The following is a 71816-nucleotide window of genomic DNA, read 5'->3' on the forward strand; positions in this document are numbered from 1 at the left end:
ACATCTAAAAAAAAAAAAAAAAGTCACACCAGCCCTTAAAAGCTTTGGAGCTGCATTTCTCATGGCTGCAATAATACTTACTTACAATATGGACTCTAGCTGCTTTTTATGTAACTGCTGCTCTTAATCAGCTCAGTATTAGCAGCTCTAACCTGCTCTTGCTTGATTTATTTTATTTTATTTCTAAAACAAACATAGCTTTACAATCTCTCTGATTTCCCAGCTTTTATGCCACTCCACTGAGGCGCTTTAAACATCTCATTTATCTCCCATACGTTGGGAAATTACAACCCCCCTCCTCTCCAAAACAAACAAGCAAGCAAAAAAAAAACCTCCAGCTAAAATCTACACAGTTGGAAAGTGTTGATTTAAACAAAAACCCTGAAACAAGATAGGGAGAGACTAGAACATGAAAACAGACTCTTTTTTTTTTTCCTTGCACAGATTGAGCTCTGAGGTTGTCTGCATCAAATGTTGACTTGTTCCAGGGCAGCATCTATTTAGGTGTTGTAAAACTGGAAGGAAACAGTGTGAAATAAATTTTTCAGTTGTTTGAGAAAGACTGTGCTGTTGTATTTCTCCTCACACACTTTTCCCTCTCTTCCTTCCTTCCTTCCCACTTGTGCAAAGGGGGCTGGAAGCAGTGGGAATCATTTGAAGTATCAGGATTTCCAAACGAGGATGGGCAGGAAGAACACATTAACAGGGTGTTTTTTCTATCTGTATTATTTATGAAAAAAATTCTCCCCTAATCAGAGAGGCTGATTTAAGGGTTGTGCTGGTTTCTGGGGATGTGCTTCTGAATACTGACTGTACTTAGGAATATCTGCCCTCTCTGCACTAGTGAAAGAACTGCTGTGCCCCAATGGTCCATTTTTCTAATTGCATAATTCACTGAATGCAAATAATAACAAATTTATAAAAAAATCTGTTGTTTGAGGCTTCCCTTACATGTTCTCCCCACCTATCACCTGCCTAGTGCCATCACAGGATTTATTCTACAGTGTGTGAAACTAATGGGAAAGTTTCTCTTCCCAGTCACTCTTTTGTTATATATAAACCAGTGGCTCACACTTTTCCATAAATAAAAGTGACAATATTCCCCTCCATAAATAAAAGTGACAATATTCCCCTCCTTATAACTGTCTTCAACCTGTTTTGCCTTAGGGATTTTTTTCAATCTGTAACATTTTTATTTTCCCACAGAAACCCACGTAAAAACACTGCTGGAAGAACACACTACCACAAGATACATCCTCTCCTGTCAGCAGCCAAGATTTGAATTTTTAATTGAAGACATCACTCAAAGACCAAACCAGCTCCCCACACTTTACCAAACCAACCCCAGCAATTTAACAAAATACAAAGTGGGTGAAACACTAAAGTCTCTTATGGGGCTGGTGGGGGAGGAAGGGTTATAAATCTAAACCCTCTATTCCAGACCACATCCCCAAGTGGAAATAAGCACCAAAGCATGTTGCTACATATTTTTGCAGGAAATAATTCCGAGCAGCCTTATCAGCGGCGGCGGATCCGGCGTCTCGCCCATCACGTTGTGCCCTCTGCTGGATGCAGCACACAAAGGCAAGGAATATTATTCCCAATTAATTTTTGGCATCATCCCTTGGCATCTGAGTTAGGAATGCAAAGCGTGAAATTTGTAGTAGCAGTTTTAATATTTGATCCAGCCAAAAAAAAAAAAAAAACCACAAAAAAAAGGGAAAAAAAAAGGGAGGTTTTTTTTTTTGTTGTTTTGTTTTTTTTTTTTTTTTTTTTTGGTTTTTTTTTTTTTTTGCTACAAGGACTTACCTTTGGTGGTGTTTTCCTCCCTGCTCACCCCCCTCCTCTGGCTTTGCATTGCGTGGCTGCCACCGAGCCTTGTTTGTGGTCCAAACGGAGAAATCTGCCGCCGAACGCCATCCATGGCAGGAATAATTTCATGCTGTGCAAAATTTGTTTCATTTCACATCCTGTAAGAATAATTACTTAGCATAATGCCACTTAAGCTGTATTTCTAGCTGCAAACGTTAAGGAAATGGTAAAAAGCTAGATCCCGGTTGGAAGAGGGGGGGGAAAAAAAGGGGTCCCCGGGGTTTCTTCAAACTGGTTGTTTTTAATACCAGGAACAACTGGAAGAATTAAAGTGTTGTGAGTGATGTCACTGAATTTAAAAGCACAATGAGACCCAATATTTTCAATGATATTTGAGGTCACCCATGTGCTGGGGACCTCGACACTGCCTTCAGGAATTGAGGACAAAACATGTAGCCCATATTTCCCAGCTTTCTCATTTTTTCTGCAAATAAGTTTATTTGAAGGTGACTGTTGCCCAAAATGTTCCTAAATAAACCAGCAAGTGAAGAAGCTGAATCATCTTCATGTCATGTCACAGATTCCAATTTTTATGTGACAAAAACCAGGTCTCAGTAGGTTTGGAGGAGAGTCAATGTGACGGGTGTGCAGGTATTGATCAAATATCAGCATAAGCTGATACACTGAGCCAAAGAAGGCTCCGACCTCCCTCCTGGGCCCCCACAAGATAGAAAAATCCTCTTTCATATCTAGTCAGAATTATCCATGGTTCATTCTTACCTTCTAGCAAAACCAAGCTGCTGTCTTCAATCAAATGCAAGACTGGCATGGTCTAATTGAATTAGTTCAATTAAGTTCAAAGATCAAAATTACGATTGTGGATTTCTAAAAAAAATCCTGCTTTCTCTATGCCAAACCTTACAGCTTGTAACTGAGTAGTAAATTCTGGCTTGTTCTTTCCCAAATGCTGGAAATAATCACTTCCAAATAACTTCTCTTTCTCCAACAATGGCAACCCTCGTGTACACCAAGTATCAGGGTTGACCTTCATCTTCCTCAAGGCCATCATGCCTCATCCTCACTCTCCAGCAAAGCCCAGTTTTGAATGGGACCATCAAGGATTTACTGATAAAATTCACTGGAAACAAGTACATTTGCCTTGGGTTTGTTCAGCCCAACAAAAGGCAAAATCCAGTTCGTTAGAAGCAAGCTGTGAGGGATGGATGGATGGATGGATGGATGGATGGATGGATGGATGGATGGATGGATGGATGGATGGATGCATGAACAGATGCTGTCAATCACAGCACCCTCTCCAACCAGCCCTCCACCAGCACAAATTCCTTCCACTCTTCTGAATAAAGTGATTCTATATTGATTCCTTGTTTTCACTCTGTTTCAAAACAAAGCCTTATTGAAAAGTCAACTTTGAATGCAACAGGAGCTTCAAGAGGCGGCAAGGGAGAAATAAGAAATTTTGGGAAAAAATTTGGGCAGGCAACTCCTTTAGGCTTGAAGCAGGCAGCAGATCCTCCTTGGCCTTCATGAGCAGAGGAGTTCTTCAGATGTCTTTTTTCTTTTCTAAGTGGTTTTACTACTTAAATCAAAGGACATGACAGAAAAGACCCCCAAAACCACCTAAACCCATGCTCCTCTTACGTTTTTTCCCCAAATTTCAGCAAGCTGCTGCTCTATGTGTACCAGATGTGCTACAGCTCTAGAACAACCAAGAACACTCAAGTGCTCCTTAGAAGGGACAATGTGGTGCCCACAGCCACCTGGCAGGAGCAATGCTCCAAACCCATCAGGCAGAGCCAAACAGCCTTTCCAAGGGTGCTGACAATGATGTCCTCATTCCCCACGGTGCGATGGGAGAGCTTCAGCTGCCCATTTGCTCTGGTAGCACCACGCCAAGCTCCCTGTCCTGGAAGTCCCTGGAAAAACAGTGTGGGTTTTGCAGGGTACACTCACTGGTGTCCCAGTGGGAGATGCCATCCTTAGTGTGGGCACCTTGGTTCACGAGTCCCTCAAATGCAGAGTTTGGGGGACACATCAGTGGGATTTTGTGCTCTAAAACCCCCAGCTCAATGTCTTCCAGGTGGAGATTGCCCATGACATTCTCACTTCTCATGTACAAGATGCTTTCACAACTTTGCAAAAGTTTCTGTCTTTGTTTAAAATGCGCACTGTGGGGGACATGGGGAGAGAGGTCAATAAGTACCTTCAAATTCATGCAGCCTTTACTAAAATCAACATTAAAAACCAGTTTTACATGATAACATCCAAGTGTTCCAACATCCAAGTGCCTCCACACTGAAATATTTCCTATCTGTAAATCCCACCACTAAACCCAGGGATGACTCTAGGCCAGCCAGAATTGTCTCCTGGCATATGGGAACCTCAGCACTGCTCTGCTTGACCCTGGAGTGGTTCCAAACTGTCCAGAGCAGCGGTGCCCCCTCAGAGATGATATCCCACTGCTTTTGGGAAGCCTGTCCCATGAGTAGGTTTGGGTAAGGCACACCTATAGGATACATGAATTCCAACTGCATTTCAGGGTGGATCTCCCTGAGCCACATCTGCTTCCATCACTCTCTTTTAAAGAGCAAAGCTGCCAGCATCCTCATGAAGGATAAGCCCAACAATTTAGCAGTTTCCTCTTTTTGTAAAAAAATATATGTATTTTTCTAATTTTTTTCTAAACACCACATCAAATCCCAATGGGATTTTGGGGGTTTTGTTTTAATGGCGAGGCAAAAATTTGCTGGTCCTCCCCGTGGCGAAGTTACTTTCAAGTCAGTGAAAGTTCTTGGCCCGCAATGAAAAGTCTTTGCCAATTAGCGCTCAACAACTTCAATTCATCCCTCCTGGTTCAAGATGAGTAGGAACCTAATAAGGCTGTGATAAAAGGGCAAAAGGCACCGAGTACCCAAAGGGGATTAATGGGCTCTTCCATTTATTTGTCTTCCTAACAGCTGAACTGTTACAAGTATTGACGGTCTTCAAACGCCGGGCCTGGGGTCTCCAATGGCCAACTCCAGCTCCCGAGGGCTTCCCCCTGGGCGATGCCAAAACCAACAAAGCCCCGGGGATCAGGTAATGAAACTTCAGCTTTTCCCCCCCTCCTCCTTCTTCTTTGAGATTTATTTACTGGCAGCTGACAAGGGGCAAATTCAGCTGGAATTGTGTAGTCAAGGCCCTGTCAAGCCTTCAGAGGCACCCTTATGTCGAATCACCTTCCTGACTGGCATGTCGCTGAAAAGCCCTCGGCGCTGGTCCTTAACAGCTCCCGACAGCACAAAGGACACTCCAGACAGATGCCTACATGGCATCCTGCAGCATTTTAAAAGAGAATTAGTGGTTTTAATTATGGTCGTCGTATGAAAGGAAACCATGCAAGCTCGGCAGGAGACCTTTGATCAAACCCTTTTGCTAGCACAATGCCGCGGAACTGTGACTATTCCTAGCAAGGGGCCTTTTCTCGCTGAATGACTCACCAGTGATCTTTGAATGCAGACAAGTTCCTCACCCTCCCTCTTCATTAGCGAGCATTTCTATACAGCCCCTATATAGTGCTCCGAGTCTTGGAGCTATACAATGGGGGGGAAAAAAGAATCCCTACAGATTCTGGCCTCTACTTAGGAAGTGCTGAAGGACTCTGAGTGACTTTATTCATTAAAACAGGTTGCTATTAATTAACTGTCATAATAAAATAAAGAACTATTATTTGCATTTCTTAGTGCGCTCCCTTTAGTAATATGTATAAAAGATGCTTGTAACAAAAATGAATTTATAAGGGAGAAAAAACCCTCAGAAGTCTTTTTTCCCCTCTGCCCCCACCCCCCCTTTTTTTTTTTTTTTTTTTTTTCCAGGTCTAGGCAGCAGGAGCCTGACTAATTATTGGGACCCGTTTTGCAAGAGAACAAATAGAGGTAAAACACAAATATGAAAGTAATTAGGAAAATGCAAAATCCTGTTTACTTGGCAACCGATTCATGCAACTGAGACTAACGAAGAGCAAATCAGCTTTGCTTGTTTGATAAACTTCAGGGTGCCACCTAAGAGGAGCTGATAAAAATTAAACTCTGCCAGCATCCCTCCGCACCGCCTTTTAGCCAACAGGCTCAGCAACATCCACGCAGCGGCTCCGTCTGCGAGCACCAGCAAATCTCATTTGAACAGGTTCAGGGGGAGGAATTTTGGAAGTTCCATCAGTGCTGGATATTCCCCCCTCCCTGGCATATCTTGTGCTGAACACCCAGCACAGATCCCTGCATCTCACGTGAGCAGGATTTGCAAGGACACGGAGCACGTCAACGGCACCGTTCTGATTTTCCCCCTAAAAAAGGCATCGCCATCCCACCGCTCTTCACACCTGGGAAGGCTTTTGCCAGGGGTAAAGTCCTTTTTGCAGCCACCACCACTGTTTATTACAATACAGGATGATACTTTACTCAGCACAGCCCCTCTTTTCTCCCAGAGCAGATAGTGGCATCCGCAAGAGCTTCCAATTATTTCAAGACTATGCGGCTAAGGAGGGGCATCTAACCAAGATAAAGAAAACCCTCAGCTCAGTATATTTGCTTGAATGGATTTGCAGTAATGCAGGTAACAAAAGCATTCAAAAATTGGATTCCTAATGCTTTTCTGCCAGGGCTGGAGGACTGGTTTGGAGAAGGGAAGGAGAAAGCTGCACAGAGGAATGTGTGATATTCCCTCTCCCTGTACAAACACTTCTGCAGGGATTGAGAGGAGGGAAGAGATTTAAGTGAGGCACAGCCGACCTGAAATGTAGTCAATTACAACACAAAGAGTTAAAATGACACCCCTGAACTGCTCCTGCTCCCTCTCACCCCTCTGCTTTGTGGCTCTGCAACCCAGAAGCCACAGTTTCCCATCTTTTTATTGCTCATTTCCCATCTGCTGCTTGTACAGGAATGGCTCACGGGAACAGGGAATTGCTATGGAAATCATATACTACAAAAATAAATCAAGAGTGAGAGCGAAAAGTAAAGGATGTTATTTTGCAACTGGAGTTAGAGATTCCCAGACAGCAGTTTCATTTTTATTCGGGAAGCATTCAGTGAAAGTTGGAAAAATCGGCACTTGGAGAGAAAGAGAGAAGTGGTCCACTTTTAAAAGGATCCATTAGGAATAGCAGCCACATGTCCCTACACACACCTCAAACTCCAGATCAGCAGAGCATCCACCTGTTACACCCCTCTCTCCTGCCCCCATCCCAATCTGCTCCAGAGACGCTGTTTTATAATGTGATCTTTACAGAAGTACTTCTTTCTTCTCTGACAATTTTACCAGTCCAAAAGAAATCCTGACCTGGCAGCAAATTGTCTCCTGCAAAACACTGCACTGAGATATCACAAAACCACAGGATAATGTGTGAAGTTTTAGATAACAGAGCTTTACAGGAACACCCCCAGAGTTTTGGGTCTGTTTTAAGCATCTGAAGTACTGTTAACTGACAAAATAGTGAAAAACACATTTTATGTCTTTTTTATTGTAAAGGAGAAGCTGAGTTCTTGTTAACCCCAGAAGTCACTTGGCTGCTGGGGCAGATTGAAAAGCAGGGTGGATTCACACCCAATTCTTTTGGTTAAAGCCCTGATATCTCCAAAATTGCAATTCTGGCATCCCCATGAAAGCCCAGAGAGAGGCCACAGCACAGATGCCATGACCCATGGAGAGAGCAGCATCCCAGGGGAGCAGCACCCCAGAGGAGCAGCATCCCAAATTCAAAGCAATAAAGAACTCAAAGCAATAAAGACCATCCCATCATAAAATCCCAAGGGAATGAAAGCAGCCATCCCTGAAAAGCAAGGGAGGCAAAAAAAAATGGGTTGGTCTCTATCCATTCCATTCCAGCAGGACATCCTGTCCTTCCAGTACCTAAAGGGGTCACAGAGAGCTGGAAAGGGACAGTTTACATGGGCATGAAGTGACAGGACAAGGTGGGCAGGCTTCAAAGTGAAGGAGGGCAGGGGTAGATGGGATATTGGGAAAAAAATTCTTCCCTGGGAGGGTGGTGGGGCCCTGGCACAGGGTGCCCAGAGAAGCTGTGGCTGCCCCATCCCTGGAAGTGTCCTAGGCCAGGTTGGACAGAGCTTGGAGCAGCCTGGGACAGTGGAAGGTGTCCCTGCCCATAGCAGGGAGAGGAATGAGATGATCTTTAAGGTCACTTCTAACCCAAACCATTCTGGGATGCTGTGATTATGATTCTGCAGTGCCCTTGGGCACAGGCACAGCCAGGGCTCAGAGCACATCCAGAACAGTGAATGAACAGGCTCCTGGGAGGGCACCATCCCCCAGCTTGTCCTGCTGGAAACCCACCACAAAAAACACACAGACACAGCACAGCTAATGAAAAATGGCTTTAGGAAACCTCTTGGCTCAGCAACAGAGGAAACAATAAAATGCTAAATACATTTTTACATCTAGAATGGATGCTGCATTCATTAAAAAAAATATATATATATATATTCACAGTACAAGCTCATAGTTTTCTTGTAAAAGAAAACTCTCTTTTTTGAAACCTGATATTTTATTTAGTGGTGAGCTTCCCCTACCCAAAAAAAGTTCATTTGGCAACAGAAATCAAACACCACAATGTTCCTGCAGAGGGGATCACACTGGATTTCCTCTCTGCTGTCATTTCTGTCCCCTTTTAAAACCACTGTCATGCTGGCAAGGACTAATTCAGATTTAAAGTTCCAACTTTAACACTTCAGCAGGACCAGGAGCTACCCAGCTCTGCGCCTCAGCTCTGCTTTCCTCCTCCTCAGCCCCTGCAGCTCCTCCCTGAGGTGCTGCACAGCCTGCAGGATGTCCTGGCGCTGGGGATCATCCTCTGCCTTCTGGGTGTAGAGCAGGAAATGTTTCACAGTTTGGGAGAGCAGCATTTCAGGGTCCACGTCCCCCCGGCCGAGGCGCAGCATCCTCTCGCAGGCGATGGCGAAGTTTTTGTGCCAGTTCACCGGGTGATGGGGATGGGAGCTGACAATTTCTTTGTACGACTGTTAAAGGAACAAAAAAAAAAAAAAAAAAAAGAGAAGGTAGAGGCAGCAAATTAATTGAACAAAGTGGGAGCAACAGCTTTTAACAGTGCTTCAAAACTGCCTGGAAAGAAACAGATGCTATTTAGATGTCCAAGTCCAGAGCTGGAGTATTTCTGTAATTTGCTCTGTGTTTGCCATTCAGCAGCATGAATCAGAAATCCAAGGGGGGTTGAAACGTTTCCCTTCCAACAGCAGCTGTTTGTTTAGAAACATTACAGATGATGGTGATAACCCCACAGCACATTATGTGCTTCCCCCAGAGAGGTGTTACACCAAGCTGGGGGAAAAAAGAGATTTAACTTCCGCGCCTGCAAGACATTTACTCAATATTTCAGGAGATCAGGATGTCTTCCACAGGACTTAAGCAGTCTGTTGACTTGAGTGGGAATATTCATAAGCTCAACAGCAGGCATGTGCCTGGGAAGTTTGCAGAACAGCAAAAATCACAGAAAAACAGGCAAGAATTAAGGAAACCATTTGTTGATTCTGTGCTGGAGTATGAAATACTGCTCCTCTCTGCTGACACACACCGATCACTTTCTGCATCTGTTGGCATCTCAGGCAGTCCAGCATTTCCAGAGATACCTACACCAGCTTATGGGTGTTATTCTTTGGTGTGAAATGCAGCAGAATTAATTTGCAGCGAGAAGAGTGTCGGATTTTACACTCGCTGGCTCAGACCGCACGACTGTGTAATGACAGAGGGGACAAGTGCAGAGAGGGGACTTCAGGACAAGCAATCTCTTGGCATGGCTCTGGAGCCCAACACAGACAACATAATTATAGCAAAAGCAGGGTGTTGACTGGTTTGCTGTTGGCATCCTCCGTGACCGAGGGGGCAATGGATAAAATCCCTGAACAAATCTCTTTGGATCAGCTGTGCTCCCAGTTTGGATAAACAAGGGGAATGCAGATTACAGGAAACACTGCATTTCCATGGACTCCAGATATTTAAAAGAAAAGGGGGTAAAAAAATTAGGATGGAGGCTAAAAAATTAGAATGCAGGGAGCACTCCTAACCCAAATCCAGGACTTACAGTGTATGCAAATGTGTAAAGTTGTGCTTTCATTTCTGCAGTCACACTGGCTGTTTCTGCGAGGTCAAAGATGAAGAAAGCTGTTTTCATCCTAGGAAAAGGAGACAAACTTCCATATGGTAACTGCTTCATGCAACCAGTTCCCATCACAGGGTTACACACAGCTTCAAAACGTCCCACATGTGGGACAGCAAAGATATCAGTGATAGAAATTTCTCTCCGTAACCTATTTCCTCACCCTACACCCCAACTACCTTTGAGAGAGTTTGAGCAGAGCCTTTTGGTGAACAAAACAGCCACGTTCTTGAAGGCTTTGCTGGCAGCTTCATCTCATCCTGCCAGCCTTTTCCTTCTTAAGCCTGGCACGTGCAGACCCAATAAGGCCACGGCCCATCAAGCTGCCTGCTTTGGTGTGTGTTTCCACACCAGTGAGCTGGCAGTGCCCACTGGCTGTTGGAAGAGAGCAAAGGAAAATTACCTGGCTTGCCACATCTCCTCGTTGGCAACAGCTTCCCAGGAAGAGGGGCTGAAACTAAATGGGAATGGAAATGAAATTCAGCCATCAGATCCACGTCGCTGGGTTTCACCCAGCACAACCCTCCCAGCCCAGCTACAGACCTCCCAGGCAGAAGAAAACCTGTGGCTCTGACAGCAGGGAATTCAGCTCATTTTCTGTCATTCAAAAAACATTGTGCCTCTCTCTCCACAGAAGGAGCCTCAGGTGTTTCCACAGCATCCCAGATCTCAAAGCCAAAGATGTTTTACCACCACAGGTCAGCCTATGACATTTAAACCTCTGGATGTCTCAATAATTTTAGATCCTGATTAAGTTTTAAGGTCAGAATTGGACCTCATACTTGACTAGAGATGTCCTTGCCGTTTTTCACACTATTAAAAAATCACAGATCATAGAATGGTTTGGGTTGGAAGGGACCTTAAAGATCATCTCATTCCAACTCCCTGCCATGAGCAGGGACACCTTCCACTATCCCAGGTTGTTCCAAGCCCCATCCAAGCTGGCCTGGGACACTGCCAGGGATGGGGCAGCCCAGCTCTCTGGGCTGTGCCAGCATCTCACCACCCTGACAGGGAAGAATTTCTCCTTGCTATCTCTCCAGAACACAAAACATTGAGATTATGGCTCTTGTTTGATTCCTCTAACACTGCAGCAGGTGTGGCAATGCTGCTGGCAGAAAATGATGAGCAGGAAGGAGCAGAGGCTACTCTGCCTTGTACCTGCCATAGTCTTCAGTCCAGTTATAGAGATTCCTTGTGAGACGAATCCACTCTCCTGGGTCAAACACAGCTCCAGAAGGAACCAACTTCTCACACGTCCCCCAGGGCCACAGTGAGTGGCTCCTTCTCCAGGTTGAGTCCCCTTCATGAAGACCTATGCAGACAAACACTTCCTTACTGCCAAAAAAAACCAACAGAGAGAGCAATGGTGAAGCCACCTCATGGACCACGGGCCACCCCCTGTCCCTGAGCAAACCAAACCACACCGCACTGTGCAGCAAACACACCCACCCAGAACATCTCCCATCAGCACGGGCATCTTTTGGGGCAGTCTGGAAAACAGATTAATTCCCCATCTGGCATTGCCCATCCTGAGCAGCCAGCACAGCTGGCACATCCTGTCCCCTCTCCTGGACTTCCCAAACAGGCCAGAAGCTGTAGCAGAAGCTCATTTCTGCCCACTGGCACCTGGCTGTGCTCCTGTGCCTCCCCACCCTCGCAGGGCTCACCCCAGCTAGTCTAAATGCAGATGCTATTCTTATTCGTGTGAGTATCTAATCCTTTCTCCACTCTTACTAAGCTATTTTTATATGATGATTATTCCTGGAATACATTGATTCTATGCTAATCAGTTGGCCACAATGTTCACAAAGGAGAAGCAGCAGCAATTTGCTCTCCAACCATCGTCGTTCTGAGTACACAGGAACGTTCCTATTCTCTGTGATGAATTGTATTGACAACAACAACAAAAAAATCATCAGTAAACACTCTGCAGATCACCTTTTTTTCCCCCTCCTTCCTAAAAACCAAACCAACCTCAAAACAACAGGCAATATTATATCCGGATGGAGTTACTTCTGCAGAGATATTTTGCTTTAATTGCAAAAATAATCTCGCCACCGGGGAGGAAGTCAGTGGAGAAAATTGGTCTTTTGGATGCAGTACCAAGCTGTTCCATAAACAATTTCAAGAGGGGAAAAAAAAAAAAAAGGTCAGAGATTTTAGGAAAGCTGTTACATATGAAAGGAATGCTTACTGTTTATTTACTTGGAGGAAACGATGGAGATTAAAGGCGAGTGTCCCGTCGGGTAATGCTCCTTCCACAGGATTCCACCGGTTCCCGGGAAAATGAACGCCAGGTAAGTGCTTTGCCAGCTTGGGTAAATACCATCCGTAAGTCATCATCTGCAATGAAAGCTGTTATCACCATCTGAACAGCAATCAGGAGATTTACAGCCAGGAGAAATGGTTTCTGCAGGAGTAATGGCCATTTGCTCAGGGATGTCACCAACCACGTCAGCAGGGACACGAGACCAGGCTGGGGCACCATGGCCAGGCTGGGGCACCATGGTTAAATCACAGCATCAGACTGGGTCACCAAGGCCAGACTGGATCACCATGGCCAGACTGGGTCACCATGGCCAGGCTGGGGCACCATGGTCACACCACAGCACCAGGCTGGATCACCATGGCCAGACTGGGTCACCATGGTCCCACACAGCACCAGACTGGGTCACCATGGCCAGGCTGGGGCACCAAGGCCAGGCTGGGGCACCATGGTCACACCACAGCACCAGGCTGGGTCACCACGGTTAAATCACAGCACCAGACTGGGTCACCATGGCCAGGCTGGGTCACCATGGTCACACCACAGCACCAGACTGGGTCACCACGGTTAAATCAGAGCAGTGGCTGGGTCACCAACGCCAGACTGGGTCATCAAGGTCAGACTGGGTCACCATGGCCAGGCTGGGTCACCATGGCCAGACTGGGTCACCATGGCCAGACTGGGTCACCATGGTCACAACACAGCACCAGACTGGGTCACCACGGTTAAATCACAGCACCAGACTGGGTCACCATGGCCAGGCTGGATCACCAAGGTCAGACTGGGTCACCATGGTCCCACACAGCACCAGACTGGGTCACCAAGGTCAGGCTGGGTCACCATGGTCACACCACACCACCAGACTGGGTCACCACAGTTAAATCACAGCACGGGGTCACCATGGCCAGGCTGGGTCACCATGGCCAGGCTGGGTCACCATGGTCACACCACAGCACCTGACTGGGTCACCAGTGCCGTCTGATCAGAAGCACATGGTCCTCACTCCACCACAAAATAGCCACTGCTGGTAAGACACACAACAGGGATTTGGTTTGGTTAAACACCAGGAACTGGGTTTGGGGTTTGCCAACAAGTTGCAAAGCCAGGTGTGAGGATGATATGGCAGTTGAAGTGTGGGTGACCCATCCAGTAACTTTTTGGTTTTTTTTCCTTTTCCCATTTCTCAGTGAAAAAGGAATGTGCACACCACACTCCATCCCAGGGTTACCCAGGACTCTTAAAAAAAAATCAATTTTATTTATTTCCACATCTTGAGTTTTAAGGAGACAAAGGAACAACTGAACTTCTGCAGCTTAAATCTGCCTTTCTAAACAGCACTTTCTGCACATACCTCCTGGTCCACTAAGGTGATATCTGGCCTCATCCCCTCACAATAATGAAGGTAACGAAGAGCATTCCCTGGCAAGTCTCCTCTGAGCAGGATCACTGCCCCCGTTGGCATGGAGGACAGCACGTTCCTTGCAAACTTATCAACAACATAGTTGTTGCTCTGATCACAAGTGCTGAAGAGAACAGATGAAAATCAGAATGTTTAAACCAAGTATTTGCATGGCTTTGCAGAAATTCTGAAGAATTTTATGCAATGGGCACCCACAGGGGAAATCCACCCTGGTCAGGCTGGAAACATCACAGTCACAGAATGGTTTGAGTTGGGACTTTAAAGAACATTTCACTCCACCCCCCTGCCATGGGCAGGGACACCTTCCACTGTCCCAGGTTGCTCCAAGCCCATCCAACCTGGCCTTGAACTTCCAGGGATGGAGAGTGTCAACAACTTAATCACTACAACAACTTAATATCTCCATTTCCAGAGAAAATGAGATGCAGAAACAAAGCATTTAAAGCACAGGCCCTCAGGAAGCACCACCCACTACAGTTTTGCCAGAATATACACCTTCACCTTAATTCTGATTTTTTCTTGGGCTAAATCTAAAAACTTATTAGTTGGTGCTGGAAGTGCCAGTCCAACATTGGTTCTGTAGAGCATTTGAAATCCTCCTAATCCTTTAATGTTTCCATTATATTGAAAACCCCAAGTTTTTGTAGTGTCAGGCAGAAGTTAGTTTACATGATCTGAGATTGGATCGTTTCCATTGAAGTTGTGTGCACACACTCCAGGTATGGATTCAGATGACACTTGAGGACAGGAGCTATGATTGGCTCACCTATGGAAAAGCCTTTGGAAAAGGTGTGCCAAAAGAAAGGATTCCTGAGGATGAAGTCTGCACTTCCTTGGTCAGCCTGTATCTGAGCATCCCTACCAGGACACTGATTACTATCCAAAGAACAGCATGGGTTATGGGATAGGGAAGCCCCAAACTACAGATTTAAATCTTCAAAAATGAGGAGAAAATAAGAAAAAACTTCAGGACACAAGGTAGAATGAAATAAAGCTAGAGAAGTTCGGGCCACATGAATTCTGCAAACCTCCTTAGGAGACAAAGCAGAGATTTACAAGGGTTTTTTAGAAATTTACGTATCTACAGAGGTTTTTTTCCCTCAGCCTCCATGACATCCCCATTTACAGCCTGGAGTTGGTGACTCTGAGGGAGATCAGACCAGGGGGTTCTGCAGGCTGCGACCATGCAAGCTTGGGTGGGCTGTGAAAAGAGCCTTTCCCACTCCCAGCCAAAGCCAGAAACCCCAGGAGCGCCCCAGGTCACCCTGAGAGGCGGCACCAAAGGAACTTCTCACCTGTAATTTGCCCAAAGTTGAGAAGCCACGAGGGCAAGAGCAGGAAGCCACTCCAGGCATGGCAGCAGCCAGGTGCCCCCCAGCACAGTGTCCCTCCCAAGGCTGGCCAGAGTGGCCAAACCCAGCCCTGCCAGCACAGCCACCACGGCACTGCTCTGCAGCCAGAACCGCTCCACCTAGGAGAGAGAATCCCAGAACTGGGGCAGGGCTGCAAGGGACCATAAAGATCCTCCCCCATCCCACACCTCCCACTAGGCCAGGCTGCTCCAAGCCCCATCCAACCTGGCCTTGGAGATGTTATTTTGGCATCTTCTGCAGTTTCAAGACAACTGCCTGCTGCTGGTCAGGTGGTTTTAAGGTTTTGAATGTTTCTCTCAAAAATTTAACGTGCCAGAGGAACTTTGGGAGTGCAACTTACCACACCTAGAAACAGAGGCTTTGTAACATCCAAATTTGCTCTCCAAGCAAAGAAAAGGGAATAAAGGCAGAGCATTCCAGTGAAGAGCCAGATCACAGATGATTTCTGCTGCTTTTTCCTATTAAAAAAAAGTATCATTCCTGAGACATGATGAAAAACAAAGCAAAAATTGTATGTGCTTGAACATGCATACTTAAATGCATTTAACACAAGGAGCTGATGAGTCCTTCTTTACCTTTGCCATCTATGAAACTTCTGTTTTCAAAGCACAAAGCCATCAGCATTTCAGGAGTTTTAAGCTTGCCACCTACCAAGCCACAGGGTTAACCAGGAGTAAGGGATATTTTAGGGATATTTTGCTCTTAATAATTGATGACCACAGCCAATTGCTGCAATTTCTGCAGCAGCAAGCAGAAGGCAAAACAAGCTGCCCATGCAGGCAGTAAGAAAAATGGGGAAAAAAATGCACATTGAAGCAAATATTGTTCAACTTACAGTGGCAGTGCTGTGCTCACACAGGCCACCAGTGCCAGGGCAAGGACAGGAAGGGAGAGCTCTGACTTCATCTGTGCCAGCTGGAAACTGTGGAGAAATTAAAGCATGGATGTGTCACCCCCAAATCATCCCTGCACTCAATTAAAGTGTCAAGAGAAACAGGGAATAGCACAAGAGAATATATTCCCATTCTGCTGGGATTGAGTCTACCAGAAATGGGACAAGGTGGGTTATATGGTAGAATTTTGAAGGGAAAATCACTGGGATGGGGGATTCAGTGTTTTTCCTTCAGTGGGGAAGCCAGAGGGCAGGAATGCTGTCCCTGTGCTGGACACACATGGCCCCAGCTCTGGACAGGGTGAGGAAAGGAAGGACAGGAGCTACTCTGGGCCAAAGGAGAGCAGCAGCAGCAGGTGAAAGGCACAGCCAAGGTGTCACTCACAGCAGCATCTCTCCCATACTGGATCCTGTCTCGGACTTGGCCTGAAATAAAAACAAAGGAAACCCATGAGGAACCCACACACTGATTGGGGGAAGGAAAGTGTCCTCATTTTCTGTTTGCAAGAAAGGCAGCAACCTCTGCTCAAACCTTCACTGCAAGGTGTTCTCCCACATGCCTGGTTTATGTGATGCCACTGAAGGATTCACCCCTGGATAAGCATTTCTTCAAGGTGCTGGCAACTCATTATCCTGTGATTAGAGCATGGCATATGGTTCAGCCATGGTCTCTGCTGTATCATGGAATCATGTGGGTTGGAAAAGCCCTCTGAGGTCATTGAGTCCAACCATTCCCCCAGCACTGCCCAGCCCACCACTAACCCGTGTCCCCAAGTGCCACATCCACACATCTTCCAAATCCCTCCAGGGATGGGGATTCCACCACTGCCTATTCAGCCTATTCCAATTCCTGACCATCCTTTCTGTGATTTTTTTTTCCCTAATATCCCACCTAAACCTCTCCTGCCCCAGTCTGAGGCCATGTTCTGTATCTTCATGGTGCAATTATTTTCTGTGACATCTCCCCACAGCCTGAGACAAGCTCAATTCCTCCTTGCTTACCAGACTTGCTCCTGTCTCCCCTGCCCTGACAAATGCAGAGCTGTACAAAATCTTTATGAGATAATTAAAATATTTATTGTAGAGACCTGCAATCCATGGCACATGACTGGGAAAAAGACATGATGTGTGGAGAGGAGGAATTACCTTAATTGCTGCTTGTTGGAAAAGCGGTGGCTACCAGATTAAAGATAAGGTGAACAGATTCAGGAGGTCTGGAAGGAATATTTAATCTCAATAAAAATGAAATAGCTAATTGCATCCAGGATTTGATTAAAAAATAAGTGTTAGAGGATGGAGAACCGGCTCAGAGCTCCTGCAGCCCCACCTTGCTGGCAGCTGATGGCCCTGGACACATCCACCACAGAGATGACATTTCTGACCCACAGCTTACAGGTGGAACCCTCTCCAAAGTATCTTCTGGGCTTTTTTTAATGACCCTGCCTGCCCTTAAAACAGAGCTATGGGATGTAAAAGCTGTCTGTCCACCCAGCAGTGCTCTGGCATTATCCCAACTGGCACCGGGACCAAACGCCTGGATTTTGCTGTATTTATTGCTCCTGCTTCAGACAAGTTCATCCTAAATGTGATTTGTGGTGTAGGATTACACACAGTCCATCCCTAAGCCTCCTGAACATCAACTTGAATTCATCACATTTGATGGAGAGAGGAGTTAAGGGATTTGCATGCCTTGGTATTGCTCTGCCCAGTGGAGGCTGATTCTCAGGAGACAGCTGGGAACAGGACAACAGGGGAAGTCTCAGAGGCTGGACCTGATCTGGCAGGAGTTTTTGGGCAGATTTAGTGGCAGCAGCAGGAATTATCATGTCTTTTGACACACACCCTACAGCCACACAGCCCTCTGAGAAGGGTGGAATGGCACAGTGGCAGTGATGCTGTGTCCCACTGGCTGCATGTGAAGGGTGATTTCTGAGGATGTGGAGCTCCAGGACTCCAGGGAGTGACAGAACATGCAGACCACACCTTTTTATCATTTTCCTCCCAGTGGTGTGATTTCCCAGCCCTCTGCCCTGAAAACTTGGAAGCAGGACAGACTCTGGGGTGATGGGCTGGTGATTTCCTTGGGTGGCCAGACCCAACATCCAAGTCAGGGCTGGAGGAGGCAGATGCAAACCCTACACTCTGAAAGCAACCATGGATTCTTCCTTCTCTTGGAAAGAGCAGAGACCTCAGTAACTCAGATCAGAGGTTCCTGAGAGCCCTCAAACCAACCATTCACTTAAATTCAACATTAGTTAGTTAGTTAAGAGGAATAATTTAGAACCCTCAAAACAACCACTCACTTAAATTCACCATCAGTAAATTAAAGAGGAATAGCTTTTAAATGAAAACTGCTTGTGACCTCTTTAAATGTCTGAGTTAAAAATAGAAAAATAAGACAAAATTCATCTTAAAAACACCACAAAATTGATGTCACCGACTCCCTCTGGCACAGTTTGTTCTCTAGACTCCTACACACATAAGACACCCATACAGCTCCCAGGAAATAATATAGCTCACCCCATAGGCAATGAGTATTATCTCTTTGCTTTCCCAGCCATGTGACCCATTCCCAGAAAACCTGACAGGTCAGGAGGTCGAAATCCAAAATGAATGCTTACAAAATGAAACATTTTCAATTTCCTTCCCCGCGAGCCCTTAATCGTCACGAACAGAACATCTCTGCTGTTGCATAAGTGAAAAGGAAGCAATTTAGGCAGTGACCCTTGTTTACCAGATTGAATGTCCCATATTCTTCCCTCAGAAAGTGGGTCAAAAATCCTTGAAAAGTCGTCTGGTCTCCCCATGTCCAGCGGGCTCGATTGAGGTAGGACGAAGCCGGCAGATAGAGATAAGGCAGCAAACCAGCCAAGAAGCATAAACCCAACTTCAGCAAATGGCCTAGGGACAATTCCTGCACCAAAATATGTCATATTGCATAACAATGTTTATTTTAGTTTAATCAGGCTGGAACTTCAAGAACAGATAAAGAAAAAACATCAAATATATTTACACAGAGCTGATCTCTCAATTTATAGTAAGTCCCTACAAAATGCTATGTTAAACCTTACGATTTTGTGGATTACTAGGAAACTGCATCAAACTGATCTCCTTTGCATGGCAGGGTGAAATTTAAGTGAAGCAAATAATATTAGCTAGGACTCATGAGTATCATACTCATTGCATCTTTCACATTTAAATCATGGCATGACATGCATAGATGGCTGAAGCACTGCAAGGCTGAGATAACCCACTTTGCAGCGATTAAGAGTTGGCTGGTTTTCCATCTGGCAAAAAAAAAAAAAAAAGCCCACATAAATGCTGCTCTAGTACAACTGCACACATCATCACCATCATCAGGAGTCAGTCTTGCCATTTACTTGATCGTGATTAGGCTGGCTAAATTGGATAGGCCAACTTTTGGGGTGGGATTTTCGACACTGCCTAAGGGGTCAGGGAGACAAGACTTTCAAAGGGACTTGTGTGCCTAACTCCTTTAAGTGCTTTGGAAAATCCCACCCTAGAATATTGCACGCTTGCTTTGTCGTTAGCCACTGCCCTGTCAATCAAAGCACTTCCTCAGCATTTGGGGTTACTGGGAGTGATGATCTGTGGAGCAGAGAAAGGAGCTTGATAATGATGGTGGTCAGAGCTCCTCCAGAAGGAAGGTGGCTCATTTGTACTTTAAAAAGGCAGTTTTCCATCTGTTTCCATCTTATTCTGTGGTTTCCTGCAGCAGGCACTACTTGGCTGTCCAAAGTATTTCCCAGGATTATCATATTGGCACAGCATTGCCTTTGCTGGAAACCACAGAGGTCTCTCTGGACCTCCCTGCTCAAAAAAACCCCAAACAAATATACTGCAGAAGTGATTATTGATTGTGTTAATGGAAATATATGGCCAGAAAAGGGAGTTGCTGGGGATGCTGAAGAGATTTTGGATCAAGCTTGTCTGAGTTGCATCACATTTCTTGCAGCTCATGTGCTTCACCCAGGCTTAGTTATGCCCTGTGCCACTAGTGAGAACCACACAGGGTGGATGTGGCTTTTCCTGCTTTCCAGCAAGCCAACACACAGAAACTCTTCTCCAGGGGAGCTGTTGGCATGGAGAAGTCTGAGTTTTTAGTTCCAAGTATTATTTTAGCTCACAGAGTATTTGCAAGCAGCTGGGGCAGAGCACTCCTGTGCCAGGGGACACAAGGGGGTCACAGATCACCAGCATGAGCAAAGACCTAAACTGTGGTCACAGAACCTCAGAAGGGTTTGGGTTGGAAGGGAACATAGATACCATCTTGTTTTAACCCCCTGCCACGAGCAGGGACACCTTCCACTATTCCAGGATGCTCCAAGCCTTGTCCAACCTGGCCTTGGACACTGCCAAGGATCCAGGGGCAGCCACAGCTGCTCTGGGCACCTGTGCCAGGGCCTCCCCACCCTCTTAGGGAAGAATTTCTTCCTAATATCTAAATCTAACCCTGCCCTCTATCAGTTTAAAGCCTCTTCTCCTATCACTCCATGCTCCTGTCAAAAGCCTTCTTGTAGACCCTCTTTAAATCAGACCCCCTTGAGATCAGTGGCTGTGGTGTCAGATTAATCACACACATCAACTTAGAAGTGGCACAAGTTCTGGGGGAGAAGAAATAATCCCAGCCTTAGAAAAACAGAGGTGTGAGTGTGTAAATGTCTGTAAATACATACCCTCCTTCTGAGAAGCTGTGAGAGAACCCAGGGCACAACACAAGCAACATAAAGCACTATGGTGTGCTGATTGCACAGACTGAGCCCACAGCAAAAGGCACCCAATTTAGAGATCTGGGAGGGAAAAAAAAATCACAATTACTATTTACAAATTTGCAAAAACATCCAGAGATCAAAAAGATTCAGCACAGAATCCTTAGAGGAGAAAGGCAAATACACCAGTGAGCAGTGGGCAGTTGTAACACAGAACTCAGAGGATTTTTTTATTTGTTACAGGGAGATTCCAACTGTTTAACAGAAAACAATCTTTAAGAAGTGTCCAGCTGAACAGCCATGCCTCCATGCATACAGAGATCCTGTGCAGCATCATCACATCATAATGATGGGATGAGCCCCAATTCCTGAACCCAGCTGCACAGGGGAGGCTGCCCAGCTGTTCACTCTGTGTGATTTTTCAGAAATGCCCTAAAATAAAGCCATTACCTACAGAAATCTAATTTTTTTTAACAGGAATGATTTTTCCTCTGCATTAGGCACAGAGGGCTAAAGTCAGGGCTGCACAAACTTCCTAATCCATGGGAATTAAAGGTGATACCCCTCATTACTCCAAAACTTCAAACCTGTTCCAGTGCCCAACCACCCGCTGGGGAAAGAACCTTTTCCTGATATCCAATCTAAACCTCCCCTGCTTGTTCCAGCCCTTGGTAAAGGTGATGTGTGAGATGCAAACACTTGCCTTGGTGTACTGATGGGATCACTTTGTAATTTCTATTTAAGTGCTCAGCATTCCACGCTGGACACTGCCCTGCCATGGAAGCACTTTGCCATTAGCTCAGAAAAACCTTTGTGGGTCTCAGAGCTGCCTGGCAGGGCTCAGAACCACCTCAGTCATTTTTTAAGCACATGGATGAGCTCCAATATGATGTCTGTATGACCATCTGATTTATGAAAAGCACTGCAAGCTTGCTGTTGGCAGCCTGGCTTCTTCCAGGCGTGGGATGCCAGACACTCAAAAAAACATTAGAACAAGCTCCTTAACTGCCTCTGAAAATCTAATTTTGAAAATCTCATTGGAAACCAGGCATGTGAAACATGGGAGAAGGCTGGAAAATGCCCAGCTCCATGTCTGTGGAGTTCAGGTTGTAGGGATCTTGGGACTGCTGCTCATTAGAAAATAATAATAATAATTTTTAAAAAAATCCAATGGTAAAACAAGGTCTCTGTAGCCATTGATAAAACATGTTATTTGAGAACTCATGAAGCTGAGTAACCTACCACTGCAGACTCCTGAAATTCTAGCCTAGCCTGACAAAAATCCCTTTATTCACACAATTTACAGGAGTCACAGCAGGCAAGTCTGTCGGAGGAAAAGAGATCAGATGTTCGGGCAAACAAAAGTAGAAAGAACAAGACTGCTGAGCAAAAATATCATTTGGCTGACTAGTCTGTTTATAAAGTAGAAAATACAGCATGAAATTTAAAGTCTCTGTGTTTAACAATGCCATTATTTTAAGGGCACATTTAATTTCAAAAGAAAAACTGATGGAAAATTTGCTCGTTCCCGTTTTTGAGTTGGAACCTGGTTTCTGATTAGATGAAGGTTTCTGTACAATATATCCATTTACCCCCAAGAAAATTACCAATTCTTAAAACAAAACCTTGAACACTCACAGCCTAGTTTGTGTCTTTGATGCAGGATGAACTAAAATGTTTAGATTGAAATGATTTTGGTTTTCCTGCTTCCATACTGTGAGTATTAAATAAATCAATCCCAAACCCATCCAACAGGTCCCAAGTCAATCCTTAAGCAAAGTGGGCAGGGTTTTTTCAATGTTTGTTATTTTTGAACACCCAGGTAGGTCAGGGATGGACCCCACCCAGCACAGGTGCTGAAGCAAGACCCAAAACTTGGCCTTTTTACCTAAACAAAACTAAACCAGCAGTAAACGAACAGGAAATTAAACAAACAGGTGTTAACCAATTACGAACAAAATAAAGAACCATTCACTTTGCTTGAGATGTTTTACCTTTGATCTCTCTTTTGCAGTGGATGCCTCCTCAAAATGAGCAGTGAGAGCCATCAGCAGCCCCACAAACAGATTGTTTAAGCTGAAAACCTCCGCCGTGATGGACCACTGCCATGTTAGACGAGAAAATGAAAACACCCCCGCAGCAAGGATTCCTCCAGCATATGAGCCAGAAAGCCTGCAAACACAGATAACATGAAATCTTCTTTTCCAACAAAAAAAAAGAGCCTACTTTATTGTCCTTCTTTTTTTAATTTAAAAAAAAACCCCAAAAACATACTGCAGCAGCAGCAACGAGTGCCACCCAGCACCCTGCCAAAACATTATATGGTTAAGATCTCCCTAATAATTTCTCTGCTAAGGATTGCCATTGGGAAGAGCAGAGCCTCTTTGCCAGCCACCCAACACCAAAGAATCTGCTTCTTCTCGCCATGCAAACTTCCAGGATTGAATTTGCTTCAGAAATCCTGATGAGGGAAAGCCCAGAGGGTGCAGGGAGCCAGGGAGTCATGGCTTTAATGGGATACTCTGGAGGAGATGCCAGCAAGGGTGCAGCCTTCAATTCATCCAGGAGCTGAATTAAGAGTGGATTAGAGCTATTCAGGATGGACAGCATTGGCAGGGCTTTCCTGGGGGGGTTTTGGTGTCCTGGGGATTGCAGCACCCACAGTCCCATCAGGGAGAGGTCAGGAGTGTGGGAAATGGGTGCCAGCTCCAGCAAGAGGGAGGGAGAGGGTGAAGCATCCACTGTTGGGATGGCTGTGAGCCCAAAGCTGGCCATCTCTGGGACTCCCAGATGGGATTATGGCACATTCCCCATGGAGCTGCCTGCCCAGCTCAGCTGGATGCTGCAGCCAGCCCAGGCAGGCCACGAGGTGGAATTTAAGAAACCCATTCCACCACAGTGGCTCTTCCCACCCAGCCTCACTGGGAGTAGCTCTGGCTCTGCCTGTCTGGAAGCTCTCTCCTTTAGGAAGTCACCCTGAAAAGAAGAAGGGTAGGGCACCACAACATGCTCAACCAAGCTTTATCCAAAAATAAAAATAGCTGTTGCTGTGGTCAAAGCTACACTGCAGAAATTCATCATTCCACTGTAGGACTCAGACAGCCTCCACCAAAAATTGAGTATTTTTCTAATTTCACCCCAGACACACACAGTCCCATTTAATCCTAACAATTCTAGCAGGTTTAAACTAAAAAAATTATAAACTACCCAACTCTTCATCGAGCTGCACATGTGATTTCCACATGAGGAAGCTCCTGATAGAGCCCTCTCTACAAGGGCTCCTCTGCTTGGTTTGCCAGAAGTACCTGAAGGTATCTGGAAAATAGGACTAATGATTTTTATCTCCTTTGTGAAGTATTTTGAGATCTGCACCTACAGGACGTAGCCAACGGGTGAGAAGCATGGAGTTAACACTGGGAAAAAAGGAAACAATTCTGAGGTGTTCCAGGCCAACCTCAAGGTGACAGTGAGTTCAACATCAAGACTGTGGGAAGAAGTCTCAAAAAATCAACAGAATTGGGAAAAAAGCTGAAGAAAAATACCAGGAAAGGGGAGCAGGACCATGTGTAATTAAAAAGCAACAGATCCCCAATACACAAATCCACTTCATGACATTCCTGTTTTGACTAAACCATTCAAACAGTCCAAACTTTTACTTATAAAGAAACAACTCCATAAATCCCTTTGAAATTCTTGCAGGGAAATAAGGTAAAAAAAAAAAAAAAAAAGTGAAACGACTTTTCCAAAAATCTTCAGAAAAGCAGCACTTTAGGCAAACTTCCCAATCATTCACCAATTCTCCTTGTCTTTCCCAGGAAAGACTCAAACATACCATGAGGGTTCAAATAAGATGAAAGAAAGAAATCCCATCCCCTTGACAAAAAGTCTCAAACCTGCAAGTTGAGTTTTATGAAACAAGGCTTAAGCAAAAGCCACTCAACCCAAAGCTTAAAGATTATCCCAGCTATGTGGGACACAGGACACCTCTGCTCACCAAGCAGAGCAGGGTCAGGAGCACAAACTAAGCACAGCCCACAGACCTGTCTGTCCACAGAATCATAAAAACAATCATAGAATGGCTTAGGTGGGAAGGGAACTCAAAGATCATCCTGTTCCAACCTAAGCCATGGGCAGGGACACCTTGGCTTATTGTCCTACCTGGCCTTGGACACTTCCAGGGATCCAGGGGCAGCCACAGCTGCTCTGGGCACCCTGTGCCAGGGCCTCCCCATCCTCACAGGGAACAATTCCTTCCAATATCCCACCTAACCCTGCCCTCAGGCAGTGGGAAGCCATTCCCCCTTGTCCTGTCACTCCAGGCCTTTGTCCAAGTCTCTCCTCATCTCTCTTGGAGCTCTTTTAGGTTTTGCAAGAGTCTCTAAGGTCTCCCTGGAATCTTCTCCAGGCTGAACAACTTTCCCAGGAAGCTCATGGGAAAGCCAGGCTGCTGAGCCCACTCTGTGACAGCCCATTTCATGCATGGAGCACTGAGCTCCTCCAAGTGCCACAGACGTCAGAAAACCAAACGGGAACGTGCTGCATTCTTGAAGAATAGCAAGAAAACAGCTTTGGGAAGTGCAAGCTGGAGACCACAGACCTGCCTGTCCACAGAGTCATAAAAACAATCATGGAAGGGAACCTAAAGATGATCCTGTTCCAGCCTAAGCCATGGGCAGGGACACCTTCCTCTAGACCAGGTCGCTCCAAACCCCATCCAACCTGGCCTTGGACACCTTCAGGGATCCAGGGGCCCACTAAGCTCCTCTAAAATACAACAGATGTAAAAAAAAACCAAACAGGAATGCGCTGCATTCTTGAAGAACATCAAGAAAACAGCTTTGGGAAGTGCAAGCTGGAGACCAAGAGTTTTTCTGCAGGCTCTGCTATCAGCAATGGAAGGGATGGATTTTTGAGTTTGCTGATTCAGAGGGACACTGTCAGAAGTGGAAGCAATCAGAGCAGGTATCTCCAGAAGAGGATGAAGAGCACCTGGCAGAAGAAATGCAACAGTCCACAGTGCAAAGCAACACCAGCAGGACAAGTAGAAATTAATCCCAGGCTATTGTCAGCATGATTTTGGGGCGAAATTAAATCAATCCCACCCTGCAGCAGGGGTAGCATGGTTATACAGCTCATTTTGATCAACATGAAGGTCTCCATGCTCCCCTGCCTCTGCAGCCTCTTGGAATTCTCCAGCACAGAGTGACAATGTGCCCACAGCTCTCCTGCCTCAAAGCCAAGATGACCTCAAATGACACACTGTCCAAGGAGGTGACAAAAAACCTCAGGCATGGACAGCTCAGCTCACCCGCACCACTTTGGACCAAAGACCAACCTAAAGGTGGACAAGACACTGATGGGTGTTCAGTGGTGCAAGGCAGAGTGAGATGAAAGAACTCTCCAGAGAAGGCACAAAAACGAGAGCAAAATAAAGATGGGAAAAACTGAAAAAGCAAAGGGATGGGACAGAGCTTTGAAACTGAGGTCGAGAAGTCCAAAGCCAAGAAAGATTTTTTTCCCCATCCCTGGGAAGGGTTCCATGGCAGGTTGGATGGGGATTGGAGCAGCCTGGTTTAATGAAAGTTTGGAAAGGGATGAGCTTTAAGATCCTTTCCAACCCAAGCCATCCTGGGATTCCGTAATTCTCTAAAAAGCATGAAAAAACTCTGCAATGAGCACAGCGCAATCTACAACTGCAGATGTTGGTGAAAAGTTACACAAGGAAGCAGGATATTAGGGAGCCAGAAGATAATGGCTGCCTTAATTACAGGCACAGAGAGAATTCTTGTGGTTAAGACAGAGCATTTTGTGGAAGAAGGTTAATTCAAGAGCTAAAGGAGACCTCCCATAAGTCCAGCAAGAGCTCAGCAACCCAGTGACCAATGTGGAGACAGAGGGAACAAGATGAAGAGGTCACTTCTTGTGTGGAAGTTAAGTTTTTTGCAGCACATAGTCACTTGTCCCACCAAAATCAAACACCAGGCCTGCCACTGACAATGCAAATATTTCCTGCAGTGAAGCCCTGCTAGGCAAGAAGGAACCACAGAGCCTTTGGGCTCTGCCACCCTGCCTGGAGCCCCACATTCTGCAATCTGCACTGGCTGGAGGCTTCCCATGAGTGCCATGCCTGGGAGAAGGAAACATTTGGGTTTTTTCCTGAAAATACCTTCTACATTGTCCTTCTTCTCAACAGCACAGCAGGACTGCAGAGCAGAGAGCAGCAGAAAATTATCCCCACTCAACTTCTACTTGTGCTTCTGTCTTTTAACACTTTAAACACCGTCTTTATTTTTCAAATAGAGTTGAGGTGCTACAAAACATGGCAAAGACACCCAGCAGCTGAATCCTCAACTGCTTCATGGAAAAGCAACATCTTAGGAGATCTTTATCCCAAAATTTTGGGGAGCAGGGAGGGTAGATGGCTGCTCCCCCAAATCCAGCTTGTTTCCCCACTCTTTGGGCCCAGTATGAGAAAGAACAGCTCCAGCACACAGGAGCCAGCTCATGGAAGAGGAAAATAATTGAAGCCATGGCAAAATTGGGAAAGTCTTCACAACCATCACCCAAAAACTCACTCAGAAGGGACAGAAAGAGTCAGCAAAGGAGAGGTCACACAGTCCTTTCTGAGAAATATTTTCCCATGGCATCCCTAAACATAAAAGGAAAAGACTAAAAAAAAAATTATTATTTTGTTTTCCTTTTGAAGCATGCAAGTGAAAGAATGTGCTGTTGGGCCTCAGCTCCAAGGATGCAAGCAGCAAGAATTTGCCTTAATCAGGACTGTTTTAGCTACAAGTTTTTATTGAGAGTTTGCAGGAACATTTGAGAAAACTGAAATTAAATATATTAACCTGATTTGTTTTTTTTTCAATTATAGTTTTTAGCTTCTCATTTGTTGGCAATCACTAAAACATGCAAGATTGCAATTTAAAATTTAGCCTTTCCTTTAAGTTTGGTAAAATTTTCCTTTAGCCAAGGTTACAAGTTATACGCCTTTACAAAAAAACTCTACCAGCATTTTTACTTTTTATTTATAAAACAACAGTAGACATTCTATATTTAATAATTCCCCAAAATGTATTAAATGATCAGCATAAAGCTACACATGGATGGGAACTGGAATTTAATTAAAATGTTTTCATTAAATGCAATCTTCAGTGCACTGGATTCATTAAGAAAAGTAAGATAATTGGAATGGTTTATATTTGAAGCTGATGTATTTAACACTGGCAACACCTATCTGTACCTAGTGAAATAAGCTGATTATTTCTGCCTTCTTTTCTCTCCAAAACTTTACAGGCAGGAGATCTTAGCCTTGCATCTTTCATTTATTTTTTTTTCGGCAGTAAAGTAAGAAAAACTCTCTTGATTTTTAAAATCTCCACTAATTAACTAAATAATGGATTTTTTAAAAATTTCTGTCTGTCCCTGCACCTGCAGATGGTGACCCTGATACCAGTGGTTCCCTGTTCCCTTCCACAGACTCCAAGTACATCACCAGCAACCTCTGTCTCTTTGCAGTAGCAAAGATACATTCCTTCAATGTATTTTTATGTCAAGGCAGTGCACTAAAGAGTTAATATTTTGAATTTAAAAGGTTTTGCTTGTTAATCAATCAATTAAAAAAAAAAAACCAACTATTTTTTTGACGAGGCTAAACAGAAAGGGACACAGAAGACTCAACAACCAAGCTTCCCACTGATAAATTTTAAGCGTGCACGAGCATCGGCGCTGAAATAGAAGAATTATTTAAAAATTAAAATCCAAACAGGAGTTTAGGGTTTAAGTAACAATAATTATCCCCCAAAACCCCAATCCCTCTGGGTTTGCCTGCCTCTTAGCCACAAACACTCCATGACAAAAGGCGGTGTCTCTTGCTCTCAGCGCTGAAGAGCCAGCTCAGGTACTACAGGGAATAGCAAACCCGATTTTATTCTTCCTCAAGGACCTGGAGCTCAATAGCCACTTAAGCCCTGCCCGCAGCAGGAGGAGGAGGAAGGAGAGCAGGGCTTGGCTCATCTCTCCTGGTTGAGTCCCATGGTCACAAGGAGTGAAGGGAAAAGAGACTGAGCAAAGAGGAAGAGCCACCATAAAATAAAACCAAACCAGTCTGGTCACAACCAGCTGCTGCCCTTGGTGTGAAACAGGACTTCAGCATCCCACAGCTCCAGCATTCCCACACACCCATGATTTCTGGGATAGGGGTGAGCAGGCAGCACCCTCACCTCCCACCACATGCATGGAATGCCTCACACCCAGCCAGGGACTGCCACCACTTCCTGACTTTTCTTTCTTGTAGTTATTTTATTGAAATGCCAGTTTGGAGAGGGGATGGTCCAGGGTGGTAAGGAGTGCTGAGCCAGTGAGGATTTTGGCAAAGGGGAGCTGGTCCTTGCACCCTCTCACACACGTCCTCCTGGACTGGAGGTGTCCAGTTGGGACACAACCTCTTAAGGATATTGTCTCTGCCCATTCCTTTGGAAATGTGGACCTGTGAAGGTCACCAGCATGTGCAAGAGGCATCTTGCACCCCACCCCTTGTGTCCTGGGGCCAAGTCACCTTGGATCCTCTTGCTGGGAGGATCAAAGTGCTCTGGGATGGCAGCAAGGTCGTCCTTTGGACAACAGGGATGGGAAGAGCCCCCCGTGACAACTTGTCAGGGGAGTGAGGAATGAGACATCCCAACCTTACACCTTGTATGCTCCAGGATGTCCATCACCACTGGAGCAGAGCCTGCCTGCAGCAGCCCCTTGCCAAGGAAGTCTGGTATTTAAATTCAACATCTCCATGCCAAGCTATTCCAGAGCAGCTCAATGAGTTGCTCATGACAGATCTATAAAATGCACACAGGGCTGCGCTGCTTTAAGAAATATCACCCCATACTCACATTTGAGTTGTACAAACTGTGCTTCCAGCCATTACAAATGAGAAATTCTCTCCTGGTGTCTTTGCAAGTGCAAGGGGTGTATTAGTTCAACCCATTATTTGATTCACAATCCTTGGAAAATAGATACACCTTTATCCCAGGCTCCTGTAATAACCAGCGCCTGCTTCCAGCAGCCAAAAAACCCCAACCCGCAGTAGGAGCCGACTTGAGCTATTTAAATGTTTTATAAGTTGGCTTTTTTTTTTTTTTTGGGTAATTGCAGAAACTTTTCCTAATCTGACATTTGTTAAAACCCCTTATTAGAAATTATGCAGCCACAGAAAAAAAAAAAAAAAAAAAGAAAGAAAAAAAAGGAGCGGGGTGGGGGGGCGGAAAGGAAGGAGTTGAGGGGGGGAAAAAAAATAGAATAAAATATAAAATAAAATAAAAATGAGCTGGCTTCACAATTACCAAGTCAGCCCATGCAGCCCTTCGCTATTGTACGAGTGGCATAAACCCCCCGGCGGCCTATCAGCTCCCTGGCAGGCAGGGGGCTGCGCTATTCAAAGCGAGAGATACAAGCTGCAGGGCAAAAACCTGGCAGCTCCCATCTGACCCCCCAATCCCCGGCTGGTGACAGCTCCAAGCTCCATGGCAAATTAGCCCTTCTCACATTACAATTGCAGGAGACAGATTCCATTAGCGGTATCTGAAATTGAGTGGAGAGCTGCTCCGTTATCAGACTTGACTCATAAGCGCCGCTATTAATCAGAGCTATGATAGCATTTATATATTTCAAGCTATCTGCCGCCGCTGTGATATTCTGCTACAAAGGGTTGATGGGACTTAGGGAAGGGAACAATGGAGCTTTCTGGCAAAAGCAGAGTAAATCAAGAAAGTCTGTGACTTCCGCACATTCTGAAGGGATTGCGGTTTACATAAATTTTCTCCCAATTGGAGATTGAGCTCTTCCTCATCTTACACATGGGATTTAGTTGTCACTCAATGGTAACAGCTGTGAAAAGGTGAAGCGGCCCACCGCTCAGAATATTGCCTCCGCTTTTAAAGCAATTAACCCATGAACAGGAGGATACCTGGTGATATCAAAGGGATTAAGCCAGGCAGTGCATTATTAACATTTCCTTGAACTAATTCTAACTCTGACTAGCTGTCAGAAAAGACTCTTCAGTCTTTTAAAAAAAAAAAAAAAAAGAGTTTTTTTGCCCTGCTTTTTCTTTCTGCCCCCCCCACCACCACCACCACCCTTTTCAAAATGAAGCAGAGTTACTGCAGCCTCGTGTGCCTACTTTGGAGCCAAATGCAAATGAACAGATTTGGCAGCGTCTTCAAACAGACTGAACTCAGCGCCGGTTTATTCTGGGGACAAGTGGGAAAAAAAAATAAAAACAGATATGTGATCAATTAGCCAGAGGTCACGGCAGATTTTCTCAAAGCAAATTAGTACCTGAGTGCATTCCTTTCTTCTCTCCCACCTAAAACTTTGTAACTACTCCTCACTAAGCACAGCTGCTTCCCAGACGCCCAAGATGCTCCTGCTGTGCTACAACAGAGATAATCTACGATAATCTGTAATCTGGAAAAATCCAAACACGCCCTCTAAGGAGATTCCTCCTTCCCCAAAGCCCAATTTCTTCATTTCCCACTCTGGTTGAGCAGGCACTGACTCCTCTCTCATCCCTCCATCTTCCCCAAGTCATGTCCACAAAAAAAGGGGTCAAACTGTTCTCAGGGATGAATTCTGCTCTGGCAAACCCGTGCACCCAGGGACATGGGCATTTCCTCACTCACCAGGGGCAGAAGACAACTTTTCCCAGCACTGGGCAGTTTTAAGGGAGTATCAGCCATGGGGTCCCTCTGGGATGGCCATGAAGGTCAGGGATCCTCCTGGTCCTCCTTAGGGACCTTCCCACAAGAGCTCCAGGACACACACCCTGGGAGCCAGAAAACTCAGTGCCATCAAGAGGGTCAAGTGGCACTTCCAAAACATCCCTATGATTTCAAAATGATGGAATAATTTTGATGATTTCATTATCTAACATGCCTAATTCTCCTTTTTGCTGGTGGCGGGAGAAGAGCTGGCTCTGGGTTTTATATATAGTCACAGTGTGTTGCCTGGAAGGTTTAGTGGGCAGGGAATACACATATATATTTAAAATCTATGTTTGTATAATGTATTAGTACCAAAGTTAATATGATACCCAGAACAGCAAACCAAAGAGATGTGAATTGCTTAATTTAATCCAACGTCTTCCCCCTTTTCAAAACCCTGTGTCCAACTCAGCCAAAATAAAGCTGGCAAAAACTTCCTACAAATACTTGGGCAATGACAGCATTTACTCTACTACTGCCTCTGCAATAAAGCAGCTTTGTTTGTTCAGAAACCCCAAAACAGCCAAACTATGAAAGGTATAGACTGAAAAAAAAATGCACTTAGAGCAGGGGAAAGCTTCCTATTTCTCTTTGCAGCAGAGAACGCAAAGAATGCCTCCCCTGTGCAGAAAATGACACTTTGGCAATCATATTATAAGAAGATAATTGGTTTACTTTGTAAACTTGCTATGCTTTGCCTCCCACAGTAAAACAAATAAATAGTTGTTTAAAGAAACAATCCTACAGCCGCACTCGCTGAGTCCTAAAAACATAAAGCATCTCCCCCCTCCTTCAAAGCAAAGAAGAATTATTTGCCTCAGTTATAAGCAGTCCGAGAGAACTCTTTGTAAATGGCATTTTACGATAATTACAAGCAATTTATTAAGACTGTGCAGACGGGGGGAAAAAAATCCATACTTGAGAAGTAACTCAAAGGAGAAACGGCTCGTTCAGCGATAGTCTGGATTACTGACAAAAAGCCTTTCTGCATCAATGTGCTGTGATATAATTTTGCTTTGAGAACAACAATCCAGGCTTAAAAAAAATGTAATTAAATGAGTAATATCATATATTATAACACAATAAAATTAACAAACAGACGTGATGCGGCGGCCGCTTCCTCTCGACCCCAGTGCGGAGCATCCCGCCAGCCATCACCTGGCAAAGGAGAAATCTGCTCAAGGAATAAATTCCACCCTAATCCCACACGTGCCACAACATCCCAAACACCACAGAGGGAAGGAACCACGACTCTTCTCCTCAAGCAATAAAATCATCCCGACCTGCCGAGGAATAAACTCCGGGAAATGACTCAAACAAAAAGAATCAATGGGGAAATTAATTTAAAAATATAATTTTAAAAAGGGAGAGATTTGCTGTATGGGGATGCTGGGAGGGAGGGAGGGAGGGAGGCACGGGGTGTGAGGGTAAACAGCAACGCTGCCCGGCTGGGGGGAGAAAAGAAAGGTTTTAGAGGTTAAGTTCAGGTCAGACGACAAATGAAATCGTAACAACCCAACTGACATTGTATAATGTCTTCTTCACTGGATCAATAGGGCAGCGTCAGCCCCATTTCCATAGAGATGGCTTCCTCCCCGCTGGAGGGTGGCTATTGTTTGAGCAGGCAGATTTGCCACTTGAACCGCGTTGCTCCCGAAGGATGCGTACTTCATCAATTATTTGTACTCCTAACATCTACATATTTTCATATTAACATCCACGTTTCACACGGCAAGAGGAGCAGGTGCTGATTCTGCCACCGGTACCTCGTACAGGTCACCCCACCAGATAATTTTATTGAAACACAAAAATAAGGGGGGATTTGATAGACCCATTTTAGTCCCTTTGTGAGGACGGACAAACACGGTTTAAAACACACCACATCACACTCAGACAGCTACAGCTTCAAGCAGACAGTGCCAGTGAACACTTTCTAATATTTTTCTTTTAAATAAATAAATAAAAAAGCAATAATTTTTCTTTTTTTTGCCAAATCAATGTTCCAAAAAATAAATCAATTTTAAGGTGCTTGAAATGAAAAATGTAACATTGTAATGTGGAAATAAAACTGACCTTACAATTATTAAAAAGAGCAACAAAACAATCACTGTTAGGCTGAATAATTGATCCTGTCAGTATCTGTGGAATAATTTCTGTAAGTCTTAATAGTTTTTATCATCTCTCACTTGCACGTTTTCCGTTCCTTCATGCAAATTCTAAATTTGACAGAAGCGCCGTCTTCCAAATCCAATTAAACACCAACAAAACACCTAAACCTTCAGAAGTGCTAAAGTAATTCCCAAAATAATTCTCAAATTTAGCCTGTCATTTCTCTCCTGTATCCTTATTTCTCAAAAGAAACAATTGCACCATTTCCAAAGCACAAAGCGGGCACCCAAGGAACTGTCACACACGAACTAAAAACAGGGGAAGATCTTCCAAATAACTGCAATAATGGGAACAACCATCATTAAAAAAGAAATCAGAACCAAATATAGAAAACCTTTAGCAACTCCTTGCAGGAGTTTTTAACAGAATGGAGTTGTGCTGATGCTCCACCGAGCACTGTGCACGGGAGGGCAGCGCCACTTCCAGCTTCCCAAATAGGCTGTGAAATACAGGATATTAAATTAAATAATGCCGACTTAATTACATGTATTACCCACCAGTGAAAGCAATCACTTTACATGCCTACAGAAATATTTAGGAACTACTCAAGCAATTCCAGTAGGTGTGCTTTGGAGCTGATGCTACATGCAAGGTGATGTGCTAAAAAGCAACTCCTCTGCAGCAGAGAAAGATGGACCCCGTGGAACAAAGTTTAAGCAAGCTCAGGGCTTGCTTTATCTCAGAATCTGCCCGCCACCACCTCCCCATTTATTCCTGCTTTCATTTCTAGGTTGCTGGGAAGGTTTCCCTGAGGGGTGGCTCTGGAAACGGGTGGGAGAAAAGGGCTTTTGTCAAAATAATCCCGGTCGGGAAGTGCCCCGTCTCATCCCGGAGCGCCCCGATACCACTCGCAGCCTCGAAACGTGCCCTATTTTCCCTGCAAAAAGAACATCAGAAATTGTTTATATGGGTTGCCATAATCCTCTCAAATATGGGTCAGGCTGAGGTTAAGAGCAGCCAGAACTTGCACATCAAAGACGAGCAGGGTTAACAAAAACCCCACAACCACGTGAGCATCCCGATTGTTCCCTGTCATCCCAAGGTTAGAGGTGCGGAGAGGAGGCTCCGGACATCCCCCCCCTGAGCCCGGAGCTGCTCCAGGGAAAGGCAGGGATGCTCTCCCTGCTCCTTGGGTACCACGGGCAGGCAACTGCCCATCCACCTCCGCCGGGAGCTGCAATTAAAGCAAGTTCACGGTTTCCCGATAGGTGAAGCTCATCCTGTTAATTTAAACAGACCATCTGCATCTTTCGAGAACGACAAACTTCATTAGTTCTGGTTAGTTAAACCGAGCGGTGATTTGTGATAATGAGCCTGAACAACCTGTCACGGCTGGGCAAGGGAAAGGGCACACTTTTTATTATTGCTATTATTATTATTTAACAGAAAAGAAAAGGGTGGGGGGGGGGGAATAAAAAGAGGGGGGAGGCTTTTGTGCGGGAAAGAAGGTCAAATTCAGATTAAGTTGCTGTTAGGTTAATCAGAGGAACTAATTAGGGAAGGGCGGGGGGGAACGCTGGTCCAAAGGCCAGTGGGGAGCAGAGGGAGCCTTCGGGAATGTCCCGAGCCGCCGGGGAAGCACCACAAAGCCAAGGAAAAAGCACCCCTGAGGACTTTACCTGAAAACCGTGCAAAAAAGCAAAGAGGCAGCAGCTGCTCCCACCAAGCCGCAGAGGAGATTGACTCGGAAGGCGGGGGAGCCGCTGGGCAGCCCCGTGGCCGCTTTGGCCAGCAGCATGAACAGGGGATAGCCAGGAGGGTGGGCGACCTAGGGACAGAGGGACACGGGGTTGGAAAGGGGGGAGAGGCTGGGAATGGGAGCAGGGCAGCCCCAAGCAGCTCCGCTCCCCGAGCCACCCTCAGCGCCCATCCCAACCCTCGGTACCCATCCCAAATCCCTGTGCCCACCCCAAATCCCTGTGCCCATCCCAAACCCTGGTACCCACCCCAAATCCCTGTGCCCATCCCAAACCCTGGTACCCATCCCAACCCCACCAAGGTTTTTTCCTCAGTGGATCTGGCTCCACGCCTCGCCCATAATAATGAGGCGGCGAGGAAAAGGAGGTGCCACGTTTCATTAGCGTGCCTTAAAGGACTCCTTGTTTGGGTTCACAGTATATTAGGGTCATTCAAAAGGCTGTTGTTTTTTTTTTTTTGCCCCTTTTTTTTTGTTGTTTTTGTTTTTTTTTAAAAAAGCAGCTTCTCAACTATTTTATTGGTTAGCAAGTTGAAAGACCACACTGCTATCGGATTACCACCGCGCTGACAGTCCTAAGGTCTTGCCTAAAGGGATCATGCACCATAATAAAGTTTATTAAATAATAAAACTTATTAAAATTGTTAACCCGATTTATTTTATTCTCCCCAGCTTATACAAAATTTGGGTTGATAATAAGCCAGCTACTGTATATACAGTAAAGCCTTTGCTTTATAATTTAGTTTAATTGGATTTAAAACTTGAAGTAAATTGTCGCGTGCTGTACTTATAAGTTAGTAAAAACTGTGGTTTGAAAATAAATTAATCTACTTTACTCCATGCTTAATTAAACTTCCTTAATTCCTAAAACTGTTAATGAGAGCATTGATTAAACAATAAAACTAATACTTACTCCAAGCTCATATGCGGCTGTGATCAGCTCCCCTGTGAAAAAATAATGTAAAACCAATAATTACTATTAGGAAATGACACTCCTCCAAAGTTTTCAAAATCCAAATGCTTGCATTGGGGTTTTGCATTAATTTGACTGGATAAAACTGTAAATCTGTGGAGATTTAACAGCATGAAATTTTCTAAGAATATTTTCTCCCTCTGATGTCATTGCACAAAATATCTTTTGTATGTTTTTCGTGAGACTTTTATGAACAGATAAGTGAAAATATAGGTAGGCTTGGGCAAAGAATGGCCTGAGACACTCAAAATGCAGACATTTGTGTGTGTGTATTTTTAATTTAAAACCATCTGACTCAATAACTTTCAAGCACTACAGTTTGCAATGCTTAAGCTGCATTGTCTGTTCAACAACCCAGTTGTTTGTCATAAAAAAAATCATAGAAACCAACACAAAACCAGAGCTTTACAGCTTTTAAAGAGGAAAAACATAATCACTGATCGTGCAAATCTGCATCCATTTATCTGGGAAGGTTGCTCTCCCTTGATGCTAAAGCAATTCTGCTTCACAAGTAATTCTTTTACCTGTCAGTGGATGCTGCACCCAGCTTCCAATAGAAACAACATTAAGGTTTTGCATTTTGTTTGTATTTTAAGCCAGGACAAATAGCTGCCACAAAAAAACCCTCATTAGCAGAATAGTTGGCATTTTTAGAGCATTTGACACTGAAGCATTTTGCAGCAAACTCTCCTCAACAACGTACATGGAATATATTCAGAGAGCACAACGCATTCAGGGAGAAACAAAATTAAAAATATACAGCTAGTTTTCCTTCTTTCCCTCAAATTTCATAATCCAATTTTACTGGTCCTAATAATTTTGCAAGCACCAAGGTCACGGCAGCATTGTTAGATGGGAAAGACACAAATGAAGGGTGCTGGTGGCTTTAAGTGCTAAATTAAGGATATTTTAAATTTCTGTACAGTCACATCCTCACCACGCCACGCAAAGGGGGGTGGGGGGATTGTACAAATGGCACCTTTAAATCCTGACACCAGGGTTTAAAGTAAAATGCAGTAAATGCTGCATTTTAAAATGAAGATTCAACCCATTCAATGAAGATTACTGCTGGTGGCAACTCCTGCAGAATTAGAGCTGTTGGCTGGCAATGACTGGAGCCAAACCTGCCACTTCCTGCACCGAAACCTCTCAGACATGGAGTTCCCTGCACTTGCAAACACTGCTATTCTTATTTTAGGAAAATTTCACCCTAAAACAGCCCCCAAGAAGTGGATGCAATGGGAAAACCATCCATCCCAATTCTGAGCCCTTCAGAGTTCAGCAGCTCCAACATTTCCAGGGCACAGCAAGGCTGGGAAGGGACAAATCCTCCTGCACACAGCAAAGGATGGTGACAATAAAGGAAACCCTAAATTTGGCACTGGGGGGGTTCCCCAGTGTGCAGCAGCTGGTGATGCCCACCACCCACCACATCCCAGGGATGCTGCTCCACTAAAATCCTCCTGGGATGCAGCAATATGTGCACCTAAAAAAGCAAAAATTTAACTTCATTCACATTGCTGTGACGTTTATATCAAGGGCAAGAATAACCCCAAAGAAACACAGCCACAAATCAACCAAGAAGCTGCAAAAATAATATAAATAAACCACTGGTGGAAGCCACCACCAAGCTTTGAAAGACAACAGCACAACTTTGCCTTGTAAGAATTAAGGAAAAAAAAAAACAAAAAGACCTGCAAAAGATCAGCTCACAGGCTGCAGGCCTGTTGAATTCCAGTGGGAAAATCAAAATAAGTACAGAACAGGCACTACTTGGATAAGGTTAATTCTCCACCTCCCACTCACAGACCTGAGCATCCCTTACAGCCTCCATGGGCTGGAGGAGTGAGGAGCACTGATATTAAATAACAAACAACTACAGCACCCCTAAACTAGGTTTCAATGTTCTGTGAGACAGAATGATCATCTTCAAGCTCAAACTGAAATGTTTATTCCCTCCAACTCCACAGGAACAGGAGTCGGACTTGATGATCATTGTGGGTCCCTTTTAATTCAGAATATTCAGTGATTCCTAATGTAAACAAGTTTCTGACCCCCCCATAAAGGTGTTCAGGCAATAGGCCCAATGCTGCCTGAACTCTGCTTTATTCCCAGCAAGTTTGGGAGCTGATGTTTGAAACATCACAGTGAACATTTGGTTGGTTTCTTTTTCTTTTTAAACTTGATTTGATCCCTTTTTAAGCTGTTTTAACATCTGTGGATATTTCTGAATTATAATTCCATCTCCCTCTATTATTCTATCACTCATTTCTTTATTCTAACACTGAGTAACACGAGCAAGCTGCCAGTGGAAATACCAACTGCCTTGGACATTTTTGGATTACTGCAAACTTTGGGAACAATTAAAAATGCAGATAGCTTAAAAAATAAAATAAAATAAAAATTAAAATTAAATAAAATAATAAAAATAATAAAATAAAATAATAAAAAATAAAAAATAAAATAAAAATAAAAATAAAATAAAAAATAAAATAAAAATTAAAATTAAATAAAATAATAAAATAAAATAAAATAAAATAAAATAAAATAAAATAAAATAAAATACTAGGCTCCCTGCCTGGAAACAGATACAGCAAATCCTGTGCTTTTGGTGGCACAAGTTTCAGGCACAGGCAAATCAAACACCTTGAGCAGGACCATGCACAGACATTCCAGCTGAGGCATTCCATGCTCAAGCCATGAGGAAACCAGGGGAATAATGCCCAAAAAAGTCCTGACACTGTGATGGGACACGATGATGGTGGCTGGGACAGGCACAAGGGGACAGCAGGGATGAGCCTGTGTCTGCCCAGTCCCAGTGAACACATGGAAGGCAGGCAGCAAATTTCAAAGAAAATTCAAAAAATAAAGAAATAAGGAGAGACAATGAATGAGGTCACAGTGCTGGTCAGGGGACTCTGTCCTGAGGGATTTCCTCTAACACAATTTTACACAAGGGATCTCCTCTAATACCACAATAACCTGTGGAAAGTGAGGTGAACCCATGTGCTGTTTGGCTGCTTGCTCTGTCTACTGGGATAATTCACATCAAACAAAAAACCAAATCCCAGCATCCAGCCATGACATCATCAGGAGAACCTGCATCCCCCTCTGCAAAGGCTGCTCATGCTTATTTGAATCCCAGAGGGAGAATCCAGGCTCAAGCACAATTAAGAGCCAGGTTCCTGAGGCTTCGTGCAGCATGAACAGCTCAGAGCATAGGGTGCTTTCCACAGACCAAAAAAAAAAAAAAAGGCAAAAATTATCATAAAAGCCAAAATGGTAACAGCTGTAAACATATCAATCATCACATATTAATTAATACACCCAGAAGGAGCAAATCCAGCCCTTTCAGTAACTTGGGAGCAGAAGCAAAAGCCATCAGGATGCACATGGCCAGCCTGGCCAGTGCCTCTCTCCACACATCCTGAGCCTGTAAAATACATGAATCCATTAAAATGCCATTTATTTAGAAGGAATTTCATGCACAGGTTGGATTTGAAAGCACTGGTGACCAGGAGGCACAGGATTAAGCAGAGCCACTGAACTGTTCTGGGATGACACAGAAAGAAAGAATCCTGGACACTTGTTCCATGAAATAAAAATTATCAACATATTCCCAAGAAAAACCAAGCCCTCGCATTTCCAAACCACACAGGCAAAACCAAAGTATTTTTTAAAGCAAGAACAGGTTAAGTCAGTAAAACCAGAGGAGAACCAAACAGGAGAACTCTGTCCCCCTGTGGGATCAGCAGCGCCAAACACCAAAATTCAGACAGTCTGGCACTGTCAGGAAGCTGCACTTGCAGAGAGGCAGAGCCAAAGATTTCCCTGTTGCACAAGCCTGGGGCAGCACAGCTGGCAGGATGCACACCTGTCCCCTAAAGCCACCAGCTGTCCCCTGCCTAAATCCTTCTCTGAAAGGCTCAAATGCAGGCAAACCATTATGGAGTGGCCCGAGGGCACCACCCCAGGGGCGTCCTTGCTGTGCTGACCCCACTGGGCCATTGCACACCCCAAAGCAGGGTGTCCCTGCTGCTGCACCCACCTGTGGGGAGCTTTAAATGCACCAACCCCAATGGGGTGAGCACCCCAAAAGTGGCTGCACTGCACCAGTGGCTATGGGGACCTAATGGGACCAGCAACGCCATGGGGTGACAGCAATGCACCCATCCCCATAGGATGAGCATCATTATTGGGTGACAGAGAGTACCAGCCCCTACAGGATGAGCATCTTTATGGGGTGACAGCAACCCCTGCAGTGACATGAATGCCCCAGTCCCTGTAGGATAACAGCAACCATATGGGGTGACAATGAAATACCAGCCCCTACAGGATGAGCATTCCTATGGGATGACAGCCAGCCTAATGGGGTGACAGCAATCCACCTGTCCCTTAGGATGAGCATCCTTATGGGGTGACAGCAACACACCCATCCCTATAGGATAACAGCAACCATATCGGGTGACAGTGAACTACCAGCCCCTATAGGATGAGCATCCTTATGCGGTGACAGTGAACTACCAGCCCCTATAGGATGAGCATCCTTATGGGGTGACAGTGAACTACCAGCCCCTATAGGATGAGCATCCTTATGGGGTGACAGTGAACTACCAGCCCCTATAGGATGAGCATCCTTATGCGGTGACAGTGAACTACCAGCCCCTATAGGATGAGCATCCCTGTGAGATGGCAGCAAGCCGATGGGGTGACACCAACGCATCAGTCCCTCTGGAGTGAGCAGCTCTCTATGGTGAGAACCCAGTGGGGTGACACCGACCCTCCAGGGGTGACACCAACGCACCGGCTCCTTCTGACAGACCAACCCCACACGGGTGACACTGATGCACGAGCTTCTGTGGGGTGACAGCAGCCCCGTGGGGTGACAAGGATGCCCCGGTCCCTGAGGGCTCGGCCCCCCCCGCCCCCCGCCATGCACCGGCCGCTACGGGCCGAGGGTCCCCACCCGGTACATTACCCGCATCCCCGCCGGGCAGGGAGGGCGGCAGCGTGGCCGTGTAGAGAGCAGCCACGGCAGCGCCCAGGGCCCCGGCGGCTCCTCCCGCCCCATTCCCGATCCCGATCCCAATCCCGCTGCCGGGGCCGGCCCCAGGCCTGGGCCCCGCACCCATGTGCGCCGCCACCTTCCGGGGTCGGCCGGGCTGTACCATCCACCGCCCCGCGGGGGGAGCACCCCTGTCCCGCTCGCCGTCTCGCTCTCTCCAAAGCGCCCTGCGGGGCTTCTCTTAATACAAATCTCAGATAGAGAACAGAGAGAGCCGCGAACCCGGTGAGGGTGTTCAGCGCGGCCTCCCGATCTCTTCCATCCTCCCCCGGACAGGAGTTGGTACAGCCAGAGAGGGCGTGGCGGAGGGTGAGAGCGGCCGGGCGGCCGGGCGGGACCAACGCGCGCGGGGGGGGACGGGCCGAAACCACCGCGGAGATGCGGGGGGGTGGAAGGGACCGGTGTGCGTCCTGTCTTTGCCTTGCTCCCGGGATCGTCCCTTCAGGACGAGGTTTTTTAAGGATCAGCTCCTTCTGGCCTCTCTCAAATACATCAAAGCCCTCCTCGGACAGTGCTGGCTGCAGGCTGCACCCCCTCCACCACAGCCCCAGTGTGCCCATACACAAATAATAAAGATTTAACCCGTGGATGGGATGGCACAAGATGCTGGTGAAGGGAAAGATTGAAGATGTCAGCGCAGGGATTATTAAAAGCGGCGATTCCCGCTGTGGGAAGCAGTTAAGGAAGGCAAATAGCATCCCGAGACCTATCGATGGAGGACTAAAACACATCCGTGGAAATCATTATGGGATTGTACCAAAGAGCGGCGAGGCCATACCTGCAGAATTGAGACAGATTAAAGAGAGGCTTTTGAATACAAATGAAAAAAGGTATAGGAGAGGGTAACAAGGATAATAAACAGCCTTATGGATTAGATCTAAGTGGAGACGTTAGAAAATTAGGTTTGCATTTATTAAGGAAAAAAAGAGCAGGATTAAGGGCTGACACAACGGAGGGAACGTGCGTGGTGTTCCGGGGCTGGAGAAGGGCCCCGCTGAAACAGCAGCACAAAACCCCTGGAAGGTGAAACCAAGGGAGGCATTCAGGGAATTCCGGGGTCCCCAGCACAGGAGGGACACGGACCTGCTGGAGGGGGTCCCGAGGAGGCCACCAAGATGATTTGAGGGATGGACGCCCTGTGCTGTGAGGAAAGGCTGGGGGTGCTCAGAGGAGGCTTTGGGGTGACCTCTCTGGGGCCTTCCAGTACCTGAAGGGGCTCCAAGAGCTGGAGAGGGACTTCTTACAGGAGCATGGAGTGATAGGACAAGAGGGAATGGCTTCATACTAGAAGAGAGTAGGTTTAGATGGGATATTGTGTGGTGTTGTGAGGTCCCTGGGACAAGGTGAGAGATGAGAATTTGACTCCATGTTCTCAGAAGGCTGATTTATTATTTTATGATATTATATTAAAATAAATTATATACTAAAACTATACTAAAGAAAGAGAAAGGATACATCAGAAGGCTAGAAAAGAATGATAATGAAAGCTCCTGACTGACTCCTCAGAGTCCAAAACAGCTGATGGTGATTGGTCATTAATTAAAAACAATTCACATGTTTGGATAAACAATCTCCAGACCACATTCGAGAGGAACAAAACATGGAGAAGCTGAGGCTTCTCATCTTCCCAGGAGAAGAAATCCTGGTGAAGGGATTTTTCAGAAAATATCACAGCAACAATATTGGGAAGAAATTGTTCCCTGTGAGGGTGGTGAGGCCCTGGCACAGGGTGCCCAGAGAAGCTGTGGCTGCCCCTGGATCCCTGGAAGTGTTGATCCCATGAATGTTCTTCAAGAATGCAGCACGTTCCCGTTTGGTTTTCTGACATCTGTGGTACTTGGAGGAGCTCAGTGCTCCATGCATGAAATGGGCTGTCACAGAGTGGGCTCAGCAGCCTGGCTTTCCCATGAGCTTCCTGGGAAAGTTGTTCAGCCTGGAGAAGATTCCAAGGAGACCTTAGAGACTCTTGCAAAACCTAAAAGAGCTCCAAGAGAGATGAGGAGAGACTTGGACAAGGGCCTGGAGTGACAGGACAAGGGGGAATGGCTTCCCACTGCCTGAGGGCAGGGTTAGGTGGGATATTGGAAGGAATTGTTCCCTGTGAGGGTGGTGAGGCCCTGGCACAGGGTGCCCAGAGCAGCTGTGGCTGCCCCTGGATCCCTGGAACTGTTCCAGGCCATCTTGGATGGGGCTTGGAGCAACCTGGGATAGTGGAAGGTGTCCCTGCCCATGGCATAGGGTGGAATGAGATGGGTTTTGAGGCCCCTTCCAACTCAAGCCATCCTGTTATTTTATGAATTTAGACAAGCTCTGTGCACTCAACTGGGCTGTACAGAAAAGATGAAGTTTCCACCCACTCAGAAGTCACTGGTGTTGGAGGCTGTGAGCACCACCTGGGCCCAGCAGCTGCCTCCCATCCCAAAGGGAACCTCCCAGCTCTGTGGTGACCCAGAGCTTCCAGGGACCCAACTCCTTGGCAGGTTTCTGCCCTCATTGGCTGAGCACCATCGGGGAGAGGAAAAAGACACGTTCCAATCCTCCTCCAGCCATTGTCACTATGGAAATGAGCGGGGTCATTGTTCCCGTGCCCGTTGGGGCTCCTAAAATGTAATTTTAGCAGCAAAGTGCGCAGCCTGTGTGTGAAAGCAGGCTGGTGGCGAGGCTCTTTATCCGGAGCGTGGCTTTTTTCTTTGCCGTATTTTTCCTTCTTTGTGTTTCCCTTGGAAAAGGCATCCAAAGACAAATGTGAACCGTGGCTGATTACAATTATATTGATGGGGGAGGTAGCAATTTACGGGCAAATATCGAAACGTGGAAGAATGGCTGGTAATAATAGGGTGAGGACAAACTGTTCTTTAATTGTCCTGCAAGTTGTTTCATATCTTTGTCATGCAGAAGCTGGAACTTTTAGGGTGCCAGTGACAAAGTACTTTGCTGTAATGTGGTAGGGCAGGCTCACAGCAGCCTTTATCTTACTGAATAACTACCACCATTTCAAAGGCTGGGATTACAGGCACACTTTATTTTGAAAAGGGGAATTTACATGTTTCTTCTGTAAGCAGAAATCTATTAATTCGTGAGATTTGCCTCCCCTTTCTTCATCAGCCATGACCCAGGGGTTTGACCAAGACAAGAAGGACATGCAAACCTCCTTTTTTTGTTGTTTTTAGAGACAGGTAAGATATTTTCTGGCTGTTTTCACCCATGCTCTGGAAGCTGGGAGTTGTCCAAACCCAAGTTAGATTCACCTCATCACAGAGCAACCCTCCAGGCTTTCACAAAGCTTTGAGTGTGTGCTCAACAGCAATTAAAAAAAAAAAAAAAAGTCTTACTTAAAAAAAAAAAACCCAAACCACTGGGGCAAGTGGAAAGCCTTTGAAAGACGGCCTCTTGCTACACAGAGTGATTTATTTCTTAAAAATCCTTGGAACTTGTAGCACGAGAGCATACTCTAGTGGCAACCGAGCAAAGAAAGTGCTCTGGTTTGTGCAGTGTCTTGATGATAAGACACCTCCGACCTTTCTTCGAGAGGCTTTGCTCTCCTATCTCCTCCAGCTCCACGCTCAGTGCTCAGCCCGACAGGAAATACCCAAGGCAGGCAGAGAAAATAAACAGGAACTGCTAGAAGTAATTTTAAAAACACAGCTTGGGATTGTAACTCCCCAAAATGACTGTGTACTTAGAGAGTTGTCTTTTTACCAGGCTCTGTTGCAGATTTTCTCCTGAGAGACACAGTTTAGAGGAGGCAGGAGATAGGAAAAGGGAGAATAATACTTAAAGCAAATTCTATTCACCCATGGCAGTGTCATTACAAACTTGAATGAGCACAGTTATTGCAAATAAATAAAAACAATAGACCAGAACCAGTTTTACATAAGAAAATACTGAAATACCGTTCAATTAGTCCTAAGCTTTAGTTAAACCTTTTCTTTTGCCCATCAGGTGATAAGGTTAATACAGAAAGCACTCAACTGCTGTACTCATGTAACAACAGTCAGCACCCATTTAATGAACTTACACGTACACACATTTAGCAAAGCCTCAATATTGTCAGCACTGGGCTGGCACGGAATTTTAATGGCAAAGTAGCCAGCTCAGACTTCATTCTACACAATATCCCCATGCAAGGAGAGCAGGTCCTCGTGGGGACCACCAACAATACAAAGAAGCACAGCTCTTATGTTTAAACAAGAATTTTGGCAGATTTTCCACTGGCGATGTATGGCTGCCTGCAAAGCATGAGAAAGGAGGTTATGCTGCTTTTATTTGGTCTTAAGTTGATGAATAAGCTGCTTTTTATGACTTGCTTGTTGATGGGGGCAAGACCAGGCTCCCATATCCCAGTTACAGCAACGTGGCTGCACTGGACATGGTGCAGAAGGAGTTTCCAAAGGGAATAAAGTGGAATAAAAGCACACCTGGTCCAGGGAGCATCCTGTTGTCCCTGGACATGTGTTGGAATCCTGGATGCTGAGAATTTTAAATTATCTGTGCTGAAGGGCACAGACCCACAGGAAAATACTATATTTGACCTGAGGCCATGAAGAAGGCTTCCAAAATTGATTAAAAGAACTGGGATTATGAGTGTGTAGTTTGATTAGAATTGTGTAATATCAAAGGGTGGAAAATTTAGAGTTTAAGATTTTAGAATATAGCAATATTTATGGAACAAGATGGAAGTTTTAGGGTGGTGGCTGGTTGCTCTTCTTCACCTTCTTCTTCCTTCTTCTCCATGGGTTTGGGTGGTATTTTGTAATTGGACAGAAAAGTCTGCATTGCGGACTTGGAGTGATTAGTTATTGCATTAAAAGTGAAAATAATTTAGGTGCCATTTCTTACTTGGATAGTTTAGCCTTAAAAGACCTTGTAGAGAAAGACAGTTAGCCATTTTGTAGCTTGTTAGTAGAATGCTGTAGAACTCACAACTTGTAATACAGATAAGAAATAATAAACACCTGAGCCTGAACACAAAATATCTCGAGAGCTTCAGTCCCAACCTTGACAGAGGTAGAAAAAAGAAGCCAAAAACCATCAGACATGGGGTTCTGTTTGCCCCATCCTGCAAAAACACATTTTCAAGGTAGATCCAGCCATCAATGACATGTCTGGATGTGGCTGGTCACCCAGAGCACATGGGGAAGCTCTGTGCTGGTTCCTTGTGTTCTCCCTGGCCATCCAAGGGACCCAGATTCATGCACTTCACATCCACCAGGAAACCCCCAGTGCCTTGTGAACCCCTCAAAATTCAAAAGAAAGGTAAAGACCTCCCAGGTGAGAGGGGGTCAGAGGTCTGGGAGAAGACAAGGGCTCAGTTCCATGGGAAAACAGACTTGGTTCCACTGCTGCCAGGACAGCTTGTTCTTTGTTTCAAAGCTCAGCTTCATTTTATTCCCCAAATAGGAAAACGGACTGAACTAATTTCCCCATGTTTCTTGTTTCAATTTTTAATTTTAATTTCCCCATTTCTTGTTTCCCACATTTTTGCACCTTTGTCAGAAAGGCTTTATTGACTTGTAGAAGACTCCAATCTCTTCCTGCACCAGTCTCAGTGGCCTCCCAGCTGATTTTCTGTCACACTGAGCAGTCACAATCCCACTTGTCTCAGCTGGTTTCCCCAGAACTCTGACATTCATCTCTATGTTTTCACACCTGATTTCCTTGAACTAATATTATTTATTTATCCCCATGCCTTATTGGAAATGCCTGATCTGCACAGTGACTCCACCACCACCTCCCAGATCCTCTTCTCTGGCTGCTGCACCACTTGAGGGCCTTCCTCCCTTCACCCCTGGGCTGCTCCATTACTCTCTGGTAAGTGTTTGGAAAAAGGGAGCATTTTTTACTAATTTACACATTTTCATCCTTGTTTTAATTACAGCTGTAGGAATCAATTTCTAGCCCATACCCTGGTAGCCAAATTCACAGCCTGGCCCAAGAAATGCCCACACACAGCACATGGTTGAAAATCTGTACCAGCAGTTCAGGGTTTCAAACTCGAATTTCTCCATCTGTGCTCACAGCTCCAGTAAAACTCATCAAGGAAATCATTTAGGTAAGAATTTCTCACATTCCATCAGTTCTCTCTGTTTTGTTCCCATTTCTTTAGGCTTCTGTCAGAATTGTGTCAGCTGAGGATCATGCTCAGGGAATTTGCACAAATGATGTCAAGTAGGACAGGACCTGTACCCTCCAAAATTGCTCTCTGTACCTGGTTTCACCTGTGTTTTCCTGCCTGGCCCCACCATATCTTTGTTATGTTCCTCCACTGAACAAATCCGTGGTGCTGCCACCTTATTCTAGTTGGAAATTGATGCAGCTCCAGAGTCAGCTCCAAAACCTGTGTTACCCCACAGGGTTTTTGCATTAATCTCATTCTGGTAAGATTGTGATGGGAACCTTTTCTCCTCTCCCTGTTCTGCATAGATGAGGTCACAGACAAGGGCTGTGGTGTGTTGATAAGTGGCCAAAATGAACTTGTGGAGATGCTGAGCAGCAGGTAATGTGGGAATGGAGGAGAGATGGTGGGCTTGCCTCATCCCTGCAAGTGTCCTAGGCCAGCTTGGACAGGGCTTGGAGCAACCTGGGATAGGGGAAGTTGTCCCTGCCCATGGCAGGGGTGGAATAAGATGGGCTTTAAGGTCCCTTCCAACCCAAACCATTCTGGGATTCTGTAATTCCCATTTCCCTGCATCCAAGCAGCCCTGGTGATGGAGCTGTTCCATCATGCAGGACATGCCATTTTGTGGATAGCTCACATTGCCTGGAGAGCTCCAATGTAATAAATCCAATTTTTGGAGGGAAGAGATTTGGTAGGTGAACCCATGGATAGGATTTTGAGTTGGGCTGAGTGGGCTGGTTTGCTTTTCCCAGGCTGATCCCTGGCTCAGCCCTAGTTCCTGTCCCAGGGGGTGACAGTCCCAGAGCTGCTGTTTTTATTACACAGGAGCAGAACACAATATTCTTCTCTGACACTCACAGTGATGGCTGAACCATTTAAGCATAAACCTCACAAAAAATTCAGGCTGGGCCAGTGGGATTCTCCATAGCCTCAAAAAACAACCCAAACCTCAGGCATGCTTTCTTCAGCATGCTGGTGGCTGACAGGAGCATGTCCCAGCCCAGCAGCATCCCCAGAGCTCAGCTGGAATTTTACCCTCCATGCATCAAGGATCTCCTGAATCCTGAATCCTCCATCAAATCTCCTGAAAGGTCTCCATGCCCTGGTTTCAAGGTCTGCACAGGTCCTGCAGTTGTTCTCCTTAGAGGTCAGGAAGCACAAAAACAGAATCAGGATTCTTTGGCTCCATCTCCATTTCCTGTGGAAGGCCAGGCTAGGAAACAGATTAAATGGATTACATTAAATCCAGATTAAATCCTGGCGAATTCCCAGACCTGGCTTGCCCATTCAGATCACCAGTTGCTCAGAACCCATGTGGCCAGAGCACTCCATGGGAAATCCATGCCCAAACCAGCTGCCTTGTGGGAGATGTTGTGGGAAGGACCTCAAAATCTTCATGGAATGGTTTGGGTCAGAAGAGACCTTAAAGCCCATCTCATTCCACACCCTGCCATGGGCAGGGACACCTCCCACTAAGCCAGGTTGCTCCAAATCCCATCCCATAAAGAGACAAATCTTCCAATCTGGTACTGCCCAATCACAGATTTGAGGTAAAATGAGCCTTCCCTGAGCATTTTTTTAACACCAAATGCTGAAAATCACAAGAAAACAACATTTAACATAAAGCCAAGGGCAGCTTCTACAGGACAGTGCCTGAAGTTGCCACAAGCTTCTAATTTAGGAGCCTCAGACTTCTCCTCCTCTGCTTTCTGTCATCTGGCATTTGCAGGCTCTTCTCAAGCCACAGTGAGAAAAATGCATCTCATTTTTCAAAGGCCAGAACTGCTGGTGCAGAAAATAGCAAAGTGCAAGGGGCTGAGCTCTGCTTCTGCCTCCACTGGGATAAATCCAGCTTCCCTCATTGCCTTCAGCTGCCTTACTCCCCTTTTGGTGTAACCCAAAGCAGAATTTGCCTCTTGATGTTTTTCCATGGCATTAAGGCCTTTAAGGAAAATCCTACAAAAAGATTTAGGCGCAAACAAAATCTCCTGCTTTCCACAAATCTGCCTGAACTTACACTGCTAAAGGAAGCACAGGGGAACTGAAGCCTCTTGCAGGGGACAGGGGACTCTCCAGCAGGGTCAGCTGTGCATATATTTACACATGATATTAGCAGGAAAAAAAGGCAAAATGGGTCTAAAATGACCCAAGGTGGTCCAAATGTCCTGTGCTATCATTTCTGCTGGAGTCAAAGGCCTTGTGGGCTGGGGCCTTGATAAGCCTGGTGAGCTAATGAGCAACAGCTTAATCAGCACAGATAATTCTTCTGCAATACAGGAGGCAATTGAAGCCTTTTTTCCTGTTTTCTAGGAACCTTGTGGATTTTTTTCAGTCATAAATATGAGATAATGCTGTACAACTTGACCTTCCCAAACAAAGCTTTTGCAGAATAATATCCACTGGTATTCATGAATATCAGTTTATCTGAGCTGGGTTTTTGTCTGCTGTAGCTGACCAACTGGAAAGGACGCCAGGAAAACTAAGAAAAACCTTACATTTCATTTCCTTTAAATTTCATTTGATTTCTCTGCATATGGATGAAATCCATTGGGTGCTGAGTTCAAGGAGTCACTCCAAGCATGGAGATATCTGTGGGGGTCTCATCTCTTATCTACCCAGAAATGACCCAGCTCTTTTGGGGAAGGAAGTTTCCAGCTAAACACCATGAGCTCTGCACAACCCATCCTTTCACCTGGCACTTTTTACCCCTGTGCTGGCCAAAACCACACCTGTGAGAGGCTGCCAGGAGGGCCCCCTGAAACAGCTGTTGTGTCTGGAAGCTGGAGACAAAGAGGCTCTGCTCAGACACCCCCCCAGAGTCAGAAAAGGCCGTGGCAGAGCAGGAGGAAGGCAGGACAGTCTGCAGGCCCCAGGGTGGCCGCCTCGAACCGCTGCGTTCCCCCAGACAAAATGTGTCACCAGTCCAGATTGGAGGGTGGGGGACATCCTGTCTCCCACCTCCTTTGGCTGGCTCCAGTTTCCCCTGACTGGAATTAAAACAGAGTCAAGATGGTGCGTTGCCAAATTCCCTCGGTGGTGGTCACACCGGAGCAGCCGCCCGTGCCCGCCCCTCGCTCGTTTGTTTGTGCCTGTAATCACTGGGTTTCCCAGCTGGTCTCCCAGCCCAGGACCTGCTTAACTCCAGTCAACAAACACAAGTAAGGGAATTCGGTCCAAGCAGGCAGGTGCAGTGGCTGGATAGCTTGTGGATTTCCCTTCTGCCACCAAACAAGTTACTGCACATATGCTGGGAAGATAAAGCCTTGTTTGCCATCACGGGGGAAAGGCAGAGGCTCCCTGCAATTCCTGCTTGTCCTGGAGATGTGGGAGAGAAAGGTGTGTGTGAAAATAAGGGAGGATGCTCTCCCAGCAGCTGAGGAGTGAAAGCTGAAGCATTTTGATCTCAAATTCTTGCCAATAGGAAGCAGCAGTCGTGGAGTTACATCTGTGTCCAGCGCTGATGGGAGCATTAGGCTCAGGTTAGGCTTCCCAAGGAGGAGGATTAAAACATAGGACAGGTCTAAAATTCACTGTGGGCACCAGTAGGAGTGCAAAAAGCCCCTCTGTAATTCCACTGAGCAATCTACAGCTTAGCAGAGAGGAGGGTGGGCAGTAACGTGGCTGTGGGCTGCAAGTGCCCCATGAGGAGAAGATTTCTGTTTCTGGAAGGATGATTAATTGAGCAGACAAAGCTGAAGTGAGCCTGAAGTGCTAAAAGCTGCAATTAGACAAACTACACCTAGAAGTGAGGTTCTGAGTAGAGGGAATTAAACACTGCAGAAATCTGTCTGGGATGGCAGATCCTAGTCCACTCCTCTGCATGGTGATGGCCACACACTCCATTTTCTCCTCTTGGTGTTCTCTGTTTCTTTTCCAGCTCCCTTTTGTCTTGTCCAGGGGATGCAGGGGACATCAGGGCTTGAGATGACTTAAATGTCCCTCCAGCCATGAGTGAAGACAGAGAGAAGAGATCCAGCCCAGCAGGGCTCACTGTTTACCCACCCAGACCAACTGGGAAGATTTGGCTTTCCCCTAAAACATTCAGTTTAGGGATAAAGACTCCAAATTTCTTCCCCTGTCCCATGAGATGTTTCCAAGGGACTAAGAGAGGCAGAGAGGCCTAGCCCCATGTACCTGTACAGATGACCTGTACATAAAACCAGTGCCACCAGTGCCTCTGGCCTTATTCCACCCCATAAATCAGCACCCACTCCTGAAGTCCACAGAGCTCCAGGAGGCCAAGGCTGAGAGGAGAGCAAGACCTCCTGTTCCTAACAGCCTCTAATCCCTGCCCTCCATAATCAGTTTTAAAATGGCCATCAAATCTTCCCTCTGCCTCTAATTGAAAAAGTGATGTCAACAGTAATCTGCTGCCCCAATTTATCCCCATATATTTGGGGAGGTTTTGGGCTAATGCATTGTTTCATAAACATATGTTTTAGCCCAGCCCTGTGTGCACACACACAAAGAGAAAGCTCTGAACACACCACAGCAGTTATGGATCCTAATGCCTTAAATATTACTTTTAATACTAATGTCAGATTATTAAAAACATAATCCATTCTCCTGATTGGACCTAATGTAAGCAGGAGGATAAGAGGACTTCTATCCATGCATTAACACATTTCATGTGGTGTAAAGCCACTTTCTTCCTCTTAAAACATAAGGTCAGGAACTAATAGAATCTGTACTTGAAGTGGGTTTTTAAAACATATTACATGGAAAGTTTAGTGAAAGTTAATCTGTCGATAAGTGTCGGCTGGAGCCGTATGGGTAAACAAGAAATAAATGTAATTCACATGCAATTTTTTCCCCTGTTAAAAACCTATCTGTGCACTTTAAAACATTTATGTTTAAATAGAGCAGAGACCAGCACTAAGAAGCACTCAGCCCAAAGCAGCTTTATATAAATGTATTGCAAGGGACTAAAATAAAGTAAGCTACCCAAATCTCCCAAAGATAAAGGGAGAAGGGCTCTGACCCCATGTGAATTCTCCCCTCATCCCAACCCTGAGCTGCTCCTGGGCCTCATTCCCTGTTCTTGTGCACCTCTCTGTGGCAGCATTCCCCATCCTCCCACATCTGCTCTGTGCCTGGGGCTCAGGGGCAGCTTGGCAGTGGTGGGGCAGCGTTCCTGGCACCCTGTCCCCACCAGCGGGTCTGTCACCTCCCCACGGTGCCCAGCCTCTGCCAGCTCCTCCCTGCCAACTGCAGGACCCCCTCCACCCACTGTGGAGGGCTGGGTTGTTTCCCAGACCAACCCCCTTTGCCCATTTCCTTTGCCCAGCCTCTGGAGAGGAATTTGGAAAGCCCAAACCGGGCACTGAAGCAAAGACAGTATCGACAAAAGGCTGATTTTTGCCCCCAAATTTGGCAATGCCATCATTTTTAAGCAGCCTCAGCTCCCCAGTGCCGGTGGAGGCCAGGCAGCTGACCCTGTTGCACTTCATTTATTGCTTTTTTGGCAGCTTGAGGGCTGGCAGGTGGTTTGGGAAGAAGATTTTGGAGCACTGGTGATGCCCTCCCGGGGGAAAGCACGCAGCCAGCTGCCCAGCTCTGCCTCCTCCTTGCTCCAACAGCACATCTGGGCTGCTCCACCACCAGCTTTATGCAGGAACCATTTGGTTCCCCTAAAATGGATCCAAGAGTGGCTGCAGGGGGTGCTGGCTGCCAGGGGAGGGAGACCAGAGGGCAGCAGGAGAAGTGGGAGGGGGAAGCTTGTGCTGGCAGGCACCAGGACTTGGCCCTCGTGCTCCCAGCCACATGCCAGAGATTTAAGCTTCATGAGCAGGCTCCAGCCACCAGAAAGAGATTGATGACATATGGATTTCGTACATCCAGCAAATGGGAGAAAAGCTCTCTATGGCTGCATGGGATTAGCAGAATTTCCTGACAGCCAGGGTCCTGCAGGAGGGATGGATTGATGAGGGCACAGCGAGTGGGGGCTGTTCAAACCTGTCCACTGAGAGCCTGAATGAGGGATGTGGGACTCCAGGAGCTCTTCAAAATGCAGTTTATTATATCCAAGAGTTACAGCAGTCCAGGGTTGTGGGTGACAGAGCCTGTGCCTACAGCTGTCAGCTCCAGCTGCAGGCAGCCCTGGACACCCTTAGTTTAGGTTACAATGCATTATATACTTCTCTTTGCTGAGCATCTTAAGAACCAATCTATACCTTAACTTTTGTTTATAGCCTATCATAACTACTATAATTACCATATTCATGTCACCATTCTCCCATCACTAAAAGTTAGTACATTATAATTTAAGCTAGAAGTTGTTTTTCAGTTTTCTTGCAGTGGAAAATTCTGAGACCTTTTTTCTACTTGCAACATTTGCTGACTTTGCCTGTGCCATCTTTCTGCTTGGTAAAAACATCTTCTTGTTTGGGGTAGGTTTATCCTTTGCTCTAAGTCATAAAAAGCCCTTTTAACTAACACACCCTTTCCCTCCTTGGCTATCCAGTGAGACTGGCTCAGCAATTCTTTTCTTCTATATCAAAACTTGCTTCCATCCCTCTTCCTTCATCAGACTCTACATTCAAAAATCTTTCTGCTAAGCATCCATATCTGTGAGACTTTCTTGTCAAACTTTCATCCTTCCCAAGAGTCCACCATCACTGCAAGTCACTCCTGGTCATCCTTATCTCAGTGGCACTGGAGAGGGTTGGCACCATGCAAAACCCAGGCAGGAGGTGTAGGGAGAGTAGCAGAAAATCCATAGGGATGGGCAGCTGGAAGGAATCCAGGTCCAAGTGGGTCCAGACCCTCCCTAGAGTAAAAACAAGCAATTCCCCTCCTTCCCTGTCTTTCCTTAGGCAAACATTGTGATGGGTCTTTCAGGCAGGTGCCCAAAGGTGGGTGGCACAGGGCCTTGTCTGTGTGGAGTGGTTGTGTGGTGCTGGAATTTGAAATGAGAGGAGTTTTTAGGAATTTGGGTTTGTAAGTTAAAGCTTAGAATTAAATACAAGATTTGACTTGAGACTTTGGAAAAAGCTTCTACACTTAAGTGTTAGAAGCGAGAATGTGGATTTAGAGTTTAAAGTAGAGACACGTTAAAGTTAAGGAAAGTTTAGAGTTTTTGAGTTTAAGATAAAGAAAAAATAAAAGTAGTTACAGAGGTAAATAAGAAGATTAGAATGTAGTACTGTAGGTTTGTGTGTCATAACATGATTAAGAAAACTTACACTGTAATATGAGTATATAAGACTAAATATTTAAAGATTAAGTTAAAAACATAAATATCTTTGTTACCAATTTCTTAGTTAATAACTCCTTTAAAAATCTGATAACTAAAAGCCTTATAACTTTCTAAACCATACTGTAACAATGTAAACCAAACTCACCCTTCCTACCCACGTAAAAAATAAAAAAAAAACCACATCATCAAAAATAACTCAAAAATCCCATCTCTAACTTATTCAAAACTCCCCACAAATAAATTATCACAGTGTGGCCTCTTCTCCAGTGCCAAAATGAAGGCGGTGCTTTGTGGGGAAAGGCAAAGTGGAACAAAGGTCCCAAAGGGGATGAAGGCCCAACCAATCTGGCCCAGCCTCCTTCATTCAGGGCTAAAATCTGCTGTGTAAAGGCTAGAGAAGAAAGAGTGGAGAAAAGGGGTGGATAGATCAGAATAAGTGCCAAAAGTTTGGTTTTCCCGCACTTTGAGGAAAATGTGCAACAACGTGATTGCCCCATCCCTGGAAGTGTCCAAGGCCAGGTTGGATGGGGCTTGGAGCAACCTGGGATAGTGAAAGGTGTCCCTGCCCATGGCAGGGGTGGAACTGGATGATCTTCAAGGTCCCTTCCAACCATTCTGGAGTGCTGTGACTCTGTGATTTGGCATTTCCCACCCTGTCACACAGGTTAGGCAGCCCTTCCTGCCCTTCCTGCCATGGACATAAGTGTGATGCTGCTTTCAACACAGCAACCTCAAGCTGCTGCAAGTCCTGTGGCCAACTACTCCAGCACCACAAACAACAGGGCCTTTCACTCAAGAGGCTCAGATTTCAGAATGAAAAAGCCCTTTTGCCTTTAAATATCTTCAGGACATAACACAGGCAAATATCATGCACCGGTTCATGAGCCAAGTCACCAAAGAAGGAAGAGAAAAAAATTAAAAATAAATTCTAGGATGCTGGGTAGTGAGCCCCAGACATTGTGCTACCATGTTATTTTGGGAAAACAGTAGGAAGATGCTTTGAAATAAATGAATATAAATATTTGAATGAATAATGAATAAATATTTTGTGAGTCTGATGGTGTTGGAGGAGGAGGGAGGTGTTGGAGGACTCAACCCTTTATACATGGCTTGAGTCCTTAGCAGAAGCTGAGCATGCCTCAGGGGATCAAAAATCCCTGAAAATGGGAATTCCTTGGGCATCTCTAAGGCTCTGATTTTGTCATGGCAGCCACGGGAGCCATGCATTCAAATTAACTCCATGAAATCTAGCAAATGGATGGAGAAATACCTCTAATTCAGCAGGTTCTTTCTTTTGCTTCCAAAAGATGGTGTTTTGCCACTGACAGCAATTCAAATCAGAGGAGATATCACTCAGCAGGGAATTATCTCCTGGAGCTGTGCCTGTGTCTATGATATGGAGCTGAGTGGGTGTGGAAGGAGTGAGGGAATGTGACCAAGGTCGGGACGAGATGTGGAAAATTTGATCAAGAGCTGGCCTTGGGCAGAGCAGCACTGCAGATCCATGACAGGGCTGGCTCTGAGCAGCAATTAAAGAGGAGGCAGAAATCAGAGCTAACGAAGAGGCAGCTGCTCTGGCACTGCCAGCTGGGCACTGTCCCTGGCCACACCGCTGAGTGCTTCTCTGAACTGGAAAATTTACTGGTTTTGGTCAAATTTAGAGACTTCAGGGGTGCAAATTCCAATTAAACACTTGACACCTGTAGAACCTCGAAGCTGTGGCATTCCCACTGTGGCCACTGCCCTCCACGATGCTGGCCAGTGGCCATCAGTGCCCTGGTGGCTGTGACCTCATGAATGGCAGCTCCAGCTCAGGGTCCCACCTCCTCCAGCTTCCCTGCAGAGTAAATTATCACTTCTTGTTAGTGAAAGATGGAGCTGTCTGTGTGAAAGTGTCCCAGGCAGGTGTTCAGGACAGATATTTTATTATTTAAAAGCACCTTTAAGCCAAGTTCCTCGTTTGGTATCAGTCCAGGGAGTTTCCCCCCTCTTCTGATCTCCATGATTAAGCTAAAAATTAATACTCTGAACCCACAGACACGTCATCTGCTGGGAACTCCCTTCTTTATATTTAAGTGTCCCATGGCATTCCCACTGTGGCCACTGCCCTCCACGATGCTGGCCAGTGGCCATCAGTGCCCTGGTGGCTGTGACCTCATGAATGGCAGCTCCAGCTCAGGATCACACCTCCTCCAGCTTCTCTGCTGAGTAAATTATCCCCTCCTGTGAGTGAAAGGTGGAGCTGTCTATCTGTGTGCATGAAAGTGCCTCAGGCAGGTGTTCAGAGCAGATATTTTATTATTTAAAAGCACCTTTAAGCCAAGTTCCTCATTTGGTATCAATCCAGGGGGTTTCCCCCCTCCTCTGATATCTAAGATTAAGCTAAAAATTAATACTCTGAACCCACAGACATGTCATCTGCTGGGAACTCCCTTCTTCTTTATATTTAAGTGTCCCTTAAGCAGTGTCACCAGCATGGCAAGCACTTGTGGGCTGCATTTGCAGCTTTCCTCCCTTTTGTCAACGTGTCAACACCCCAACCTCTATGTCACCTGACCCTTCAGGAAGATTTTATCATGGCAGGAGTGAAAAGAAGAGAAGCAATGACTTTCCCATGGGAGGAGTCACTTTTGGGAGGCTGTCAGGTGAGGCAGAAGGTGGACATTGAATTAAGGAGGGGTCTGTGTGACCATCACACACCCAAAATCATGGCAGCACCTTTGCACGTGGCACAAGGGAAGAGCAGCTCGTTTATCCAGGTTGGGAGCAGCAGGCTGGACAACACAGGGAAAAGAGGCTAAAAATCACCTGGAAACAGAGGAAGCTGAAGCTGAAAACATTAACAAATTTGGCAATGTCTCCTGATCAGCAAGTATTGAAACAAAATGGGGCCAGGAGCTAATTATATGGAAATATTTCTATTTGCACATTTCACTGCAAGGCAAAGCAGAGTATAGCTAATGTATCTCCACCACTGACAGGAATATTAAGTTTTCTGTCATTCTGCTACCACAACTACCTTTCTCAGCATGTGTTCTGTCCTAGTTCCTATTAAGGTGAGAGCAGAATCAAACTCATTAATTGTCTGCATTTTAGATATGATAAGAATTTAGTGGTTGGTGTTAATTAAACTACAAAACAACTCCTCTTGCTGCCGTGTGCATTCCAAGCTGGAGCAATTAATTCACTCACTTAAACTGATCAAGATTTAATTACCATCACTCTGTGCAATTACTCCATAATTAAAGTAATTTGGTTCATTCCACTCGCTGACAGTGTCATTGAACAGCCATTCATAGTACCCAAAGAAGTGATAATTAACTTAAAGAACAGCTCAAGGCAGTTTTACACAGACTTTTTGTTATTCCTAAATATACCTATATGGGAGAAAGAAGCCTATCACATACTACAGGTGCTTCCCTTGTAAAGGGGTTCAGATCTTTTGTGTGCAATTTTTTTCAGCAAATGCACTGTAACAAACCCAATTTTGGGGAAGGCTCTGTAGCTGTCACCAGATAACACAGAATTTCAAAAAGGCAAGCACGATAAAACCTGGATCCTTCCAGCAGTACAGGCATTCCCCGCCTGCTCCTGGAGACTCCTCATTAAGAAAGGAAAAAAATCCTCAATTAAAGGTTCCTTCCATCCAGATAACACTGCCAGATCTTAGATCTTATTATCTTTTAACAGAGCAAGTCCCCAGTTGATGGGACCAGGGGAAGGCAGAGAAATCTCTGGGTTTTTAATGATCAATGTTCTCAGTCCCCAGGTTGTTGACAATCACTGAATTATAGAATTTTGGGTTGGAAGGGACCTTAAAGCCCATCTCATTCCAACCCCCTGCCATGGGCAGGGACACCTTCCACTAGACCAGGTTGTTCCAAGCCTCTCCAACCTTCCTTGAGCATTGCCAGGGAACTATAAATAAATATCTGGTCAAGGTGTTCATGGCACATCGATTTGGAACCCAATTTTATGTTGATTTTATGCCAGAAAATTATTTTTCTGTTAGAATTATTCCTCAAGGTTTGGAAGTGAATATTGCTGCCTGTTTTCAGAAAGGCTGTTTGCACTCACAGGTACAAAGCTGCCACCAAAACCCTCTGTGCTGAGCCCCTTTCTGAGAGGCCAAACTTATTAGACCAGCCTCATTTTCCCCATAGCTTTGTGAAATGCCCATGCCAAGCTCTCTGCAGGGTGGGCAAAGAAAGAGCCAGATACATCCCTCTGTCCTTACTTTTGAAGGATGGAGTGGCAGTGAGGACCTTCAACACACTATCCACCCATTTCAGAGTTAAACCTTCTCAGCCCACGCAGAGAAATTCAAAACATGACCTGTCACAACCATTTGGAACATGAAATATGTAATTTTTTACTGATTTTTTCCCCCCCACCATGAAAGTGATGTTATTCTAGAGAATCATCTCAAACAAGTAAAAGCAGCACACTTGCCTTGATCTGATGGACAGTGTGGAGCACAAACAAGCCAGGTTACAATGATCATGAATCAGCCAGGGGAAATGAAGGAAATGAGGTTTTGTAATTAGCAGGGCTGGTTGATTCTGATCAGAGGAAAACATGGAAGTTTAAGAAGAATGTAATGGGTTTAAACTGCAAAAGGGGTAATTTAAATTAGATATGCAGAAAATATAAAAAAGAAAACTTGAGGGTGAAGGTGGTGAGGCCCTGGCATGGGGTGCCCAGAGAAGCTGTGGCTGCTCCATCCCTGGAAGTGTTCCAGACCAGGTTGGACAAGCCTTGGAGCAACCTGGGATAGGGGAAGGCATCCCTATCCATGGCAGGGGTTTGGAATGGGATGGTCTCTAGGGTTCCTTCCATCCCACACCATTCTGTGGCTCAACAATTCTAAGGTAAAATTAAAACAAAATGGTTTAAGCAGAAGGTGAGCACCTCATAAAGGGGATTGTGGTCCCTGGCTCTGTGTGGCAGCAGATCCCAGTGCCCTGCACTCCTGTGACCCACTCTGGAGGTGGCAGGTTCCCTGCAACTCCTCTCTTGGTGCTCTTCCATCAGCCAGTAAATCCACAATCCTTAGCAATGCCAGCCCTCCCCAGAAAGCTGAGCTGTGCCATGAATTATTCCTCCACCTGCAGCATCCATAAATCAGAGCCTTTTGGTTGGGCTCCCAAATGCTTGTTAGCCTTCCGTGACTCAGCAGTGGCTAAGTTAATGTCAGCTCTACCCAGGGGAAAATCTTCAATATTTCTTTTTACTTAAAAAGAAAGAGGAAAAAAAGAATTCTCAAACATTATTTTTAAGCTCCTAAAAGAGCATTAGAAAAGAATGAAGGGGAAGAAAAAAAGAGACTGTGCAAAGATTGCTTACCAGAGTCCTTTTACAATAGTCAGGCACACAACAGAAATAAGTGGACATTAAATCATGCTAACCTTGCACACCTAAATACCATTAATTCATCAAAACTAATAACATTTATTCCTTCAAAAATGAGATTAAAGACAGGCACCCCTTGCAGTCATAATCTGTGGCTGATGACTCTCAAATGAATCCTCCAGTATACAAAGCTACCAGCAGAGCTTGCAGAATCTCATAAATTGCAGCTGGCAACACATAAATCCTCAGGCCAATGTACATTATTTTCTGGGGAGAGGGTGTTTGCATGCCAATTGCCAGGCAAAAAAAAAAAAGCAAAGCAAAGCTGAGAAACTTCTCCCCCAGCCCAGGAGTTGTTGCCAGAGGTGCCAGGTGATGTCAGATGATGCCACTCGGAGCAATGCTCACCCAAATGCACCACGCTGGAGCAGGATTCAGGGCACGCATCCTGAAAAACACTTTTGCTTTGGGTTTGCAAACCCAGGGAGCAGAAACCTCTGAGCTGGAGGTGCCCAAATCCTCTGGCAAAGCCTGCAAGGCTTTGGGTGCATACCCTACCCACGCTAGGGGATGCTGGAAGAGCTGGGAAAGGTTTTTAGCAGGAGCTGCTGGTGCCTCTGATGGGTGCTGAGATGGCTTTGGGGTGGATAAGGGCTCCAAGAGGGAAGTTAAAAATTCCCCTTCTGCTTTCCCTGGGTTCTGGCCATGGGAATGGCATCAAGCTGAGTCAGGGGAGGTTTAGGTTGGATATGAGGAAAGGTTCTTCACTCAGAGGTGATTGGGCACTGCCCAGGCTCCCCAGGGAATGGGCACAGCCCCAGGGCTGCCAGAGCTCCAGGAGTGTTTGGACAGTGCTCCCTGGCACAGGATGGGATTGTTGGGGTGTCTGTGCAGGGCCAGGAGCTGCTCTCAATGATCCTTGTGGTCCCCTTCCAGCTCACATCTCCTATGAATGACTTTGGTAGTGGGAGAGCCTCCCATCTGCTCCTGAAACAACCTTTAGCTATTTTTGCTCACGTTTGAAGTGCAGGTGTCTGATCCAGGGCTGGGCTGAGCCCCACCAAGGTCCTGCCAATGTTACTCTGAGGCCTGTCACACTTCCTTCCCATCCTCCCTGCTGTGCCCACTGCAGTTTCCTTTTCTCCCAGGCTCAGGTGGATGCTTTCACCTGCATTCAGCAGGATGGGCAGCTCAGCCACAGCCTTTATCTCAGGGCTCCATTTCCCTGTGACCACGGCCTTGAGGGGACCCTGACAGCATGTGCCAAACCCACACAGCCGGGCTCACATCTCTGTGCCACCTCCAGCAGCACCTGCACTGCTTCAGGACTTCCACAGACTCCAGGGCAGGCCTGTGAGGGCATTCCCAATCCTACAAATCCGACAGATTTCTGTCTTGCACTCAGGAGTCTCTGGTCTGCAGAGGGTGGCCGGGATGAGGGTGTGATCACCACGACTGCTGGTGGCCACAGAGACCCAGAGGCCATTTTGGGAGGCAGCAGAGCCCAGGGCTCCTGAAGAGCGGTGCCTGCTCCTGCCAGCCCTCTGCCGACACGTCCAGAACACCGGAGGTATTATTGCAGATTAAGACCAGATTAAGCCCGTTTAATTTTAACTCAGATTAAGCCCCTATTTAGGACCTGGCCCTGTTTCCCATGCAGCTGGGCTGACCCCCCCCAGGGGGCTGTGAATCACCAGGGAGGGGTGTTGGGCACCACCCAGGCTCTCCCCCAGCCTCCTGACACAGAGCAGCTAAAACCCAGAGTTACTAAAATAAGGCTTTGCTTGTGAACGCTTGTGTCAGAGCAGCATTTTGGGATGGGGTTTAATATTTTGTGGCTTCAGGAGGTACCCCAGTGCCTGCAGTCCACGGGGGTGTTGGGCAGATGTGAGCACTAAGGAGCTGAACTGGTTTAATCTCTAAATAACGATGGAAGTGCAAGTGTGTGAATGACTCCAAATGAATGGATCACCCACACACTCTACGCTCTCTGCATATCTAATTACACAGCACTTGCTCCTGCCCTGCTTTTGAAGAAATACTCCACAAGCCACCAGTGCCTTTCAAACGAGTGATTGCAATGCAATTTTGGGAAGGAAGAGTTTGGGACCCTTACAGGCTGGCTGAAAAAACAGCAGTGGGGAGAGCATAATCAATCTCGCTGATTTTTCATTCCTGTTTGTGTGAAGAAGGCACCCCAAAGGTCCAAATCTGTGAGGAGATAGTCCCAAAAAAAAACCCCAACAAAAAAACCAAACAACAAAAAAAAAAACCCAACAAACAAACAAACCCCACAAAAAAAAAAAAAAACACCAACCCCCCCCAAAAAAAAAAAAACCAACAAAAAAACAAAAACACAGAAATACCAAAAAAACCCCCAAATCTCTGTTTTTCAAGGTTTCTTAAGAGCCAGGCTCCACAGCAAAGGCAGGTTTGGCAGCACTTATTTGTTTTTATTATTTGATAGATTCTGGAGTAGCTGTTATTCTGACTTTACCAACACATCTTTCATCCTAACCCTGCACTGGACTGTGATATTAGGTGACTGTGTGGTGTGTTTTCACTTCCTATTGACTGGTTGTGTACTTCCCTCCCGCTAATCCCTTGTTAATGGACACTTTCTTTGAGCCAGCTGAGATCTGAGTTATGTTGTCTTTGTGCTTCTCACAGATTTTATTACTTGGATATCTTTGTTTTCATTATTTCGAGATTTGGGGATTTTGTCTCTTCCCTTCAGATGGATTCACGCAGTTAGAGACGGGCTGGCCTCCCACAGCTCCTGTTTGCATTTGATATGGGAGCAGTGGGAGAGCAGCTCCTGGGATAGAAACAGCACAGCCCCACACTTCAGCAGCCAAATCCAGGAGAAAACCCACTTCTGGATTTTGCTGGAAACCACCTCTTGCTTCCAAAGGTAAAAATAAAGCAATTCCACCCCTCGCTCGCTGAACTGGGGTGTTTTAACTGGGCTCTGCTGGAGGGGGCACACCCAGAAAGACACAAAGCACCCTGAGCAGCAGGGAGGTGGCAAGTGGAGCAGGAAAGGAGGAGACAGCCCCCCAGCTCTGCTCCTGGATTGCCAAGGAGCTTCCAAAAATGTGGGGCCTGAGGCTGACAGAGCATGGCTAGGCAAGCTGTCATGGAATCACAGAATCACAGAAAGGCTTGGGTTAGAAAGGACCTTCAGAGATCCTGCTGTGGGCAGGGACACCTCTGTCACCATATTTCTGAAAAACCCCTTCACCAGGATTTCTTGTGGAGCTTCAGCTTCTCCCTGTTTTGCTGCTGTAGAATGTGGTCTGGAGATTGTTTATCCAAACATGTGAATTGTTTTAATTTAATGACCAATCATGGGCCCAGCTGTGTCTAGGCTCTGAGGAGTCATGGGTTTTTCTTTATCATTCTTGTGAAGCCTTCTGATGAATCCTTTCTCTTTCTTTTAGTATAGTTTTAGTATGTTAAAGACAATTAAAGACTTATTCCTCCCAATCAACTTTTCTCTTTCTGCCATAGCCCCAGGCAAGGAGCAGAGCTTTACAACCTTTTTTCCCCTTTTTCATTTGTATGTATTTTAGCTCCATCATCCTTAGGATGGGTGCTAAGCCAGTTCAGGGAGGAAAGGCAGAGCTGTCAGTGCTGGCATAACCTGAGCAGTCCCTGGAGAGCCAAGGCTGCCCACGGGGACCAGACAGGCCAGCAGGGGCAGGTGGGAACTGGAGTGATGCTGAACTGGGTTTTCAAGACAAGCAGGAAGGTGTTTTTTAGTGGAGAAATCAGAAGCAACCCCACAGTTTCAGGAAATTAGAGAAAAATAAAACCCCTGAGAGTTCATCTGAAGGAATAGGGTTTGAGGGTGAGTTTCTCAGCTGGGACACAGAGCCTGGTGCTGATCATGGCTGAGCTTTGGCCGTGATGTCCCTGGAGCTGAGAACCTGCTCTTTGCAGACTGGTAGCTGCTTCCAGCCAAATGCCACAGCCCAGAAAAGTCCTGGCACGTTCAACATCCCCACTTTGTCTTCTTAGTGCCCTCTCCTCAAAAAAAGCAAAAATGAATCTGATATTTTGATGCTTCCTGATAAAAGTTACCTCTGTCACAATGACCTTTTGGTTAAACAGCACTAGCTGGCATATTAATCCTATTATTTCATCAGGATTATTATTTTTTATCAATCCAGCACAGCTGCCATTTTATCTGGCACTAAGTGGATTGAAGTTCTCAGCTGGGGCACGCCGTGCTCTCAGATGTGTGAAGCACTGACAGCCACAACATGAATCACCCACCCCTTCCCCTCCTGCCACCCCACACTTGGCTCCAGGTCTACACTGAGATGGTCAGAAAAGTCAGCTCAGCATTGAGAAAAATAATTTCTTTCCAGTTAGTGGATGCAGCAGGTGAAATTCACAATTGTCTGTCATGGTGCCCTCAGCTCCTCACAGTTGGGTGATGCCACAGTGTTCCTCAACTTCTGCAAAAAGGAGGAAGCATTGCTGGGATTGTTGATGTCTTGAAAGGAATAACAAATACAAGACAGCCCTTATTCCAAGACTGATTTGAAGGCAGATAAAGACGAGGGCTAAAGCATTTCAAATCCAATCCAACAAAGTCCTTAAGCGCCCGCTTTAAGGCAAGCAGAGGAATAATGCCACGACTCAAAGGGGGTGTTTATCTGGTTGTATTTATGAGGGCTCTTAAGGGCTTTGCTGGATCAGGGTGTCAGGTGTGGGAGGAGAAACACCCCTCTGTCCTGCCTGCCATGACCTCAGCACACCCCTGCACACAGCTTCCAGGGAAAACCCATCCAGTGGGAGCTACAGCCCGGACAGAATCACAGAATCACAGAATGATGAGGTTGGAAGAGACCTCTAAGATCATTGAGCCCAACCTGTGCCCTAACACCTCAACTGTAGCACCAAGTGCCATGTCCAGTCTTTTTTAAACACATCCAGAGATGGTGATTCCACCACCTCCCTGGGAAGAGCATTCCAGTGCTCTATTATTCTTTCGGTGAAAAATTTCTTCCTGATATCCAACCTCTACCTTCCCTGACACAGCTTGAGGCTGTGTCCTCTGGTTCTGTCAGAGACCAGCCCCACCTGTCTGCAGCCTCCCTTCAGGAAGGTGTAGAGAGCAATAAGGGCACCCCTGAGCCTCCTCTTCTCCAGCTCCTTCAAACATTCCTCACAGGGTTTGTGCTCCCAGCCCCTCTCCAGCCTCGTTGCCCCCTCTGGATGTGCTCCAGCCTCTCAACATCCTTCCCAAACTGAGGGGCCAGAGCTGGGCACAGCACTCAGGGTTTGGCCTCACTGGCACAAAGTACAGGGGCAGAATGACCTCCCTGTCCTGCTGGCCACACCATTCCTGATCCAGGCCAGGAGCCATTGGCCTTTTTGGCCACCAGGGCACACTGCTGGCTCATGTTCAACCGGCTGTCGACCAGGTCCCTTTGTGCCTGAGCACTGTCCAGCCACAGGACAGCCAAGGACAGAGTCCTTGGAAGGGCAGCAAAGCCTGGCTGGGTGCCCAGGGGATGTGGTGGGGTCTCATGAACCAGTGACAAACATCTCTCCAGTCTGGAGGTTGCTGATCCCACCTGAGAGCCAGGAGTGGCTGAGGTGGCCTTTTGAGGTCCCTGTTCCTGTGTGAGGGAAGGGTTGGAATCACAGGAGGGGCTCGTGCTGAGCTGCTCCTGCTGAGCCTGGCCATGGACAGATGTGGGAAAGGGCATGGATATAACCATGAGCATGGATATGAACATGGAGATTGGCTTTTTACACGAGCAGATAGGGAGAGGATAAGGAGGTGTCACTATAGGACACGAAACAACACAAGGTAAAAAGGGAAGTTTATTTTCTGACTCCAACATTTACAGATTTTCAAAAGTGACAGTGGATTGGAGGGTGAAATTACCACCTCTCCAATGACACTGGACAAACCAAGAGTCCTTCAAATTTCTCCTCCTCCATAAAAGAATGCAAAACAATAAGTTATTTACAGAAAGTGTGTAAGAAAGTTCACTGCAAGAATGTAAACATCAGAAGCCTTAGAAGATCTTAAAAATTCAAGGCAACAAGGGGGAATGGTTTTGAATTGGCAGAAGGCAGGTTTAGATTGGCTATGATGAAATTCTTGATGGCTAAAGACTGGTAGAACTGGCAATTCTCAGCCTGGAAAGGAGAAGTATTTGGTGTGACCTAATTGCAGCCTTCCAGTGCCTGAAGAGAGCCTTCAAGAGAGATGGAGAGGGACCTTTTTGGGAGCATGAAGTGACAAGACAAGGGGGAATGGCTTCAAACTAAAAGGGAGTAGGTTTAGATGGGCTGTTGGGAAGAAATTTTTCCCTGTAGGGGTGGTGAGACCCTGGCACAGGTTGTCCAGAGAAGCTGTGGCTGCTCCATCCCTCAAAGTGAATTCCAGGCCAGGTTGGATGGGGCTTGGAGCAACCTCATCTAGTGGAAGGTGTCCCTGCCCATGGAAGTGGCTGGAATCAGGTGATATTTCAGTTCCTTTCCAGCTGAAACAATTCTGGGATTCTGCAGTGGATGTGCAATGAAATTAGGTCTGAATCACAACAAGGACCCACCTGAGAGCAGATTCCTGCTGCCAGTGGGAGCCTCTGTGGGGGCTGGGAATGTCCCAGCCCATGCAGTGGAGAAGGGACAATCATTTACCAGAGAAGGGACAATTATTCACCAGAGCAGGTCCTTTCCTCAGGGCTTCCCAAGGACCTCATCTCCAATAAGTTCAGACAAGGCAGCAAATCCCTTCCCTTGCAAGCCTCCAATGAACCAACCCCAACCCCAACCCCTCTCCCAGGACCAAAATCTGGGTGACAATCCCAGAAGAGAAGGGGACTTAGAAGATCCCTCTGTTTTCAGGAGACAGTGTTGGATGGTTGTGGCTGCTTCTTCTGCAACTCTTCATTTGTCCTTTACAAGGTTCTGTGATTTAAGAATGTGTGTTAAATCTTCTGCAACAATCAATTCAAATATACAAGTTTGGCTATTCAAATTACTTTTCCAAAAGTACTTTAAAATGCATTAAGTTATTAATTGCCTGCTGGCACTTTAATCAAATGGGAAAATTGACATAGCCAGAGGCATGTATTTTTGTGGAAAGGAAATTTATTTAAGAAGAAACAGCGGCTCTTACTGCTTAATTTAAACTGAGAAAACTGTGGAAAATCAACTGCTATGGAAAATTAATAAAACATTTCCAGCTGCAAACAGTGACTAATTGTACAAGATGAAGACTGCCTGGAATTAATAACTTGCAATCTTCTGTGTGAAGAACCCCCTACCAGTTCAATTTACTGGGAGATTAAATTACTTCTAAGTTTGCCATATTAAAACAGAACATGAATAAAATGTTAGTGAAAGCACATCTATTATTTACTGTCTGTGATATGGATATAATTATTTCCAAACAACCACAATGTGACGTGACTGGCAATATTTAAATTATTTGCTAGCGAATGTAGTTTTACCACCTCGCTTCCTATAAAAACAGCCCAAATGGGTTTTTACAGATGCCATATTCCTGCCATGGGGGAATTATCTCCTCATCCTCTGCCCCGTGGTGCCCAGCATCCCTGTCTTGCTGCTCTTTAACACCACCTCTTGTCTTCCCCCGCTGCCCCACAAATTCCACATTTTGCTCGTTTTTTGTGGTTTCCCCCCTTTTTCGAGCTGACTGCGCTGAGCACCCGGTGCCAAGAAGAGTTTTGGCGGTGGCAGAGAGCAATCAGGGGGATGTTTTCCCCGTGTGTGAGGGCTCCTTGCTGATCCCAGAGCAGAAAGCTCACCTGCGGAGACGGAGAACTCACGCTTGTCGCTTTCAGAGCGTGCCAAGCCCCTTCCAAGGGAGCAGAAAATGGGGAGGAGAGCAAGAAACACCCAGGCAAGGGGGTGTTTGCAAAAACCCAGACAAAACCCAGCGGGATTTCCAAGAATCCTGTAAAGGAGCAGGAGGTGGGAGAGCTGCAGAGGATGGAGGAGTTGCCAGCCCTCAGGGGACTCCCGCTGGGATGCTGCGTGGTGGCCCCAGCGCATTGGGAGGTGCTGAGATAATGCAAAGAAAGAGGTTGTGCAATGGTGTGGCTTAGGTGGAGGGGATTTTCACAGCCTGGGGTGAGCTGGGAGTGAGGAGAGACCACCTGGAACATGTTTGGGGCTGATGGGGTTGACCACGTGCCCACTGCCCTGCCACGAGATGCAAGACTGGAGAGACAAAGGAGTGTGAGGAGCAGCTGAGGGAGCTGGGGGGGCTCAGCCTGGAGAAAAGGAGGCTCAGGGGGGACCTTTTTGTTCTCCCCAGCTCCCTGACAGGAGGGTGCAGCCTGGTGGGGGTCAGGCTTTGCTCCCAGGGAACCAGTGGCAGAATGAGAGCAAACGGCCCCAAGCTGCACCAGGGAGAGTTCAGGTTGGTCATCAGGAGGGATTTCTTCATGGAAAGGGTTGTCAGGCATTGGAATGGGTTGGCCAGGAGTCACCATCCCTGGAAGTGTTCCAGAAATGACTGGACATAGCACTCAGTGCTCTGGTCTGGTTGACAAGGTGGTGATCAGCCAAAGGTTGGAGCTGGCAGTATTGGAGGCCTTTTCTAACATAAAGGATTCTCTGATTTGGTGTGAAAAGACTTCCAGGATCTCACTATAAAATTGAGACCCCTAAGAAGACCCCAGAGTATGAAAGTATTGCGGAGAGATGGTGTGGGAGGATGTTAATGGGCCATAGGGTGCCTTGGGGAATCCTCTGCTTGGAGAAGGCAGAAAGGAAGGACTGTGTGGGTCTGCCTTTGCTTTGAAACTCCCACTTCCCATCCCATCTCACCCCTTGTCCCACCTGTGTGGCAGCACCCCTGCTCTAGAGGGGGGAAACTGAGGCACAGGGTGACCTGGACCAGCTCAGCTCTCTGACAATCAGGCTTTGTGTGGGGTATCTCAGTCACAGGCCTGGCAGAGACCCCTCCATGTCCCTGTCTGTCCATGCAGCACCAAAGGGAGCTGATAGCCCCAGCAAAGCTCAGGGGATAGAAGGACACAATAAAGTAATTTCAGAACCTGCTAAAAAGGGATGAGAGCCATGGAGCTGGACAAACCACGGCAGGAATCTGTCCACAACTCCTTCAAATGGAAATAAATTATTCTGTCATTAAAGTTTGGCACAGACATGGTTAAATACAGGTGCATTAAGCCAAAGCTGCCCAGAGGGCAGTGTCAGAGAAAGACAGGACCAGCCACCCTCTCCAGCTGCTGCTGGAGGTCAGAAGTGAAGCATAGAGTGGTCAATTCACACCTTTTCTTCACCTCCATGGCTCTGCCAGATCACTGCTTCCAGCCCAGGGTGGTCCTTTGGACCTGCCTGCATTCCTGAGGAGATCCACAGCTCCATCGTTTGTCCTCACCTCAGCAGGAACCATTTACACTTGTGTTTAAAGGGATTTGGCCATGCTCTGTGGAAATAACTGTGCTGCAGGAAAGGGAAAGGGGCTCTGTGCCAACTGTGAGCACCTTAAATTGCTATTTATCCCCATCTGTCCTGAAGTGTCCTTCCCAGGTAGAGGTGATCCCTGCCCCTCACATCTTCTGCCTGGGAAGGTCTCCTGAGGAAGATGCTGAGCCCAAGCAGAAGGCCCTGAAGGGGTGAGTCAGCCCCACTGCCAGACACCCTGGGAGAAGGAGCTCATGTTCACAGAATCCCACAATAGTTTGGGTTGGGCCTTAAAGCTCATCTCGTTCCCACCTCCCTACCGTGGGCAGGGGCACCTTCCACCAGACCAGGATGCTCCAAGCCCTGTCCTTGGGCAATTCCAGGGATGGGGCATCCACAGCTTCTCTGGGCACCCTGTGCCAGGGCCTCCCCACCCTCACAGGGAACAATTCCTTCCCAATGTCCCATCCAACCCCGCCCTCTGCCAGTCTGAGTCCATTCCCCCTTGTCCTGTCCTTCCAGGCCCTCATAAAATCCTTCTCTGCCAGCAAAGCAGTGAGCTGCAGCTCAGACCTGCTGGTTATCACAGAGAATGTGGGTGGAGATGGAGTTTCCCAAAGACGCTTTCAGGTGTCAGTAATTGAGCGTGGCACCTTTAATCGCCATAGTCCTGTTGCTGTGCAAACCTGGGGACCTCCCCTCTTGATGTCAGCTTAGACCTGATTTTCTAATTGCATTACCTGGGTGATTAGGTAGAAATACCACAACCCTGTGCTGCACCAGAACGAGGATCCACTTCCTAACAGAATTGACCTGGCTTTAGTATGGAAAACTTGTACACATACATGGTCACATTCAACTTAACCCTGCTGTGATCACACAGATTAGAGTGTGGGGCTTGTTCCCTTCAAGAAATAGCTCAAAAATCACACAGGTTAGGTTCCAAAGAAGCTGTGGTTTGAATTCAAGCAATTAGAGGTACCAGACAACATGGAAGCCACCAGGTTCCCACCATCCAGCACCTCTGTAGGATCACCCAACATCCTTGCCCAGCCCAGCTGGAGATGCTCCAGATTTGGGTTCACCAAGGAGCACTTCAGGCTTTGTGGAAGCACCATGCCAGGAAAGGTTTGGAGTGTCATGGCTCTCCTGGCTGAGTCCTGGAAAGCTTTGGAGTGTCATGGCTCTCCTGGCCGAGTCCTGGAAAGGTTTGGAGTGTCATGGGTGTCCTGGCCGAGTCCTGGAAAGGTTTGGAGTGTCATGGCTCTCCTGGCTGAGTCCTGGAAAGCTTTGGAGTGTCATGGCTCTCCTGGCTGAGTCCTGGAAAGGTTTGGAGTGTCATGGCTCTCCTGGCCGAGTCCTGCAGGTGTTTGGTGTCACAGCGTGTCCCCTGCAGCGTGGCAGGACCTGGGGGAGATGGAGGGAACGTTTCTGCAGGCACTGGTTGCCACCATGCCCTGCTGTCACCATGGCTACTGCCAGGTGCCTTTTCCCAGCCAGGGAGGAGAATTAGCTTCGCCCTGGAGTGGGTTCAAGAACAAGAAAGAAAAGCATAATCCTCCCCCCGCCTCAGCAGGGTGCAAATCTTGTAAAAACAAGTGGCTGTAACGCTCACCTGGGGACCTGGGGAGATTTGTTGGCCTGGGGAGGTTTGTTGGCCTGAAGGTCCCATCCCCTTCCCTCGTGGTCCATGCAGAGCTGGATTTCCACTGCTCAGGGACAATCAACACCCACCCCGGCCATGGGGAACAGGAGGGAAAAGGCATCTTGGTGCAGAGGGTGGTTGGTGTTCAAAACAGGACCGGCACCTTCTCCAGCCCTGTCTGGGACAGCCTGGGTCATTCTTTGCTTTGAAACTGCCACATCCCAGCCCATCCCACCGCTTGTCCCACCTGTCCCCACCGCCCTCACCCACCCCATCTCTCTGACACACCAACCCTCCCTTTCTCCCTCCTTTTGTTATTCCCGCCCCGCCCTTTCTTTCTTTCTTTTTTTTTTTCCCTTCTTATTTTATTTTTTTTTCCTTTTTCCCCTAAAGAGCGAACAAAACAAAACAAGAAAAAGCGATGCCAAGCCGATCCTCTTAACCCAGCGTTCGTAGCCCGGGGAGGGCCCCGGCACACGGCGAAAACCCCCACGCATTTTGTCCTGTTTCTTCAGAGCAACTCGAGCAAATTGAAAGCCGCGGAGGGGTGTGTGCCCCCAGGCACTTGGTAAATCCACTTCCTTTGTCATAACAAGAACAAATCCCACCTTTGAAGTTTTTCCTTCTTGTTACAAGGGGAATGTCTTTTGTTTAATCCATTTTAGCCTTTAATGCCTGACCTGGATCAATCCTGTTGGGTAGATTACACACTACTCACGCCGACTTTAAACTACCC

General features: G+C 46.3%; 1 protein-coding gene across 1 annotated transcript; it reads right to left on the reverse strand.

Annotated features, from left to right (window-relative positions):
* Positions 1–6848: 6848 nt before the first annotated feature.
* TMEM260 (transmembrane protein 260) lies at positions 6849–41444 on the reverse strand. Its single transcript, XM_066552580.1, has 16 exons — positions 41252–41444; positions 36214–36245; positions 35224–35372; positions 22673–22850; positions 20646–20759; positions 18683–18862; positions 16334–16374; positions 15892–15978; positions 15397–15514; positions 14979–15154; positions 13615–13786; positions 12192–12340; positions 11156–11332; positions 10398–10451; positions 9920–10010; positions 6849–8840 (listed from the first exon to the last, which is right to left on the reverse strand). Exons 1-16 carry the CDS (start codon positions 41442–41444, stop codon positions 8568–8570), a joined length of 2184 nt encoding a protein of 727 aa, XP_066408677.1. The 3' UTR covers positions 6849–8567.
* Positions 41445–71816: the final 30372 nt, after the last annotated feature.

The sequence above is a fragment of the Molothrus aeneus genome, chromosome 6 (assembly GCF_037042795.1).
Source record: "Molothrus aeneus isolate 106 chromosome 6, BPBGC_Maene_1.0, whole genome shotgun sequence".
Classification (NCBI taxonomy): Eukaryota; Metazoa; Chordata; class Aves; order Passeriformes; family Icteridae; genus Molothrus; species Molothrus aeneus.

What these genes read in the sequence shown, in the direction of transcription:
- TMEM260 (XM_066552580.1), bottom strand. Translation starts at nt 41,444, where the DNA reads ATGGTACAGCCCGGCCGACCCCGGAAGGTGGCGGCGCACATGGGTGCG. An exon ending in CCTGCCCGGCGGGGATGCGG is followed by an intron (nt 36,246 to 41,251) that starts GTAATGTACCGG and finishes ATTTTTTCACAG; the next exon opens with GGGAGCTGATCACAGCCGCA. An exon ending in CACAGCTTCTCAGAAGGAGG is followed by an intron (nt 18,863 to 20,645) that starts GTATGTATTTAC and finishes ATTTTGGTGCAG; the next exon opens with GAATTGTCCCTAGGCCATTT.